General features: G+C 42.3%; 2 protein-coding genes and 1 long non-coding RNA gene across 4 annotated transcripts; 2 read left to right on the top strand and 1 right to left on the bottom strand.

Annotated features, from left to right (window-relative positions):
• Window positions 1-20,320: 20,320 nt before the first annotated feature.
• On the bottom strand, window positions 20,321-21,826 carry LOC137600809 (uncharacterized). The gene is made up of 3 exons (XR_011036988.1): window positions 21,683-21,826; window positions 21,257-21,315; window positions 20,321-20,412 (listed from the first exon to the last, which is right to left on the bottom strand). It is a non-coding gene; the product is annotated as an uncharacterized lncRNA (long non-coding RNA).
• A 4,341-nt stretch (window positions 21,827-26,167) lies between these two features.
• On the top strand, window positions 26,168-55,662 carry hhip (hedgehog interacting protein). The gene is made up of 13 exons (XM_068322666.1): window positions 26,168-26,887; window positions 30,158-30,350; window positions 34,361-34,505; window positions 35,301-35,496; window positions 41,631-41,782; window positions 43,031-43,204; window positions 43,348-43,491; window positions 44,142-44,260; window positions 45,185-45,308; window positions 45,435-45,580; window positions 46,704-46,785; window positions 52,816-52,964; window positions 53,105-55,662. The coding sequence occupies exons 1-13, from the start codon at window positions 26,618-26,620 to the stop codon at window positions 53,299-53,301; spliced, it is 2,091 nt and encodes a 696-aa protein (XP_068178767.1). The 5' UTR covers window positions 26,168-26,617; the 3' UTR covers window positions 53,302-55,662.
• A 10,090-nt stretch (window positions 55,663-65,752) lies between these two features.
• Window positions 65,753-70,872, top strand: si:ch211-194g2.4 (nephronectin). 2 transcript variants are annotated; one of them, XM_068322643.1, is made up of 7 exons: window positions 65,753-65,845; window positions 66,846-66,970; window positions 67,276-67,368; window positions 67,512-67,634; window positions 67,834-67,953; window positions 69,391-69,528; window positions 70,147-70,872. In XM_068322643.1, the coding sequence occupies exons 1-7, from the start codon at window positions 65,769-65,771 to the stop codon at window positions 70,347-70,349; spliced, it is 879 nt and encodes a 292-aa protein (XP_068178744.1). In that variant the 5' UTR covers window positions 65,753-65,768; the 3' UTR covers window positions 70,350-70,872. The 2 variants fall into 2 exon arrangements, with proteins under 2 accessions (XP_068178744.1, XP_068178745.1); XM_068322644.1 differs by lacking the exon at window positions 69,391-69,528.
• Window positions 70,873-72,089: the final 1,217 nt, after the last annotated feature.

The raw sequence follows: 72,089 nt of genomic DNA, 5'->3' as shown, positions 1-72,089 counted from the left end.
GCATAGTCTCTAAAAGGCAGCGTCAAATGAAATAAAACAAGAAATAAAAGATGTTTGCCAAACACTGGTATTTTCAGTTGCTTTGCCCTCACAGTCTTTAGATTGAACAACACAACACGCAAGAATGAAATCCGTTGGAGCCCAATGTCCATCTGTATCTTTCCCCTGTCATAACTCGCGGTTTGTTGATTTAATCAGTGTGCAGGAAAAAATATGTTGCAATATACATATTCAATCTTGGCATTTGTGTTCAAAGGAAAAAAACAACGCTTATGCAAAAATGATTTTCTTGTCATTGTCAGGTTCAATGTCATAATTTCTGCAAGATTTTCCACATCACACTCCAAGAGTTTAATCAAAACAGTCCTTGGTTATTTGGCTATTTCCATTCACAGTCCATGTATTTATAAGAGTGAAAAAAACCCAAAAAAACAGCCTGGCTTTATGTCTCGTCAGCTGACGTACACAGCATACCACACACATAGCAGCAGGAAGCATCCCAGTGTAATACACTTGAAGCTGTTTACATAACATGACTGAGAGAGGAAGGTGCTCGAGAGGCACATCATCATCCTGACCTGTGCACAAGTGGATGTCAAGCCACAGTCCACATGTTCCAAACTAGACTGCGGTCAAGAGCAACATTAGCAAGGGGTTTGGCAGGAAACTTTAAGATTGTGGGCGGACGCACACACAAGAACAAAGTGTGTGTGTGTGTGTGTGTATGTGTGTGTGTGTGTGTGTGTGTGCATGCGTGTGTGCGCGCCACACAATCACCATCTCTTTTGTATTAAAGCCGCATTTGCCTATTATGAAGCATAACGTTAACCTCTGTGTCGGCGAACAAGATGTAGAAATCATCAGGAACGCAAGACTGAAGAGAACTGTGTGGGGAGGACAAATGTTTCCAGCTCTCCACATATACAGAAGCTGTCATGATCCTCAGTGTAGATACAGCGTAGAGCACCAAAAAAGGCTGCATCAACTTCAGTGAGTTAAACAAGGCATTTGTCAACAAGGAGGGGAGGACTAAATGGTGATGATGTTGGATTATGTAGTTGCAACAGCACGAGGAACACGAGGGTGTAGTAACCCACAAAAAGTGCTCCAACACACCACTTTAGGTTGTAAAACATCTGAAGACCACATTTGTGTGGAGCAGCTAGCATTTAAACCAGGGTGGCTCATGATATATTTTTTATTTTATTTTTCTTTACTTCTTTACCCGTATTTACTCAGTGGAAGGGAATTAGCGGCGCTGATCAGAAACCATATATACTCTTCTGCGGTCAGCTGCAGCTCGCTTCCCACTTTAAAGGCTTTTCATGAGAGAAAAACAACAACATCTAAACGCTTCCAGAAAATAAGATGAGAACTATTCTCAGCTCAGCTACTATTCTCATCTGGAAATTATGGCTTGCAAAAATAATTTAAGTATATTTATATGCAGTGCAAGAGTGCTAAATATGGACGAAAATATGGACAGATAGCATTCCTGTGAATTTCCTGTACAGTAATTACAACCAATTATGGTTGTACCTGATTTTTTATTCTACATCAAATAATTTGATAGTAAAGCTCATTGGTCAACTTCTTGGTCTTTGGCTGCTGCTTCCTCAGCCTACGGTTAGATATTCCCAGTGGTCATGGACTTGGGATGGGATAATTTTAAATGTTAACTTTACATATGACATTCAACAAAACCATTTCACCTCATCACGGCATTGAAAAAGAATTTCACAGATGTAAAACAATGTAAAGTTCATTATTGTGACAAAAACAGAGGAACATATATGAAATATGAACAATTAAAATGCACAACAGCAGTTAATGTATCCCCCAAGATGTACGAAGGAGCACAAGAAGTCCAAACAGGATCGAACTGAACACTGCGGCAAATCTCAAAGTTCACTTTGTAACTGGAGCTGGATGTGATCCAGATCGCCAGACGGAGTCCGTGTTGCTAAATCTTTCACCTCAGTGCTCACACACCAGTCCATTTCTGGGATATCTCTCAATCTTCGAATCTAAATAGGTACTACTACTACTCCACTAATCATCCACGGCCCGTAACTGCTCACCGTACACACATATGAAGACGTGCCCACATGGGTCAGCGGTGTGTGTGTGTGTGTGTGTGTGTGTGTGTGGTTTGAGCCCTGTCGTATGGTGAGATAGCATGATGAAGTGTATAGAGACTGGAGGAGAAAAGAGAGTGCTTCTTGGGTAGTGATGTGTGACAGAAGATATCAGAGAACTGTTGCGGGGTCAACTGTCACTGACAGCTACCACACCTCTCGACATCCATCCGAGGCCCCAGGGAGGTGTGCTCAGTGGAGGGGTCAGTGGAGGCTGGAGATGTATCAGTTCATCACCTTTGTGTGTGTGTGTGTGTGTGTGTGTCTGTGTGTGTGTGTTTGTGTGTGTGTGCGCGATCGCTATTTAATATTTGTGTGTCTCTCTGCTTGTATCCACACTATCTGATTGCTCGAGGAGGCACGCCGGCTACCCCGGTGGTCCGGAGCCACGAGGAGACGAGCTGTTGTGTTCAGGTAACCTAAACCTTTACACCCCCTGCCTGGAACCGCCTGATCTCCTCCCTCAGGAACCGGGACTTCTCTGACATGCCCTCCGCTTTGTGCCCCACCCTGCAGAACATTAGCACTACAATGACCTCCACAGAGAAACTCGAGTCCATAAAAAGCTAATGGAGTAGGATGAAGGAGACAGGCTGTGAGGAACGGTAGCCGAGCCAAAAAGGATGTAAAATGTGCCAGGTTTATATTCTGTAAAATTTTTGAAAAATGGTTCTCAGTGATTCTCAGTTGGACGTTGCGTGGAGTCATTTTTTATGTCGCTACCGTGGTTTTTGATGTGGGTCTGAGCATTTTAAAAACGTATCCCCATTATCGTCGATGAGGGGAGGGTAGAGGAGCGGACGGCCGTAGCGTGTAATAATGGCCTGTCATTTTTCATCAACATTCCTGACAATGTATGACCCAGACTGGAGCCAGAACACACATTTAGGGAGCTGACACACTGCACAGAAATACATCACTTGGGTCAGAGGGTCGACCGGAGTCATGATTACTGAGAGTGCCTGCACATGTGTGTGTGTGTATGTGTGTGTGTGTGTGATTGTCGATGTAAGTGGAGCGGTACAGTCTTCATCATAGCTGGTGGTTGAAAACTGACTGCCGTATAGAAAGCAGAGAGGATGACGGATTTCCCTCATTCGTCTGCTTGTTCTTCTTTTTCTTCTGCTTTTATTTCCACCATCAGGATGTATTTCCTGAGAGAAAGTCAAGCCCATGAGCCCCTGAGCTAAAGGCCCTCTGGGACAGGATGGCTGCGCCATGCAGACCCGCATGCCCAACCCACTCCTAGCCCCCTTCTCAAATTAGATCCGAGGTCTAATCAGAGACAGCTTGGCCTTGTGGGTGGAAACTAGCCACAAACCTCATCTTCAAACGACTGTTGGATGCTGTGAGAGGCCCCCCTCCTCTGTTGACTGGGTAGGATGGAGCGCTGCATGAGGCGTTCTCAATTCTCCTGACCACACAATGGAAAATAAAAGAGAGAGACCACACAACAATGAGTGATTTCCAACACAGCAGCTAACCTAAAAATAAAAACATGGATGGATGGATTGATGGATGGATGGATGGATGGATGGATGGATGGATGGATAGATGGATGGATGGATGATATACAGATAGATAGATAGATAGACAGACAGACAGACAGACAGACAGACAGACAGACAGACAGACAGACAGACAGACAGACAGACAGACAGACAGACAGACAGACAGACAGACAGACAGACAGACAGACAGACAGACAGACAGACAGACAGACAGACAGATAGATAGATAGATAGATAGAAAGAAAGATGACATGATAGTCCCAGGGGCCACACTAAAAGCAGAGCTAAATCTTACATGGTTTTCACGTCTTAGCATCATTATTTTAGGCACCAAAACAAGCACACCACATCCTGACATGCTCATTAAAAGCTAAAAATGTAGCAGCAGGTATCTGACCTCGGAAAACTCAGCAGTTGTCGAGGTTAGCACTAAATACGAGAGCAATAAGCCTCCTAACAACTACGATCGCAGCAGCAGAGGAAAGCAGAGGTGGATTCCTGGCAGCTTTTCCTCTGCGCGAGATTATCACTTTGTGTGGAAGCATTTATTTTTCTCTCAACTGCAGGGCAGAAAGAAATCAGGTTCCCTCAGTTCTCTGATAATGATAGATTGCTCTGGCTGGGAGCACATGACCAGCCCGCTGCTTTGCTTCCTACGGTGATGCCTGAGCAAACGAGTAATTATTTAAGCGTAGTCAAGGGCAAAACGGGGGCTGTAATTAGTCATTATAAAACGGCACATAGTCTAATCTGGGTCACGCTGTTAGGGTAGCTTCACGCAGTAGATTTATTTTATGTGTTTGTGAAAAATAACTTGCGTTTCCATCTGTGACAAATAGATAAACAGACTCCTGATTGGCATTGATGTTTTTGTGAATTAACTCTGCGAACATCAGCTGAATGTCCATCATAAAATTCAAAATGGAAAAATTCGTGGATGGAAAATTCAAATGTATTTTTCTATCTGTTTTTCCATTAAAAAAAGGGCTTCATCTGAAGCCAATCGCTTTCCCTGCATAGTGAAGTTATTAATGCTGAGCGCTCATTACAGCTGTTCAAACACTGGATGGTGGCCACATGACCCATGCTCTATAGGAAAACACAGTCATTTCCTCATGTGCTAAAGTAATGTGAAAGAGAGCATAATAAAGTTTGTCATAACTCAAAGGACATGAAGGAGTTGCTGAGCGAAGCTCTCAAACCCAAACACCAAATGTACGAATGTTTGTGCGTATGACACAAACCGACACAAGCAACCGTTCACACCAAGCCAGCGAAGAGAAGAGCGGGTCCAGAAAAGTGAGGCCTTCTTCAAAGCGCTTGTTTCATCTGTTGAGGAGGTCCAGAGATCAGAAGGACAGAGACGGGTTGGCACAGAAGGGAGAGTCTCTTATGGGGACAGAGTCAAGGGCCAAAAATAGCAGAGGAACGCCTCCCTCTTGGTCGCGCTCCCTCTGTGACTCATCTGGAGTGCAGCAATTAGCAGGAGAGGATTCGCCACCATCGCGGTTGGAACCACAGAGTGCAAGGCGGTGACAAGGCCCAAAACAAACGCGTGTTGATGAGCGACAGGGTGGCAGGGGAAGGGTGTTAAGAAGGACAGAGTTGGGAAGTGGGGGCATGGGAATAGTCACACTTGGAACTGATCAATAATACCAGATCCTTCCAAGGATGATGAGGAAACAAGGGGGGAAACCAGAACTACAAGAGAGTTCCAACAAGAAATATTTCATTGCACAAATCTTTGACTCCAATGGTGGAACTCCCGACTCTTGCAGCACTTTCCTCTTGCTCAGCTGCTCCTCCAGAAGCTTCACCAGGAGACCCAGTTAAGATATAATGGGCTCAACAGGTCTCTGGATAACAAATCACGCTGCCTACACATTAATTACTTCAACTTCATTTTCTAAGCAAACAAAACGGTCCATTCATATATCATCGCAGAAACCGCTAAGCAAATACATGCCTTTATCACCCCTGTATGTTTGGGGGTTATGTTTTGTTTGCATTGTGAATCAGTGATTTACATCTGGAGCTGAATGTGTGAGTGTGTGTGAAGAAAAATAGAGACGTATAGCCAGACAGACAAGTGATGTGTGTGTCTGTTGGCGCATTTGTGCGTCCGCTGCTCATCTCTGAAAAAATACTGGAAATACGTCCAATGAATCTAACATAGCTGACCATAGCAAACCCATTTTATATGTTTTTTGGGGGGGAGGGATTGCTGGGGGATCAAAGTCAGAGCAGCAGATATGAGTTTTTGTTCCTGGCTAGTCAAGGAGAAGGGTTCTCATACCAGACACGGTGAACACACACATTTCCTTGGGCCCTGGGCGTGTACTGAGGTTGCTCTGGGTGGACTCATTACTCACCGTGAGTCCTGGGTTGACGGAGAAGCGTGTGTCACACCCACCATGTACTGACTGTTGTGTAATCCCTCATGGGGCTGTGGAATGAGCTCGTAATGATGACTGGTTTGATACAGATTCAACCTCTGACACACATGCAGAGACACTTAGGAGGCATGCATTCGAACAAAGACTAAAACCTGTTGAGATGTAAGTGGTATCACTCTACCGGAGCATCTATTCATAGCAGAACGTTTACAACAAATAACTTAAACATCTTACATGGTGAAATTTTGTGACAAGTTTAATTGATTTTTATGGGAGGCGGTGATTAATGTGTTCCTGTGAAATGGTCAGATACATAGAGTTTATAAATCCTGATCAATAGCAAGCTGCCTTGATAATCCTGAGATCACGATATAACTGAAAATGAACATTATTCATGTGATGAGAAATAACCCATGTAATGAAAGCTAATGATGCTACATATGTAGCTTATGATGTAAAAAAAAACCTTTTTTACATCATGAAATATGAAGCTACATATGTAGCATCATTTTAAAAAAGTTCCTTTGTTGTCTTTTAGTTTGCTCCTCTGCCCCCAAGTGGCCAGTAGAAGACTTGGAGGCAGTAAAAGTTGTTGACTGTGCTGAATCCTTCTTTTTCATTTGTATGTCAGCCCCTATAGAAATTGTGTTTTTCATCCCATACAGTGCAAGGATAAACATTTTTTTTCTCCACCCATCAATTTCAGACAGAGCAAGGTGCTAATTATAGCTGACTGCATCACCCGCAAAGACTCGTTCTTGCAAAACGTCTGATGGAAATCCTTTCTCTAGTTTTGTGTAATCCTTCTGATGGACCAACCGACCAACAAACAGACTCAAGTGAAAACAGGACCTCCTCCTCGGCGCGAACCAGGACCGAAATGTATGTTCCGGTTTGGTAGCAAAAACAGGGACTGTTTACCACAAAGAAACATTTCATTCCCAATACAATTTTATATGCATTGGATATCGAGCTCTCCTCGAGGGCTGATCTCAGAGTCACTCTTGGCTCGAGAGCAGAACAGCAAGCTAACACTGTTCAAACAAACTAACGTAGCATGTAGTTATTCCTCATGTGTGATTACATCACTTTCACTGGCCAGTCAGCACGCTACATATAGCAACAAGCAACACCAAGGAGGAGCACAGAACTTCTTTTACAACCTGCTTTAAATATTAGTTTAACAGTTTACTTGTGGAAGGAAACAATCAGTTGAATGTCATACATTTTCCAGTCTTTGTTTCAAACATTTTGTTTGAAACAAAATTGAGACCAAGCACTTATTTCTAAATAATACTCAAACTGGGTGGTGCGGTGGGCAGCACTGTTGGGTTCAAACCCACCTGAGCACCTGGACTTCTCTTTATGGAGTCTACATGGGTTCCCTTGAGGTTATCCAGATTCCTCCCACCGCTAAAACCATGCAATATAGGTAAGTTGGTGACTCGACAAAACAAACAAACACAGGCCTGAGTGTGATTGGTTGTTTGTCTTTCTATGTGGTCCTGTGATGACTGGTCGGGGTGAACCACAACTATGCTCCTGCTCCTCGTGACCCCACAGAGGATACAGAAACTGAACAAATGAATCCAGCCAGTGAAGTACGTGTGAAACAGGATTAGTTTATTATCACATTGTGATTGAAACAACACCTTAACTTTGTTTTAAACGATGCTCTTATCACATACTCCAAGTTTAAGCCCTGGTATTGAGATATAGTTTGGGCTTGAAATGGGCGGAACATCTCAGACCAGTAATTTAAGTTTTAAATGGGGTTTGTGACTCAAATGAGTGCAACCTTAATCCTGTAGATATTTTGACTTCTACATATGACAGGTGTAACTACTAAGTTTACAAGGAATCGCACGAACAAGGTAACCACCATGACCCACTATATTCACAGCCTTATCTAACGTGAGTTTGTGAGCTCCACTGGTGAAATATTATTCCCTATCTTTAAAACTGTCTGGGGTTTCTTTTTTAAAAAACATTTAAAAATGAGAAGTGATGTAGCTCCCTGACCTGTTCACAGTCTAGCTGCATAATTAGATTCGCCCCTGTGATTTTGTCTCTTTATCAAGAATGTTCACAAATCCCTCTGGATGACATCATCTTGTTCTGGGGAGTTGTAGCCAAACAGACTGAGAGAGAAGCAGGACCGAGCGTAGCATCCAGATCCAAGTCCTCAGCAGTCACTCTCTTGAGCCAGCAGATCTGGACACCAGCAGAGAAAAATATGCCAAACACCCCCCCCAACACCACCACCACCACCTCACCCCCCATCCCCCTCCGCCCCAATTATTTCTACCCCTCTCCCTGTTATTGAAAGCTTGGTTACATCATCCTCAGTGTCCACATTTCAATAATGCCTCTGCAATCTCCCACTGGCTACGAAACGCAGGGGGGGGGGGGGGTTGTAATGGAGATAGAGAGATAATAAAGAATAGCAACAAGCAGAAATTACGGAGCATTTGATGAAAGGCTGGGTTTTGAAACAGTTGGAACATGACAATTGGATGCTGCTTTCTTTCTATCCTCCTCTTCCCTCATAATCCCTCCACGTTGATATGTAGTGGTAAGCATTTGTATTGACTCAGGCCGGTCAGCCGGGCTCTCTTTTCAACTCCCCCCCCACAACCCCTCGCTACCATTCAGCCAGTGGGGGGACTCTGAGCTCCATGCAGGCGCAGCCATAGCAGACATTTTTGCGGTGAAATCATTAAACCCACGTGCAGCTCTCTCTCTGTGGTCACTGGGGGTCGTGCTCCTCTGCCTTTAGCTGAATAAATCATAAAGTTTGCCGGGGGACCACACAAGAAGCCAGCCCAGTGCAGCCAGCACATCCAGTCTGTGCAGCCAGTGCAAAGCACATGCACACGCACAACCCCAGACCTTGTTATTTTTCAGAAAAGCGCCAGCACTGAGACAGAGACAGGGGAAGCGAGACAGAGGGAGCCCAGGAGGCAAAACTGCCAAAGGCACAGGATAAGATGGAGAACACTTTGTAGGCAAAAAAAAAAAAAAATAGCTGGGGTTTTAAAATGTATGAAATCAAAGTAGAAAGCAAGAACCTAAACCTCCCTCTGTGACATTGTGACCAAGACCTAAACGGAGTTTGTCAAAGCAAAATCCAGCTCTGAAAGCAGACATTGATGTGTTTTTTAATGAATACCACCATCACCAACTTTTAGATTACTATACCTTTAGCGGTTATGTCTCTTCACTCAGATTACTACTACCTGACTTCAAAACTCTAGAAAACTACTCCTAGAACTTTGGTGCTAGGAGTACACATAAATAGTTTATGAGTTATCTACAAAAATAATATTTTCTTTCATCACAGAACCACTGCTGTTTATCATCAACATTTAGTTCCATCATTCTGAGTCTGCATGATCTCAGCTACAAGTTGGTGGTAGTGCCATGTCTCTACCCTTCAGTCTGTGATCACACACATATTGCTTTCCTTCAAAGAAATATACTCTATTCTAGTCTTTAAATTGGATCTAGATTCAGTTGTTTATAATGGTGAACCAGCTATTCTCAAGACCCACCCCATACAAACCTGCATTGACATGTTTTCAAGATATCTTGGGGACAGTCAGATGACCATGTCTGATTATATAACCTCATCAGCCCTCAAAGGTGGAGGTAATTAACACTTTTAGAATACTACTAAATGGAAGGACAAAAATGTATAGATAAGCTTCTATAAACACACTGAAGAGGACTGAAACGGAGAATATAAGGAGAAAACCTGGAACCAAATAAAAGACACTGGAGGATACAAAAAAAGACGTCAATAATATTTGCTAGCAACATCAGTTGGGAAGAAGCTGAACAAACATGACATTTTTCTGACGGAGAGCATCATAAAGGAGAAAGATCTCTCCCTCTGTCGCAGTCTGGATGACCTCGCCAGACTGATCCTTCAGACAAGACCTGATTACCAGAGGAGGAAACACCGTCCTGTCTGAGGATCACATACTGTCTGGAGAACACTTAAACAGAGCATGCTGAGTATGTGTGTGTGTGTGTGTGTGTGTGTGTGTGTGTGTGTGTGTGTGTGTGTGTGTGTGTGTGTGTGTGTGTGTGTGTGTGTGTCCGTTTAATAGACACCATGAATTGCTACAGCATGTCACTGCTGAAACCATCAGAGTTTACACCTCAGTGGCCATAGGAAGGAGTTTGTTACCTTCAAAAATCAGTAGTTGGTTAAAGATAAAGAGCCAAACTATGCAAACTATTCTAAATTAATCAAATGTTGTGTGATGTCAGCTGTGTTGATCGGCAACTGTCTGCTATGTGCTAGCATCAACAATCCTGGAGATGTATTCAGAAACAGAGACGGCTCACTGAAGATTAATTTCCTGTATCTGTGTCATGCAGGTTTCGCAGCTGCCCAACCCTTTAGAAGACTGGCGCAGGTCCTGAGGCTAGTCATTCCAATGTGAGAAGTGAACATGAGCACGGATTACGACCAGTCTTTGTGCCCTGATGTCAGTAGGACCTGTCTTTCACAAGCTTGGTTTCTTAAACACATTGTGAAATTGTTTTATTCAGACAGACATGCCAGGAAAACTTTGATTGTGATTGTCTCCAAAGTACAACAGACTGAGATCTGCAACAAGCATGATGAATTAGTGGTAAAGTGTCAGTCAGTCAGTCATCTTCAGATTACCACCGCTATATGCGCCGCAGCAGGTCACGGGGAGCCGGAGCCTATCTCAGCGGCATAGGGGGTGATGCGGGGGACACTCCGGGCACAACGCCAGTGCACCGCGGAGCCACACACAAAGACATACAACCATGCACACACACACTTGTTCCTACGGGCAATTTGGGACCGGCCAATCAACCAGAAGCGCATGCTTCTGGAGGTGGGAGGAAGCCGGAGAACCCGGAGAGAACCCACGCAGACACCGTGCCGCCCGTGGTAAAGTGTAATTAATACAATTTCAAATGTTTCTGGAGTTGTCACCATCACTCATTTCCTAGGGTCAATAATTTAACTCACTCTGGATGGACGTTTATTCAATTTCTTACCATTGTCACAATTTGTATTTGATTGTATTTTGTTGGGGCCCACGGTGCCCGGAGTGTACCCTGCCTCATGCTCCAAGTCCGCAAGGATAGGAATGTATTTTGTTGGAGTCGAAAGGTTGTTGTGATGCCCCAAGTGGCCAAAGACGTGTATTGCAAGGCAAAATAAATATGGAAAGGCTAAAAGCAAAACTGAAGTTTGCGTCAAAAATCTATACAAGTATCATTGATAAATGGAATATTCAAAATATCAGAATGCTAATTTATTCATTGGAGATGTGATTTATTACTGAAATCTTTATTCATGATGTAAGCAGCTTTATAATGCTGTTGCTTGTCTTGGGAAAGCAAATTTGAACTACTGTATCTGATGGTAATGGTTTGTATCTACAAAGTAACAGGCAACCATAGAGCTCAAATATGATCAAAGCAGTAGCATAAGGATCTCAGATGGGAGTAAAAGGGTAAATTATCTTATAACTGTACTTAATTACAATATTCAAGTCATTGTGGCCCATATGTTTACGCCACTGCATGATTGACTCATTCACTTCCTCAGAAAAATCATTCACAAACCCTGTCTCAACCACTGCCATTTGATTCTGCTTTTTAATGCCCTGTTGTCTGCTCTTCCCTCACCGCCAACGGGCCTCCGTCACCTGACTGAAAGGTGGGGGTCGTCATGCATATCATGGTGAGAAACGTAAGTGGCGGAGCTGCCTGGAGAAAAAGGAGAGGGCAAGGGCGGAGGTTGAAACTCTACCCTCACCGTTAACGTAGGCCATAGCACCTCTCGACCCCAGGCCACACATTTCTGAGTGAACTTTGGCCCTGTGACCACACCAGTGGTGCTGGGTACCTCCTGGAATCAAACACACACACATACACACACAGTATATCCTTAGACACCCTCTGGCTTGCAAGCGAGCAGCCATTACCTGGAGATTGTATCAGTGTCAGTTTGTGGGGGATTCTTGCTCCCTGGGGTAAAGCGCAGAGGGCAGGCGCCTGATCTCTCTGTGAAATGTTAATGTGGAACAAAACAGGCTGAACTCTGAGTGTAGAAATATGTGGAACCCTGTTCACTGGTTCTATGCCTTTTAGCTTCAAATGTCATTTGAACAAACCCAAAATATATCAAACAACTTTGAGGGATTTGGTGAGAGTTTAGACTGTCTCAAACAAACACACTGATGTTTCCAGAATTGGCTCACATACTCTAGCTTTACTGTTTATCGACAGCACCGTGCCTTTATTAGAGGATAATTCAAAAAGGGTGTTTGTTAGCACTGGTATTTGGAGTCTAAAGGCAGCAAATTGGCCAAAGAATGCTGCTTGGTCCTTATCACAATCTGGAAGCCAAGTATCTGAGAATGCCTTTCTTTGTTGAGCATGTAGTTTATCTGTCTCATAATTGCACATTGTAAAACTGTCTTTCTAGGTTTCTTGAAATCCCAAGTGGCCAATGTAACCATCTGGCCCTCGCAAAGATCTGAGCGGAAAGTTACGGGAGAACTGAAAAGATAGGAACTCTGATAATGGGCACTTAGCTTCATGTGAAGTTGGCTGATTCTTCTGAGATGCCATCATTGACTGAAATACCAGTCACTCACGTGTTTGGCAACCTTGTCAGAAGTGTCAATTTTAATGGTGCTTTTCTGCTGAAAGGAGTTCAACATGCTAACAAACATACATTTCACATTGGTGTACAGGTGGAGAACACACAGAACAACGCTGGTGGCCTTGTATAAATGGTTCATTGAATAGAAATTACAACATCTCTTCACCTAAGCACAGGTGGATGGTGGACACAGCCAAGTCTTTGTACACACTAGAGATTTTTCTATTGGGAGCACCAGCTGGTCTTCACAAATATTACTCCAATATGAGTTCAATGCGTGACGGTTGAAGAAAAAACAACAACATAGAATTTTCATTCTTCTCCTCTGCATATTGTTGATACCCTGTCATTTCGCGGCTTGCAAGATGCTCGGGACACATGTTCTTTGTCATTCTCCGTCATCCATTTACAATAAATCACTCTGTTAACACATACGACCAGGTGGCTGGCATGCCTCTTAGCAACCAGGTCACACAGTGGGATTGTATGGGATGGGAGAGCATGCGATTGCATCCAGCATCCCTGCTTACTCAGAGGTGTCTTCGGAAAGCCGGAGACGGACCCAGAAATACGAAGACAAGGTGGTCTGAGGAGAGTGACCCCTCTTAGGGCACCCTCTCTGCACAGATCCTTCTTTATGCTCCTGTTTATTATGGTCCCAAGTAATCCATGCCTTGTGCACTACACTAGAGCTGCCATATGTCAACATCTTGCTGGTGGTTTGCAGGGTTCCAAACAACAGATAGGGTGCACTGAACCTGCCATGTAAACTTTATAAAACACATTCAGCAGAACTATAATTATTTACAAAACCAGAGCATGGGAATATTTTTAGTAGGGGAGGGGGGATTTATTATCTTTTTCTGACATAACACAAGTTTACTGGCCGTGACCTTTCTGATTATTAAGAATTAAATTGTACAAGGACCGTGTTATAATGACACATTCAAAACAATTTGCTCCAGTGTGGATTTGGGGGACTACAAAATGCTGTGTTTTACATCGGTGTTCAGTTTGCTAGTCTTTCCCAGAATGGCTAACACACAGGTTTGTGTATGTCAACATGTCAGTGTTTAGTGGAAGGTTCTGCAAAATTTAGTCCACCTTTCTGTAGAGCAGGCGTGGCGAAAACGGGTGGGGAGAGGGGTTGCTGCTGAAGAGTGAGGGGCGTTATTTTTGTGAGCACCCCTACAATGCTCCACCTGTGCCTCAGCCATATCCCAGAGGACCACCCACTTAGGGAGAGAGAGGGCAGTTGAGATTCCCTATAACCTCTTTGGGTGGGCAATAAGGCCTTGCGCTGAATTAGAGTGTTTGAGACAACTGAAAGACTCAGGAAGAACAACTCTCAGCAAATACTATCACACCACCAGCGAAGAATAGCAAGTGCTGGCGTGAATAAAGAGGTGTTACAACAGGGTAGCCTCTGTGTGTGTGTGTGTGTGTGTGTGTGTGTGTGTGTGTGTGTGTGTGTGTGTGTGTGTGTGTGTGTGTGTGTGTGTGTGTGTGTGTGTGTAGCAGTAGTAGTAGAACATGTAAATATACACGTGTGTGAGGGTGTGAAGATGATTTAAGAATAAGAAAAATGGAGCAAACGTATTTACAAACTTCACTTAATTTCAGCATCAAACAAAAGAGGGAGATGGCCACTTGCAAAACACCGAGCTATAAATATCAAACTCTCAGAGGTTCCACACACACCTCTCATCCCTTTCATTGCCTCTATCAGGGTGAATTTCATGCAGATAACTATTAACATTAATATCTGTCAGTTATCATACCACCATGAAATAGCTAACACCAGATGAGTAGCAGACCTCCACAAAAGACACTTTGAGGTCTCAAAGGTCAAAGACACACTTCACCATTACTGACATAATGTTGAGCAGGTTTGGTGCAGAGGGAATTCTGATGTTAATGTGAAACACCAGGGCTGAAGATGAAAATACATCCAGACCTGAAGTGTTTTTATCATCTTTGTTGATCCAACTTTATGTCACCTTACCTTTTAAACTTTTGATTTGAAAACGTGTGAAGGGATACTGATTGAACTGAATTTCCTGGGTGTTTTCCCTTTTGCCACTTTAAGTAAGCTAGATATGGCATTTAACGTTAGGCAGGGTCGTCTGGCCTGTTGTGACAGACATAAACCTCCTTATCTGTGAACATAAAGCTGAAGGTCAGTGCTTATTACTGCCTAGTTTGACCCTGGAGATTTAAGTTGTCATTACGATGAAACAGAAATGCTTGTCAGACGGTAAAAAAGTATCTGAAATTAGCACCAAATTGCGTCTGCAACTTTTCTCATTTCTGACTTCAGGCTATCTGCGAAGTAGCATGTGTCACCTTTTCTTCCTAAATCATAAAAACATAGAGAACATCCATAAATGCACTCTGACTCAGTTATTAACACATACCCCAATTTACATTAGCAAGTCTTTAAATTTAAGGTAAATGTGAATAATTGTGAAAGTAAATGAAACAAAATGGTGAGGTTCACGGATGAGAATCCGGCTGTGTTTGCTTGTATCTATCTTTGCTTGTGTGAATGTGACTGATTGATGGTTAAGGAAAGAGGTGAAGGCCTCCTCTCCGGTGGTCCGGCTGGGCTCTTAGCCACTGTGCAATGATCGTCGCTGCTGCTATCCCTGACCCACATCACCACATCATTGACACTAAACTGACTGTCAATCTTCCACTGGCCCATTGCCTTTGGCACCGTCTGCAGCGGAGTTGTTTGGATTATCACCCCGCTTCGTAATGAAGAGCGAACAAGAATGAAAAGGAACACTTTGTCCACAAACTACAAGATAATCTGAGGGCAAAACTAAAGGTTTGTTTGTCCGTCATTTTTTGTCAGGGTTACTGATATTTTCCTGTTTTTTAAATGTGGTGCACGCCGCTGCGAAAGCCAACTCTGCGGCGCACGTGTTAACTAGCAAACACAGAGAGGATAAAACAGCTCAGGAACACTATCCCATGTTCAAATAAACAGAGGTGTGTGGGGTCTGAAGGACAAACACACATTCATTAGGTGTCTCGGTGTTTTCTCTCTCGCACATACACATGCACGGACACACTCACATGCACAGACACACAGACACACACACACACACACACACACACACACACACACACACACACACACACACACACACACACACACACACACACACACACAACTTCTCTTACTCTCTTTTTTTTTTGTTATCTTTCATTCTCGCTTTTTCTCAGAAACACACACTAACACAGAATCCAACCCCCCAATTAGACAATCAAACAGCTCCACTGACCCTTAGCTTCTCTGGGATTTGGAGTTTACACCCCGACATGGGCCGCCCATTCCTGTTTACTCGAAAAACCTGACTGATGGATTGTATTGTTTGGTCTTTCGCAGCTATAATTGGCTCTGTTGTATAGGTTAAAGCTTGGGATATATTCCGCAGACCCCAAACATGCCACGCATGGCCTCTGGGTCAATAACACTCATATCAGTCCAGGGCCCCCTAAATGGTAAAAGGGTCACAAGTGAACGTCACTGGTTTGCTAATGACATCAGTCGATAGTGATGACTTCACTGTCTTAATCCCTCTCCATCTCCTTGCTCCTGAACTGGAGTGCTTGGCCAAGTATGCCTTCTAACCCCCTCCCCAACACACCAGTAAATATTTAGCCAGGGCTCCACACTGTGACACATAGCCAGTACAAACAACCTGCTGAACAACTATCATTGGCATAATCTGTATACTGCACTGCCTCTGTTATGTATTCATGTGTCAATACAGTATTTGGCTTTAAAATGCCACGTGAGATTTTGTTAACTTCAGATGTCAGATTGTAGCAACTGTGTACCGACTATTCTTCAGACACCACAGATAAAGAATATGTATATTTCAAGTTATAGGTAAGTACTATAAATAATAACCAGGTGCTGTGGCAAGTGTGTTTGTGCTCTCACATACAAAGCTGTAACACAAACTGAATATTTCAACAAAAAGTAAAAACAAAAAAAAAATCAGAACTGCTGAGTTCTCAATGTAACTTAATGTTATAATGGAAAATGAATTAGTCATGTGGATTCGCAGGACTCGTAACTGACTAGGCCACTGGTTGCTAAGCATCCAAGAAAGACAGGTACAAACACGGCACTTGCTTGTTTGGCCACTGGTGAAGTTGTCACACTTGGGTATGCAAACATTTTCTAAGATATGGCTCCGTCTACTTTTGCACGTCGCTAATGAGGCTGAGCGAGCCGTGGCTTTAGCTCATTCAGTGTTTTGCACTTCATATGGCAGACCTTGTCGTTGCCAATAAGTGTATGTATGTTTGTGTTACACCTTCAAGTTACACTTCCATCAGCACTGATGGTTTACTGTAGGAATCATCACTGGGCTGGTTGGACGTGAGCTGTGATCTAACAGCGATAGACATGAATGCACCCCTGACATACACTTGATCATGAACTCCCACAGCAAATGGACTTTTTTTGAACAGAGCTAGCAAAGCAGAGCAATGATTCAGAATGTCTGCACCTTTTTTATTTTAACACATGATTAAAAGAAGACAGAAAAAAAACTACGCCTATTCTACTGCGTTCTTGACTTTCATCCACCCTAAAGATAGAACTACCTGCGACCTTAACTGACATGCATCTGAGATAAGTCCTGCAGACACATTTTTGATAAGTTCCTCATGCATAAATCTGTACACCCACCCTACCCCACCCTTTGACTCTTTGTCCACTATCAATACCATAACTGTCACAATTTCATAAATATAAAGATAAGACTTAATGTAATCCAATGAATGATGAAGACATCTCTGGAACCAACAAAGGGCAGATAATTTTTCTCAGAACACGTCGCAGAAAACGGAGTTAGAGTGACTTTTAAAAGAGTAAAATCTCAGCACTTTCCAAATGTAATCACTTAGTCACTGGTATTTATCCACAAACTGATCAAAACACCCATAAATATCCAGCATTGTTGTTATTTCAATTTATGAAGCAATGAAAACCAAATGTACTGCCCTTTCAAGTGCTGTAATACGTACCAAATGCTAATGCTGCTCAGTAAAGGAAGAACAACGGAAATCAACAGACAACAAAAAAAAAGGACATCTCCTCCCTTGAACAGCTGCCACAATGTAGTCATTGAATATCAAAATAAATGTGAACAGCACAGTCTTAAAAAAATAAAAAAAGAACATTCGAGAGAGTTTGAGCATCACTGACGGGATCCAAATGCAACAGTGCTGTCCAGTTGACCACACAAATATTTGGTGTAAGCCGTGATACTTGGCAGTAGCCGTCTCCTTGAAGCAGCATGAAAGCCACAGGTTGTGAAAGACTAGTGGGGGAAAAAAAATCCACTTTCCCAAGGAAGGACAAGTGTTGAAATGCATCTGGATGCTGCGCCGTGGTGCGCGATCCATCTGCCATCCGATGCACATCCTGGTTTATCTCACCAGCATCCCTTGGATATCAGAATACACAGAGCTCTTTAGGTGGGCCGAGGGACCACAAGAACATGTATCTTCTGGGCCTGTGAAATCCTAACAAACTTACTAATCAAAGGCATTGTGTCAGAGGAACACTGATTCCAGATGTGGCTTGATGTTGGCAAGACACCCAGTTTTCCTCTGCCAGAAGCTGAACAAAAAAACTCAAGCTTGTGCCTCGAATTTGCATAAACTGTAAATCTATGCATATCATTGCTGAACACCTGCTGCTGCAGGCCACCATGGGAGGAACAGTCCTGCTGTCATAGTTATGTACAAACCTTGCACCAGACAGAGTACTAACCAGAACCAGAGAGAGGTACAAACAACAAAAACATGTTTTTCACACATCACTTTTGTGTCCTGCCATGCAGTCCAATTTGCTGGGATCATTAGTGTCACCACCACCACCACCACCACCTTGGTACACGGAATGAATGGATGTGAAATTGCGAGGAAGGAATGGTCGGTGATTGTGTGGCAAACCAGAATTCTCCTTGCAGCTCCTCAGAGTTCTTCTTCTTTGTCTTCTTCTTCTCATCTTTGGGAGAAAATGTCCAACTTAAGCCCTCATTATTGTGCTTAGGATAAATAATTTAAACAAAAACAAGACAAAAATAAGGTCGCCTTGCGCACAAAATGCTGCCTCTCTGACAGGAAGAACATGATAAGAGGCAGAGGGGAAAACATTTTTATCAGAGTTTTTGTATGTCTTAAATGATTTAAGTATACTCAGTCCTTACGCAGTCCTTGGTGGTCCAATAGTGCTATCAGCAGCTGGAATGCAACACAGTGACTGCACCCAAAATGTTATGTTCTGTATTTTAGCAATTAGCTGAAGATAAACTGTCTTGATTCTGCCTTTCTTTTTTAAAAATTATATCCAAAATTATCTTTCCCACAAGAAAATACAAACATCTAGCCTCTGTTTATGGTCACTGACTTTCATTGATTTGCTGTGTGCTCCTAACCGCTATGTAGGAAGTACTGTATGTCGATAATGAGGCAGTGTTTATCCTGTTGTGTGTTTCATGGTAGCAGGCCTGCCACTGTGTGTTTGGTGCTCTTGCGTGGACGGGTTTGCACGCATGCGTGGACGACATCTGCAGATTCTAGACCATGTGAAAGACAGCTTGTCTGCCCAAGTGTCAGCCTGATGGAGGGCTTGAGGAATGAGATGGGGACATACAGTGGCAGACAGGGCACTGACCCCATCCGTCTGAGATGAACCCTGCTGAGAAAGGTCCAAGGCCGAGGACGCAACCACTCAATCACACGCAATGTGTTTACATGCACTTTTGCAAAAGAGACTGTTGATTTTTTTTTTTTTTTAAAGTTGTGTAAATGAAGGCATGTTCTCACTCCTTGTACATCAAATGAGCTCTAATAGTTAGGTTTGCTGATAAATACTTCTGGTGATGCTCGCAGTTTGGTTAAGTTTAGGTAAAGAGATTGTATATGTGTCAGGTTATGTGTGTTTAAATAGATATCTTGTGGTGACATTCTGATCTCACTCTTGAATCCACAGAAAAGACGTAAAAGTACCCACTCAACATCCGGAACATGGTTTGTTGTCTTTATTTTTTTACACAAGTAATTGTACTTCTCTTTTGCGTGCACTTTTTCCATTTCTGATTCTCGTTTTCAAGTGATGATGTATGCATGAATACATAAATGTCTATATTTAGTTTGACCATTAAATGTTTCTAAATCTTTTACGTTTGATTTTTAAGGAGGACTTACCAAATCCTGCTGGTACCATAAATTTTTCCATCCAGTTGAGCAAAAGTACAACCCTGTGGCTCTGTTGTACTGCTTAACATGAATTTAGGCTGATCTGAAAGACAGTAAAACCTAGTAAGTATATCATGACTCATTATTATGGTAAAAAGGATTTAAGGTAGATACAGAGTTTACTGATAATGACAAATAAATCCCATTCTGTGAAACTAAATCTGAGACCACCTCCTGCTAACGAGAACCTTAAAACCAAAAGAAGGCAAAACACATCTGACTAACGCGCAGATGTGCATGACCAAGAGTGAGATGTGGAAGTTATTTAAGTGTTAAGAGGTACATAAAGAGTAATAGCAGGGCAGCGTGGATATGCACCTGGACATAAATAATGAAGAGTTTCGGGCAGGTGAGGCCTCCAGCAGCCGTGATGAATCTGGCACATGTTCAGGCTGCATCTGAATACCTTCCTTATATGAACAACACAAAGAAGGGCACAGTTTGAATTACATTGAGGGTGGCAATGTGAAAATGTATGTTGTAATTACTGGACCGTGCTTTCTAGTAGACGTATAGTATTCTGGACTAACTGAAAGGGATTACAAAAAAAGTGTTGTGACAGGAGAAGCTGGCTACACTTGGTAACAATCTCCAACACAAATGAGACGCTCGGAATTTTTAGCAAAAAAAAAAAACAACAACAAAAAAGAAGCAGATAATGAATATCACTCTGGAATGAAACCTCAAAACAATTTCCTGGGACAACACAGTGGCTTCCCTAAAAAGTGACCTTCGTGTGGGGGAATGAGAGAAAAAAAAATTCTCAAAACTGATTCCACACCACAACTAACCACAGACTTCATGGGAGTGCCTGTTCCATTTGCTTCTTTCCCTTCTGTTGTAAAAAGATCCCAACACAAAGAGACTGTTTAAACCAGGACCTCACAATTGACCACAAGCACTGAGAAAACCATTTAATGTCCACTTTTGACAGAGCTTGTGCAGCTCTGTGCTATCATACCAATCATCCCTCCAAACTCATGTTGAGGACCACCCTGAGAGCTACTTTTCCAAATAATGGAAGAAATGGATAAAATACTTTCCATTTGCTTAATCTAAATAAGGGTGGAATTGATTAATCTGGCCAGTGTGTCTGCTAGCCTTTTTGTTTGAATGATAAAAGTTCAATATACAATATGTGGCAGCAGAGCAACACTGCAGGCAATTCTCCTCAGACAAAATGTTCAAGTTTAGAGTGAGAACTGATGTCTTCCATATCCACCAAGCAAGTAAGAATGTGGGGTATAAACTTACTGGTATGGTTCTTAATAGGCGCTGCTCAGATCTGAAATAACCATTATCAACAAGCAAATCTGAAACAGAAAGAAAACGGAACTGGAATGTCATCGCTTTCTGTATCGTCCGTCCTTAATTAACTGTATTTAAAAGAATGACTCGTTGTTCTTTACGCTAAATATTTTCACTTGAGCTGATCTGCAAGTTGATATCCAGCTATTGACATTGGTGGGCCCTCATTTATCAAATACTTTAGACAGTTACTTTAAAAAAAAAAAAGAAAAAAAAAAGATGGGGGGCAGGGGTCTTGCAGGTGCTGACACACACTTGTGCACGCACACACGCACACACACACACACACACACACACACACATACAAACACATGCATACAAGAACGCACACATGCCATGAGATTAGAGGAGCATTCAATAGCTGGGGTCTACCTGATGGAGAGCCTGAGAGGCCAAACAGGAACAGATGGGCTGAAGACGGCGGGGTACTGGGAATGAGGGAGTAAAGAGAGGGAGAGAAGGGAGAGAACATCGACAGTCAGGGACCACCATCATTGCTGCCCACACCAGACTATACTTACCACCACTCGTCTGCCACCATCCCATTCCACCAAATTCATTTGAGGTGCAGTGATTTCTGAACTGTAATGAATCTGCGATTTGCACACATGTACAGTGCCAAACATGGTACGACTCTGGGATCTGTTAAACCCTCCCGATGGAAACATTTACAAACAAGCGGCCACAAAGAGTCATCAATCTGCACATTAACCGCTTATTTGCCTTCTGGGATTGTGCTATTCTCTATTATAAGATTTGGAGAGGACCAAAGAAACTCAAGCAGGCAGGAAATGGAAATTGTCCCTTTCAAAGCCGACTACAGAGGCAATTAGCCAAGTACTAACAGGAGCGAGCTATGGCCACTTCAATCCTTCCCTTCCTGTTGCTTTAAGATTAGAAAAGGCATGATCAAAGTGAGAGATTTGAGACCCTTGAGAGGTAGACTGACCATTTTGAAGACCTCAGATTTCGAGAAATCTAAAAAAGCTGCTTTGCCGACACATCTGGAAGGGCATCTATGTGAAGCAAAGTGACTGATCAGTTTCTTGTACGGAGCAATGCAAGCCAGCGCTGCTGTATTTATCTCCCTGGAGCCATGTCATTGTACTGGTGTGTATTTGTATGCATCAGGCATTGAGTATCGTGTAAACAGTGACAGGACAATTTGTCTTCTTGACTTGTGCAACCGAGTATGTGTCTCGTGCCACCACGCCAGGGAGCCCTGGGTGGCTTCACTAACTCATGCAATGTGTATACTTTAGCCAAACAAGGCCTAAGGACGCTCCAGGGTGGTACAGAGGAAGGAGGGGTGAGGAAGCTAAAGGCGAAGAAGTGTGGTCCGATGGCTGAAGCTTGTGATTTAGAGGCTGTTGATACCGGGCAGACGGCCCAGGCTCAGTCACTGACTCACAGCCGATGACACTGCAAAGTCGCTACCCTTAAAACGTCCTCGTGTGTTAAGAAATGTTCAAGTGGAAATCAGGCGCTCTCACACAGCTGGAAATTGCTACTGGTTCTGATTTTGTTGTTTCTCTCTGGCTTTTCCCAGAAGCTTTCATAAACAGATGGCAGAGGCTCATTAAGCTGTTGTCAGGACTATTAATGACATTGTGAACACTTTCTGAGCGATTCATGCCTCGGGGCTCGCAATTGCCAAAGCTGGGCCATTAAAGGTGTGAGAGTAACACAATGCCGCTGTGTGCTTGCAAGGTGAGGGATGAAGGCGAGGAAAGAAAAGTATGCATATGGTTGAATGACTGTTAGCACCAGGCTGATGTTGATGATTTCATGTTAGTTGTGGAGTGGAGAAAATTTAAATCGTGTCGTGTGAATTTCAGCACTGTGGAACTGGGGTGTTGGAAGACGAAAATATGGCAAAAGCCTGCAAAGCTGCGCTGTATGCACAGAGTACACACTGTAGGTGCTCCAGTTCTAGCATGGAGGGGGAAGCACTGCAGTCACACTGTAGTCCTCTCAGAGAAAGACCCTCATTTAACCTTCTGTGCAACTTCACAAAGTTATTATATTTTTTAAACCTTGAAACAATAACCAGCCACGCACAATATCATTTGTTGATGTTGATTTGTTGAATTATTTCTTGCCGCATTGAGTGGATGATGTCTCTTCAAGTGCTGCACATCTTGAAACTGATTAAATAATCAGATAGGCAGGACTTAATGATTCATTAATACCTATTAAAATAAACCGGACTTCAACATGAAAACATTTGAAATGAGCTGTTTTCTTGTGCATGCAGCTCAGTGGTGTAATAGCAGACACATTTGTGCTTTTTAACCACATCATTGTGCCTGAATGATTTTAATGACAAGCTTTACTCAGCCATAAACAGGTGTTGACTCCTCATGTTCACCTGGTTAACACGCTAATATCCGGAAGACCTAATACAGCAGCATTCCATTAGTATAAAAGGTAATAAAACACAAAACAATGTATTGGAAGAAATGGAAGTTTTCCCTTGATGGTGATGTGAGATAAGATCTCAATATATGAATTCCAAACATATTCCAACTCCTTCTGGGGGGAATATGAAAGTGTATGCCAAATGTCTTTTTGACAAGCTTCCAGTGATTGTTGAGACATTTCACTCAAAGCCAGAATTGTGAGTCTTATGGTGCTGCTAAAGGACATCCCCAAAGACATCTGGATTTACTCTCAGGACAGAAATATCACATTTAAAAGTTTAATGTAGAAATTTACATTAGATGCTGTTTTGTTTTGTTTTTTTATTCCTGTTTTTTAATTTATTCATTAGTTTATGTCCCCAATGCACTGCACATAGAACATGTAGTGATAGCTAATTTGGGAATGCTAAAATACCATCTTTTCATTTTTTTTCTTCATCATTTGTTGAATTTATGGAAGGATCATTTCATGTGCAGTGAATGTTGGAGAAACAGGTTTCATTGATAAAAAAAACCCAAAAACAAAACTTTCATCATCTTCTTAATCTGAGAAACAGTAGAGACATCAGTAAGTCCTCATGTGGTCACAGAAAAACTTAACCATCATCCTCTGGGGAGTTACCTCAGTAGGTGAGACGCTAAGGAGGCAGAGCAGGTGGCATCTTTTCAGGTTGTGTGTGTGTGTGTGTGTGTGTGTGTGTCTGTGCGTGCGTGCGTGTGTGTGTGTATATGCACTTTGTCATCTTAGAAATGCAGCCTGTCTAACGGTGATTGCCTCTAAAGGTCTATCTCCCCCCAGCAGATGTACTCCTCTCTGCTCCACAGCTGCATCCAGCATGTTTCCATGCCGTTTGGCGATACCGTTCTCCTGATTCCTGCACAAGGATCTCTTGTTATGGTGGTGTTGGTGGTGGTGTAAGATTCCTTCTCTGCTTATGGTCTTGTTCCCTCCTTTACATCCAGAATACCGCAGTAGCGCTTTGGCTGTACTTGGTCCTGAAACGTCTGCAGTTGGGTACCGTAAAGAATGTAAGGGGTAGAGGGTCAGATCTGGCATGGTCTGCCACGGCTTCATAGCGCACAGTCATTTCCATAATTGCCTACAATCAAACCAACCCCTCCTGGATTCCTCTCGCTCCAGATTCCTGTAGATAAGCTGAGCTGGGGCTCTGGTGAGTACCGGAGACCCCCAAGTAAGAACAGGTGCCGCTAATGAAACTGATTTCAGATTCCCTGCGTATCCACTAAAAAGGGGTGGCTATTTGTCCAGTAATTGCCGTGCTTGTGTGTAGCCTTTTGGATTGCTATCGTGAGACTTTTTCTGAAGAGCGGAATGAAAGAGGGTTTGTCCCACATTGGGTTTGGTATTATCAGGAGCCAAATTAAGATGCCTTACAGCATGTATCACTGTATTGCAACAAATTGCTGGGCATCGGGTCACTGTGATTGATTTACATCGCAGCCAATTTTCCACTGCCTAACACACGTAATTAGTCATTCTGTGGCTACCAGAATAAACCTTTCAACTATATTTAGAAACAAAGCCTTTCTTTTATAAAGTGGGACTTTATTGTTTTTAATGGTTTCTAACATTGCAAAAATAGGAAGCTGGATGCAATTCTGTCTCTGGCCTGTGGTGAGGTTAGTAGCACCAAATGGACAACTACATTAAAAAAAAATAATGTAAGTGAATAAACAGCAATGGTAGTATAAGTATTTACTTAAAATGTTACAAGAACTCAAATCAGTGGAGATTATGTATTATATCATGATGATATATTATAATATGTATTTGCTGACTGGAACTACTGTAGTAAGAGACACTTTGTTTAATTAAATTGTTTTTTAGATGCAAATCTGGGTCTGCAAATAAGGTTTTTTTTTTAAAATCATGTGTATTGTAGTAAATCTTAATTTTTGCATTCTGTACTTTTGGAGTACTTTTGGAGGAAGTTTACTTCTATTCCTCTGCTAAATATGAAAGATATTTCTATCCCGCATAAATGAATAAATAATAAGGATTTCATGACTTGCATTTTCTTCCCTGTCACATTTCCAGTTACCAACCACAGATGCAGACGTTATATTTTGTCTCCATGGAGTATATAACTCTGACGTTGACTTCGCTTCAGCGGAGCGCCTCCGCGTCCCGGTCCTCCGCTCTATCAGGTAACTGTTTACCTCGTACGTGGCCGCGACCGCGGCCACATGCGCGCACCCGCGAAATCCTACGTCACCGTGCTCGCTCCTCTTCTCGCGCGCTGGTTAAAAAGAAGGAGGAAAGAGACGGGGAAACATGTGAGCGGTCTGAGGACTCTATGAGAGGCAACTTTTATGTCTTTACATGATTTTATTTTTTGACCCCGTGCTCGCACAAACCGCTGTGCTTTAAAGGAATTACACACACACACACAACAAAAAGGAACGACACGGCTCCGATGCACTTCATGGTGTTTGGGGGTTTTTTGAGTTTTTTGTGTTCATCAGGATAAACTGTCAGTGTTTTGCATTTATTTTATTTTTTATATATATATATATATGTGTGTATATTTGATTTGTACTCTGTAAGCAGAAGCAACAATAATTTATTTTAAACGCCTGTCTTCATAGCTGGGAATCAAATGTAGGACACCTGCTTTTACAAACAGCATACTTGTCATTTTTTTTAGTTATTTCTATTGCTTGGAGGAAACAGGCTGTAGTCCAAATAAAGCTAAATATACTGACTCGCAGGTTAACCCCACTCTTTTGTGGGGGGAAAAAAAACGGGTGGCATATCTCATTTTCTTTTCTTTTTTTTTTGTTTTGTTTTTCTTTTTGCAGCATTTTTGATTCTTCTTATTTTTATTTTTATTTTTAATTTTATTTTTTTTCTCTTTAAACCATGAAGCATTTGCAATTTGTTCTCGTCCTGGCCATCGCGGTCAACGTGTGGGAATGTGGGGACGCAAAATTCGGCGAGAGAGGAGAAATAAGCCCCAGGCGGAGAAGATGTTACGACGGCAGTTTGCCCAAGCGCTTGAAGAAAAGGGAACGAAAAGTGTTGCTTGATGGCAGCAGCAGCGGAGAAGTTTGCCACAGGTTATATCCCCGTGTGTCCTGCTGTCCCACCAGGAGAGCCGCCTATCAGCTCCTGCACCGCAGGGATGCCAGGGTAGGTTAAATGTCCATCCACCACGTTGCATTTCTTCAAATTAAGAGGTTTTTTTTGCTGCTAAAACGCCCCGTGAGGTGCGTTTATAGCCCTCTCCTGTATTGTCATGGTGTCTTTTATTGCCGACAGCTGAAGTTTTAGGGTGGTCAGCAGGGAATTGCCCCAAAGCTATGACGCCTCTGGGTGTCCTGATGTAAAAGTCACATTTTAACATTCCAACAGGGACGCATAATGTCTCTGTGCCGCTCAGTGGTTGGTGATCTTACCCTTACTGTGCCTGATTCCATTGTAAAAAAAAAAAAAAAAAGAATGTGTCATTGAGTTGTTGGGTATCCCACTGTTATTTTATTATTCTCTGAAAATACCCCCCACCACCACCACCCTCACCCCCAGATAAATTAATGATCTTAAAACGGGGTCTATGTCTCTTTCTTCTGAGGGTTTTTTTTTTTTTAAATGAGTCTTTTTAAGCACATTTGGTCTTAAAATTGAATTTACGTCCAGGTTTCAATGAAATATTTTCACATTTTGCCCAATCTGACGCAACTCTAATCCAGCGGTCCAATTCGCTTCAGTGTTACCATGGCAATCACTCGTCGTTTTACGTTACTTTGCGCAGCAGACAGCTCGAACTGTCAGGGGAAAAAAGGGGGCTACTCGTTCGCATAAAGGTAGGACAACCCCCCCCCCCACACACACACACACACACACACACACACACGGTTGTATCTCTGTTTGTATCAGCCTCCTACTTTTTGTTTTAGAAAACTATTTCCTTATTGTCTGTTTCGTTTTTTTTTTTGCAGCAGTTCTGGAATTCAGGAGCGAAAAAGTCGCATGAAATAAACCGGGTGCGCTTTTTTTTTTTTTTTTTTTTTTTTTACGCTACACCAATGTGGCAAAAAATAAAAAATAAAATAAAATAAAATAACAAGTTGTTATTATGTGGTTTCAAACTCTACAGACTTGTTGCCGGTTCCGTTTGGATCCTCTGTGCGTCATTTTCATGTAAAAACCACTCCGCGAATCATTCAGTGGCTGGGTGGTATCTCACTTTGTGTAGCGACAAAAAGCCATATTGCACTATTTAATTTGCTCAAGTCATGCAAATAAGAGGAGGGGGAGTGAATGGGACGAACTCGACTTCTCCTCCTCCCCACTACACTGCCCACACACAGAGCCCTTTCTGATTATGGCAAAAGAATAACAACAACACCATTGTGTTTGTTGGTTTCACTAATGGGAGAAGCTGGAGAACATCACTCTCCCCCCAGTCCTCAGCCCTGTCCAAGTGTTAAGTCCTTTGAGGGGGTGTGTGTCCTTCACTTTATCCCCCTGCTAACCAACTGAAACCTATTCCCCCAGGACAAGTGTTTTGTTTAGGCTTAGATTTGCCCACATTCAAGTCTCCCTATCCCCCTGTCCCTCTGACCATATGAGGTTTGCAGAGCATCAATGAGTTGTGTGTGTGTGTGTGTGTGGGGGGGGTTGTTTTGTTTTTTTCTTTGCAACTGTCAGACAAGTGTGCGACATTGTATTTTGATCACATTTGTTCTGGCATCTTCACTGGCAGGATTACAGATGCTTGTCATAGGGACGAGTATTTGTGTAACATCTGCGAGACAAACCGTGTGAGGCGTCGCATCACGGCTCTGGTGAGACGCCAGCGTTAGAAAACGTAACACAAACATCTAAATTAGCTAAGGGAATACATGAATGACTCAACTTTTTATGTGTGTCTGTGTTTTTTTATTTATCTGTGTGTCACAGTTATGTTCTTCATCTGTTTTGGTGTGTTGATTGCAAAAAAAAAAAAAAAAAGCAAAGCAACTGAGCCCCGTTACCATTTTCTCCTTGCTTTTGAGGAACATTCCCGCTAGATTTCAGCAAAAGACAACAAACAAAGGTCCATTTGTACTGTTTGAGATGATGGCAACATTGGAGCCCATCCCAGCAACATATGGACACAGGGCATGGCTGAGAGCACACAAATGCTGGTCTCTGTGGACCTTGTGCCAGCCAATGGCACATGGAATCAATGGGCAGTTTAGAGCAGGAGGGCAGGCATGTCCCGCAACACTACATGGAATGCCTGAGCGGGGCAGGGAGACAGAGGAACGCACCGCACATACCGGGTCAGAGCCAGCCTGGAGCTCCCTTTATGGGAAAACATGCATCAGACAAGCAGATAGAACACAGAACCAAAAGCGGGGTTCAGATCAGCGCTCATGAATGGAAAGTCAAACAGCTGATAATTTACTTCTCCCCAATTCAACGGTTATTCAATTTGGTTTATGTATTAGTATATATTCCAGGTAGACCATCAAGGTTCTGTCAGCGGTTTGTTGGGTAAACATAGCCCAGACTTTAAAAAAAACAACACAAAAAAAACACCGTCTTCCTCTGTCGCAGTTTGTTCTGCAGTCAGAATGAAATATAATGCACCCATATGTTGGCCTTGGGTCTGCTGGGCTAATTGACTTCGACAGACTGCTAATTTGTTGATACCAGAGTGGGAATGATGTGCCTGTCTATCTCTAAATTGGTGTTTACACACGGACCTCACACAGAGCAAAGCACTACCAGCCTGCCTAGCCTGGCTGCCCGAGCGGCGTGGCTCTTGACCTGAAACAGATTACATTGTGTTTTATTACAGCTAATTTGTTATGTAAATAATCCTGCTAATTTCTTTTGGATTAACTCTTTGTGTACTTTTGCGTAAATGAGCCCAAGTCAAGGCTTTTTAAGATCTTATTTGGCTTCATTCATTACACGCCCTGAGATCTGTCAGACATGGGCATTGTAATTGGACTTAAACTGTTTATGAACTTGGGTAAGTAGGCAGTGAATGAGATGATTTCTGTGTTTATTTCTGCAAACATACAGGGTGTTCCAACCTCAGTGTTTAACAAATTGGTATGAAAGGCTATAGAGTTGGATGTTGCAGAAAATGTCATTAAGACGGGATGGAAATGCGAAAGCAACGGTTTACTGGGGCATAAAAATGTATAATTGTAATTCAGTTTGTAGGCTGTAAACTCTAAAAGAAATGTTTTAGAGGGGGAACACGTAGAAGGCGGATAAAACTATTTCTACAAATGATACGCAATGACCGGCCCGTCTAACCACACGTCAATCCTACATGCAGAGAATACTAATGTTTTAGATATGAAGGAATGGCTTCCTCACCTGGTTGCACGTAACATACAGGAAAAAGACGTGAATATTCTATAAGTAAGCTTAAACTTTGGTGTGTTTGACCTTCTTCAGATCTTCTCCACCAACAACACCGAATGTGGACGTCTCTTGGAGGAGATCAAATGTGCTCGCTGCTCCCCCAATGCCCAGGTGTTGTTCCACACTCCGGATATGGATAAGATACCACACAGGGAGCCAGACCTGCCCAGGCTCTGCCAGGCCTTCTGCCGCGAGTTCTACTACACCTGCAGGGGGCACATAACAGGTACTTATGTTAATTATGGTCATTCATTGATTTTTGTGGGATATGGCTCGAGTTCTAACCCTTCTCTTGTTTTTTTGGTGATGTACAAACAAACCTGAATACAGAAAGTTGTGCATTGGACTTGTTCTGTCCAGCCACCATCGGATGGTGATGAATTAAAATTCTCAGCAGGTCTCATTTCTCATTGAGACTCAGCCTCCAAATGCAGCACTGGCATTTTTTTTTGGATTTAAGCACAAAGTGGTGTGTCAGTAGTCTGCCCAGTGAATATTTATTTATCCAGCTCTTACCTCATCTGACCTCACCTCCATTTGTTGCTGCGCTCGTCTCCACCGTTTGCTTACTCGTTGTCTTTGCTGTTGCACTTTAATGCATCAGTAAAATTGCTTTCCACAGACTGTATATTTTCTATACAGACAAACGACCAGTTTGCTAATTTGATTGCAGAGAGTGATCCAGCAGAATTTGCCTTTAAAATAAGAGACTGGCATTTGTTGTTCTTTCATGAAGTAGAATGCAGTCTGGCTTTATTTTACGGCACCAGGTGCATAAAGTTTTGTTCTTTCTTCTCTGTTCAGTGTGTTTGCATCAAAGATTATTCAGCATAATCCTGCATATAGATAACAGTACTGTCTTGCCTGTGAGTGTAGTAAAAGTACACAGTTTCAAGGCTTTTACTGACAATAAATGTAAAACGTGATTTTAAAAAGTAGGTTTAGGAACAGATAAGAAAAGTCAGTCTAGCCTCATCAGTTTATCTGAAAACTGGACTGGATTTTATGATGTTTCCCTGGATTCTACTGACCAGACTCAACTGTTGGGGTTTATTCTGTGTTCAGGATGCACAAACTCCCTAGCCGTGGTCTAGACGTGACCGCCCAGCACCTTGCCTTCCTCAGACATAAACGTCTGTCTGGTGCTCTGTCACCAGTGTGTTTTCATTTGAGGAGCAAGTTCTCATGAATCTAAACAAGGTTCAAGTGTTTCTTTACCAGCCGCTTCTTACTGCGTCTCTGACCGCGAGCTCCATGCAACAGCGACAAAATTCACTAATGCAACGGTTGTGGATGTGGAGGATTCTTCTTCAGGAGCACTTCCTTTGAAGGGATGCAAGATCACAGCTACCGGTGGCTTTTGAGTGCATACCAAACATGATCAAACGCTTTTTTCTCCCTCAGCAAAGTCTTCTTCCAATCTCTGTCACCCCAAACTGATTAGATCTAGAGATGTGAGAGGAGAGAACAGTTTCAAGCACACTCATCTGCAACCCACCCACATGGTATTCCACACGCGTTTGCCCTCGTCTTCGTTTAATGGTGTACCGGCATGTATTGTACTACCGCTGTGGAGTTTGGAGAGTGGGGCTCCACGGATGACTGAGTGGGGAGGAGGAAGAAGAAGAAGAAGAAGACTTGTCTGGAGGTACAGAACCTGCTCATGATCTGACAGACTTACAGGCTCAGAGAGTCAAACCAAAAAAGCTCAAGAGAGGAATCCAGAGAAGCCCCCCCCTCACCCCACCTCCCTGTGTCCAGCATATGTGGTGACGAATGACACATTTATTTTTCTACAAAGGTTGTGTGTATGTAAAACTGCTGAAGTGCATCAAGATGTCAAGTACTTGGGGTGGGCCACCCAGGTTGCCTTGGAAGATAACCAAATGGAAGTATAACTTTATCTCGAGGGAGGCGGGAATATGGACAGAGTTCTGTCTCCTGCTCTGTCTTTATTCCTGTCTTCTCTCTCTCTCTCTGTTGCTAGTCTTTACTATTTTACATGTTCTTCCTCTTTCTTTTATTTGTCTGGTTCATACGCTTTTCCAGTTCTCTGCCTGCGATACACCACAGCATGAGGAAGATGGGATGTATTGAACAAACTGAAATGGAATATTTCACAATAGAAGTAGAAATATTGGGTATTAGGAGATATTAGGAGAAATGACAGAATTTCGTTCATAAACTGTCTTAATTCTTTTAATGATTCATGCCAATTTTTTAAAAACTTGTTCCTTTCAATTGACAGGAACAGTGAATATGAGCACAAAAAATGAACAGTTTCATGAATTCCTTCATCGGTCAGAGGTATTAAAAACAAACAGTAGCCTTGACATCATCTATAACTGTTGTTCGCCTTCTATGAAATTTCTCCCTGTCCCTCGACAAGGAAATTTACTTGGCTCTCATTCCTCCATAAAGACATTTACTGCCATAACTCCCACTTCTGTATCCCGGCCTCCTGCCCCCCCACCCTTACTTCTCTTCTCTCACATCTCCCCTTCTCTCTTCACTCATAACCCCCACCCTGAAAAAAAAAAAACCCAAGGTCCCCAACCAGCATGGTTAAGATAACTGCAGACACAAGCAAGTGGGTGGTATGGCCAGAGCTGTGCGTGTGTTTCTGTGTGTTTGATCTCCATGTTGTGTTTAGATGTTGGAGGGGATATCCTATCACCTCTAGTATTTAGTGCGGTCAGCGCTTGCGGTCGGTGTGTGGCAGGAGAGAGAGATGAAAGCAGGGAGAGGGAGAGTCCTGTTTGTGTTTTTATCACTGTTCTATTTGCTCTCCTGCATCCTCTGAGGGATTGGCTAAAGGAAACAATATTGGCAAGATTGTTTTTAGGTCACGGAGGACCTCGGAGAGCTGCTACACATTTCACTTTTTGCCCAGAATACTGTTTAGACTGCTCACAATGGAAGAAGGTGTCTCTGTGTGTGATTGCATGTTTATGCAAACATCTGTTTTTTTAAATTCTTTTTCTACAAGGCCCTGAATCGCCAAAAAGAAGTAGGAAATGACTGTGCAATGGCAGTTTTATCTTGAATCCACATGCACATGCTGGTATGGCATGTGATCTCTACATCCAGCAAGAGTTTCATTTATTTTAAAGTACAATGCACCAAAAATGCAACAACATTTTTCCTTTGGTCTACAAGCATGGTTATTTTTTAAGACTGGTCATTTTCCACCACATAGATTAAGAGATATGTCTTTAAATAACGTACTGTAATGGGAAAGGCATATTGTAGGAGAAAGGTTTTCTAATGTATCTGGATGGTAGACTTTCATAAAACCCAAAATGATGATGAATTGGATGACGAAGAACTAAATCGTAAACTTCTTGAACAGAGGAGAGATGCAGTATGGGTTGTGTATATGGAAGGACCAATATACTAAAATCAGTCCGTTTAACTGTTAACAATAATAACAAACACGATTGTCCACGCAAACACCATCAGTGAAGGTGTTAATGTAATGATTATAGAACACTCGTCTTTATCACCGTGCTTCAATCTCCCTGTGGTACACCTTCCTTTTCTAACTAAACCTGTAATGGAGCTCGCCTCCACAGGACTTTGGTGCCCTCTCCTGGTAGAAGAACTGCAGGTGCAACTATTCTTCACTCATGAACAACCCGTAGATGGAAAAGAATAATGAATAAAACATTGTTGGCATGATCCGGATCACCACCAAAATGTAAAGGATTGTTCTTTTGGCTACACCCTACCGCTCCAAAACAATGATATCAAAAGAGCCTGTAAAGATTCTCTACATCGATCCGTTGAGGGGAATGCTCTGTGTCTAGCAAGTTTGCACACATTGTTAATTGAAGTGAAAAAATTGTTTTTTTTGACCTACATAATGGTGTATTTTAATATTCTTTCTATCTACTGTGAAGCAGACCACAATCCAATCATTTCAGAGTATTTTCCTGAGGACTTCGGTAGGGCCAGTGTGGTAGCATTATCTAAACAACTAAATTGGTAAAGCCTTCGGTTCCCTTGAATAATTCCAGTCAAGTCAGGTTTTGGTTTTACTCATCAAGCGTGCATAAATTTCACATCCTTTCTCTGCGTCTGTCTTTCTACTTGTCTGGAGAATAATCGCGCATGTTCACATGCATCGACAGTGAAATTGAACATGCCACAGATGTGTTTGGAGCACAATCCTTGAGTACCCAAGCCTTCAGCCTTCTACATCTCCTCTATGTCTCTGTCTGTTGTGTTTGCTAGAGCTCTTCCAAGCCGACGTGGAAGAGTTTTGCCAATACTATGGGAGGAGAGAAGCCAGTCTATGCTTTCCAGATTTTCAGCGAAAGCAACCACAAGGGCAAGATTCCAACTACTTGGGAGATGAGAAAATAGAAGATATCAGCAGGTTTGTAGGCTGACTACCATATTCTTTTCATTTGAGAACTGAGTTACGTTATGAAAGATGTACATATTATTATTTTGAATGAGCTATGGCCAGTTCTTAATGTGTTTCAGCCAACAGGATTTTTCTTTTAAGGTTTCATTTTGATTTATGAGTTCAGATGCACATCTTTTAGATCTTATTCTTGTGTTATAGAAACATGTGTAGCCTCAGTCACGTGTTTTGGGTTCACTGGTCCATTTTGACATGGTCTATACTCTCAGATAGAAATGCAATGCCATCTCTCCTCTAATCCTAAAGTCTGCCTGGACTGCATTTGCTCAGCTTTGCTCACATAATAAAAATGCTTATGCTGCGTCATTCTGGTTGCCTCCCTTGCTGCGAGCGTCCGTACATCACAAACGGCTTTGCCCTTTTGTCCACGAGGGGAATGAGGGGATGCCTTTCATCCCCCTACCTCCCACCCCCACCCACCACCCCCCAAGGACATGAAGGCCAAGCATCCTGTGCACTCGAATAACGGCGACAAACTTTGGATCAAAACGTTTCCAAACTTCAGAGGGTCGTTTTTCACTCCTAAGGCTTGTAATCTGATGATATTAGTCAGATTATAACTATCATGAACATGATCCTTTGTTTTTTTTTAATGTTAATGGCAGATAGTTTTGATGGAGTTTGGCATTATAGAGAGAAGACATGAGTTTTATTCCATTCAGGTTACTAATGTACAATGACAGTATTTGTATTATTCAATGCCACCATCGACCCCTGACCTTCTGTATTGCTCTTCTTGCCCAGGAAACACAATTGTTACTGTACCCAGGAGGTTCTGAGTGGTCTGAGGCAGCCGGTGGCCGTGACGCACTGTGGAGACGGATCCCAGCGGCTTTTCGTACTGGAGAGGGAGGGGATAGTCAGGATACTCAACCACAACCACGAGCTGATCAAGGAGCCTTTCCTGGACATCCACAAACTGGTGCAGAGTGGCCTGAAGGTAGGAGCCAGCCTCCCTTCAAAGTCGTTGTAGGAACTGAAAGTCAGTCATAAGGATGTATACGTAGCACAGATGCAGAAAGGACACAGAAAATGATGCTTGCTACGTGGTTAGATTGATGAAGTAACATGGCGGAGCTTTGACACAGTTCCTTACAGCACAACCATTTGCACCTATGTAAACGTGTGAGTAATATCTCCAGCCAAGACAAACCCCTTGGCAGCGGCGCCTGCTCTCTATTAGTATTTAATTATATAATTACACCCAACAAGCAGTCATTTATCAAATGTTATCACGTCTAATCATTACACTATTATCTGCAAATTAACTGGACACACAGTAGAAATTATGCTTACTGCTAATTTTCTGCTAATTGACACACGATTGGTTAATGGCTTTAATAATCTCTCCCATAGTGTTCCTATAAGGGCTCTACAGTGTATATATACTGGAAAAGTCACATTCTATTTTGCCGATCATAATTTCCACATATGAAAACTTTTTTTTTTTTTCTTGAGGATAATCAGCTGAAATTTTACTGAAACTAAACAGCAACCATGTGAATGTTTTACAGATTTTACCATCATGAAAGTCAGCTCAAATTCCGTCATCAACATTTAGAATCTGCTCAAAACTTCAAAGTAAAATGACTCCAAATTTCAAACAGCTAAAGATTAGAAATTTGCAGCCAATTTTTTTTACCGAATTATTGAAGGACTTTTGAAATATGAAAAATAAATTACTCAATGATGGATTTCTTATTTTTGCCATTTATAAAATCCGAAGAAATATATTTGTTACGCTGGTATTCCTACATTCAGCATTGTGATCCTGTAAATAAACAGCAGCTGGATCTGAGTTTTATCATATATAATTTTCCATTTTTTCTTGGAGTGATTTCACTTTTTTTAAGAATAATAATGAAGAAAGAAAAAAAATTACTCCCACTTTTTGACTGTGAAACAAAAAAACAAATACCTTATAATTCATTACAGATTTCCTGTACTGCGTTCTAAAATGAGATTCAAATGATCGCCACTTGTTTTTCTTTTTCAATACCCATTTCTGAAAAATAATTGAACAACCCAGAGATTACACTGATCCCAGGGCCAAGCAAACACGTGTTCCACTTCTGTTTGGCTTTGCACCCCATTCGAGGAAAATAAACACAGGCAACGCAGTAAAGAAGAAATAACAGCACACAGATAAGTCTTTAGAGGCTTTCTATCAGAAATACACACAGTCGCTCTGTTCTAACCATTGGAAATAACGCAGACTTATACTTAGAGTTCTAAACATCCTCTTTTAATTCCACATTTCAGTGATACTGTCGTCTCTAGAATAACATCTCTGATGTCTTGATATTTATTTTTTAATCCTAATCTTCTCTGCATCTCAGATGCTGTGTTTGACAGTTGCTTTAGAAATGGTTTTGATTGCACGAGATGGGGAAGCTGGGATGTTTGGGTGGCACACTCCCAGGCAAGAAGTTAATCTGTCATGCGTGTCTCCTGCTCCTCCACTGGCCGCTTGCTTAGAAGGAGTCACAACTGCTCCTATGGGAGACGGTCAGCGATCTGCCGTGCTCCCTTATCATCACTCAGCACAAACTTGTCGTGGATAAAATGATCATTATGACAATTAGATGTGGCTCAGTCCCCCGTCGGCCCCAAGAGTCCTATTCTGTGATGTTGGCTGCCAGAACGGTCCCTCCAGCCACATGTGGGGGGAGGAGGAGGGGACAGGATCAGGGGAGGGCTAAGGTGTTTACTAGCAGTATCAACAGGATGGAGGTGCCTTTATACAGAGAGAGGAACCCAGCCCCCCAGGAGACGGGGCAGATAACGGGTTTATCATCACATGCTTTGATTGTAATGTCCTGTGCTTCCTTCTGCTCCTCTACACCCCCCCCCATCCCACCCCCCCCCTCCCTTGCATGGGTTCCCCCGCTGCCAATTAAGCCGACCTGTGCAGAATCAATGATGTGCTGTGGTGGTGTTCCAGGCTCCTAGCTGCACTGTGGGTGTTCCTCTCCTGAAATTCAATCTATATAATTCCCCCCACTACCACCACCACCAACACCAACACCACCACCACCACCCACCTACCACACAAATGCACACACATTCCACACACACCATCCATGTCATCATCACAGCGGTCTCCCCACAATTGGCTCACAAGCACACACCTCTAGGATGATGGTGAGTTGTTGGATAAACCTCCTGTTTGGAGGGGGGCGGTGGGGGGTTGGGGTTGGGTGGGGGCCATGCTACAGGATGTGGTTTGGAATTGGTGCATGTAGTCAATTTTGACTCTCATTAGTGGCTCACTGACTGACACTTAAAAAAGCTTGACAGTCCACTGACATGTATTATTAGCCTTTGCAATCACCATGAAGGGCTCAGCAATTACATATTTGGATGCTAAAAACAAATCACCCCGAGTTATTCCCTCTGCTCTGCAGGGCTGCCGTCACACAGACCAAAATAAGTCCCCATCTTCCCTATTGACTAGATGGTTAGAGTAGGGTTAGGGTCATATCCACACTAATGTCGCAATTATTTCCAAAGTATGCCTTCTACTGAAGGATGAATGTTAACAATTACAGCAATTGGGTCTTGGTCACACAGAAAATCCTTTCTACATGTGCAGCTTTTTCATGAACGCTTGGGAAAAGCAGTGCAACAACAAGACAGTGGCATGCCTGATGGGGCAGGGAGCGCACGGACAATAAAAGATCATCGGTGGAGAAAGTTGTCTGATAATATGTGGACATGAACACGTGATGAGAAATGAGCACATGGGAGATTTTACCGTTGTTTTCCTGACGTGGTGTCTCTGTGATCGACTGTAAAGATGGATCAACTGTCGTTTACGTGTGTTAAAGCGTGGAGGAGTTGCATCAGTAATAAGATCAGAATGACTAGATGGTGTGTGTTAATCGGAGTTCATTTATCTCAAGAAAGTAGTGCATCCCTGGGATGCGCTTCAAGAAAAATTTGTGCATCCTAATATTACGTATATGCATCACAAAAGCAATAACAGAATATATGGTAGAAGTGTATGCAAGGATTGTGTTTTTCCAATAATACAATATAAAAACTAAACAAACTCTTAATTTTATTGTTTTTAGTAATAACATCATAGCTGTTTAAGTAAAATGAAAAAACGAGTAAAATTATATATTAGTTTTATCAAAATGTTAAAGCCTGGTAGTCATTAAAAAACAGTTTTAGAAATAAGAGAACACTAGTGTATGTAATATGACCCCGTGGGCGTTGATGCATCATGGATCTGAAGTTTCAGGGTACCAACTCATGAGCTAACGCAAGTGTCAAAGACAGCGACCCCACAGAGTTGCAATGTTTTGCACCTATCGCTGCCCTCGCCTTTCCGACAGTACCAGAAGTTGTGTACTGTCAGATGTCAGATAGCAGCCACTCCTCATCCCTGCATCTCATTTTCCTAGTTTCCTGTGGAATGACGCCAACACTTTGACAGCGCCAAAGCCGCAACCCCCAAAGAATAGAACGAGAAGAAAAAGAGGAATGTCGAGGCAGGTGGTTGCAAAAGACGAAGAGATAATTTTCTCGTAAAGAGACTCAATCAGAACCCCCTGCTTGGCTGCAGAAGAATCGACAGTCATAAAAAAACACAGATTTCCAAGGAAAGAATGTTGGGAATGCGTTTTAAGTTCACACAGCATAGTCATTGGTGTGGTTTGGAAGAGATCTGGAAATGAAAGTATAATCAGAAACATCAGCAGCTTTTGATACGAAGATGTTTAGGTAACTTCTTTTTATCTCATGATAAAAACAATGAATTTTTATGTTTTTCAATACATAATATCTCATTCCCGTACATATTTACTTCAGATAATGTGAAAAAAGCAAATGAATAGAGACACAACTACACACATATAGCATAGGACAGAGTTAAACCAGGACACGTCTCAATCCAACAGCTTTGAATCTGACAGAAAACCCAACACCCCTGAAAATTCGCTTTGCATCTGACAATATGTCCAAACCACAGTTTGTGCTGTAAATTAGCATGTTTGTACAGTATATCAGTGAAACGTCGTGCACAAACCGCTACCGAGTGAAGCTCCGGTAGCCGTTCTGCCGGGCTCAGGAGCAACAGGTTGGTGCCATTTCGTCTTTCAGTCGAGGTGGTTCCTCAGATTGACTCCGCAGTGACTCTTGTGCCAGCGCCGCCGTTCGCCTGCTGCTGAAGGAGCTAGTCATTAGCAGGAGAGCTAATATTTCAGCCCATTTAACCACTGTGTATCTTGGTGGTCCCTGTTTGGCTCTGGATCTTGGCCTTTTTGGAATTGTGGTCTTTGACCCGTTCCCTATGGTGAGTTTATTTTTGGGATGTGGGTCAGCGCGTTCCCAAATCCAACTTATGGATCCAGCGTTTTAAGGAAAGCTTGAATTTCATTTCTCCACATGTAATTTTTTGACATTCTTTGGCAAAGTACCGTCCCCTCTGCTCGAGCTGGGCTCCAGCTGTACGGGGTGATGCTTTCCCTCCCACATACCACTGCTTTCTTACTTCACTACTTCATCGACGTGACATATATTAGCACTGATATTTATTTGCTGACGACCTCTACCTTGTGGGATGCAGAATTACTCGTCAACCTTTACGACATTTTCCTTTATATTCAGTTTGACTGAACTCCTGACGCTCATCATTAAAGCCTCTGCTACCACACAGCGGTACTTCGACTGCCTGCTTTTGCGTCACCTGCTTCACCGCTACGTTTGGTTGGACCAGGTCTAACACAGTCCAAACAGAACCACGGGATCCAGACCGCACATTTTACGATACATATCCTTTAGCTGGTTTCACAGACTACACCTGTTTCCACCACATTTTTATCTGGATTACTTCTTTTTACCAATTTGGAAATACCAAAAAAAAAATGAGATGACTGTGTTCAATTGTAGGCATTGGACACACAGTTTCAAGATAACTTGTCTGCACAATGTTCGCTTTTTGCATTTTAATTTTCTTGGTGAAAGGGGACAAAAAAAAAAAAAAGGATCAAGCTGTTTTAGAAGGACGCAATCACACAAGGGACTACTTTATAAGCATTCTTCACACCTAAGCCCGACATTCTGTTCATTCTTTTGTCAAGAAGAAATAGTGAGGGAGAGTACAACATAAAAAAAAAAAAAGGGCTGGCCCGGCTTGCCTTTGCCTGGGGAATGAAATGCTGTAGCTGATTATTACAGCTAACTATGATGGGAGGACCACCAGGGTAGTGACAACTGATGTAGCTGCCTCCAGGGTGAGACAAAGGTTTACATATTACACAAGCAATTTGGATGTTTTCTAAACATGTTGCCAGGACAGTGGGAGTTGGCAGCGCTCTGCCCCTTGCCACCGACCCCCCCACACACACACACACACACATACACACACACCCCTTCCCTCCAAGCTTTCAGTTTTGTATGAATTTTTTGTGTAAACCAGGAAAGAGCGAGAAGACAAGGAGCTAAAAAAAAAAAAAAGCAGGGACTGAACTGAAGCACTCATGCGCTATTGTGCCGTCTATGAACTGTGAGTGAGCTAATAAATTCTTTCAGCCACTCAGGGTAGCAGTCACGGATATCCCCCATAGATTACACACACAAATCACCGCACAATGGAGGCCACCGGGAGGGCCCGGGTGTCACAGGGGCCCCCCGACCCTGTGGACAAGCGCGCATAACCAGGTTTTGCAGAGAAGACTGGGTGATGGTGGGGGGTCGTAGAGGAGGTGCAGCCTTACCCAGAGTCAAATGCTTCATAATGGTTGATAATGGTATATTCAAGGAGGATGGTGAAGGTGCGAACCGAAACAGGCCAAGGGGAAGAAAAAAGAAAGAGTGGAAGAATAGCAGGGGTGTGAAAGGGAATGTGATGGAGAATTTTTTTTAAAAAAAGGGATTACGGGGGGTGGAAGAATTAAAGGAGGTGGGGAGCGATGGGTTGCATGTAGTGGTCTTGGTGATGATGAACATAACCAAGGAGGAGGAGGTGGTGGTGGGGGGGGGGGGATTCCAACCATGCACAGCTGAGCAGAAGCCAAAGAGGAACATAATTAATTCCTGGATCTATTGTGTTCCGTCTGACTGCAGGGTGGAGATGAAAGGGGCCTGCTAAGCCTGGCATTCCACCCCAATTACAAGAAGAATGGCAAACTCTACGTCTCTTACACCACCAACCAGGAGCGCTGGGCCATCGGACCGCACGACCACATTCTACGTGTGGTTGAGTACACCGTTTCGAGGTAATGGGAGAACGTTTCATGGCCTGGAAGCCTAACAAGAACTCACAAAGCAAAACCTGTTTGTCCAAAAGATTTCATGGTAGTGCCGAACGATTCTAAGTGTCGTCAGGCATTTGTTTATTAGTTATTTATAGAATAGTAAGCTTTTCGGATGAAGTAATAAGGTTTAAGAATAGGACAAAATTGGAGCCAACAGGATGTCGTGAAAACAGTCCGGATGGCAAAAAACTCCGGAAGATCTCCGATGATAATCTCGGCTATTTTAATCCAACAGCATTGATTGGACTCGTTTTTGCCTGTAGCCATGACTACCAAAGTAAATACAAAAGCTTTTTAGGGCTCACAACTTACATTTTCCAAAGATGCAATGGAAAAAAATAATCAAGAGCATTTTGTCTCATGGGGATTTATAATGTAGGTCAAACGTTCCACCTAACTAACATCCAGTGTGCACTGTTTGACTGAACCTAAGATGGGGCGTTCAACGGTCTGACACACACCTGTGTTTAACACAACAATCTTCTCTCACGAATGTGCTCAACCCCTGCGTTTTAATTTGCATAATCACAGTTGTATGTTGACTTAATGATCTAATCTTAATTACGGTCTTGACATGCAGCCTTGGTGACTGCAGCTCCTAGTCCTTAATTTTCAAGTCCCGTTGAGAAATGCAAGCTCGAGTATTGATGGTTGCGTAAGAGAGCATTTTTTTTCCCCCCTTTGGCAAGCTGCTTTTTATAAATTTGCAAGACAACCCAAAATGACACACCATGAAATATTTGTTGCTGATATTTTGAAGCCAAATCCTCATTTTGCTCTAGATATTGTGCAACATTTGGACGTCTCTGTTGCATCTCCTCCCTCTGTCTCTTTGCAAAGACAATGCATTAGATTTAGACTAAATGTCTCCAGACAGAAAGACAATTTAAACTCTCATAACGTTGGATTCAGTTTGGTATGTCATGTCAGCATTTCTTAACCATGCTTTGGTATCATTTCACTCACATTTACTCAATGTAATTGTTCTGTTTGGTAATTAGAGACAATCAGGCTCATTTTTTTAAATCACATCATGTGCAGCATGTTTCAAAACAATACATCCACTCAGCAAGACTCTGATGAATGAAAACTGCATGATATGTGAGACTGTCTGGAAGCATGGAAGGTATAGAACTGTTGTAGATTGCAGCTATTTTGCGGTGTGGCGCTGATATGGGACTGACATGTAGTTAATGTGTTGTGCTTCAGAAAAAACCCCAACCAGGTGGACACCCGGACCGTACGGGTGCTGATGGAAGTGGCAGAACTGCACAGGAAACACTTGGGCGGGCAGCTTCTGTTCAGCCCCAACGGCCTGTTGCACATCATCCTGGGAGACGGCATGATCACCCTGGACGACATGGAGGAGATGGATGGACTCAGGTGAGATCAGACCTCTGAGCGTCACCTGTTTAAACCATGAAGTGCTGGTGTGTGTCCTGAGATGGGATCTTCTCCTACCTCCTACTATCATGAAGGTGTTTGTTTTTTTTTGTGTGTGTGTGTGTGTGTTTGTTTGAATGCAGTGATTTCACAGGGTCCGTCCTGCGGGTGGACGTGGACACGGACTGCTGCACGTCGCCCTATTCCATACCGTGGAACAACCCTTACTTCAACAGCACCAATCAGCCACCAGAAATCTTTGCCCATGGATTACATGACCCAGGCAGGTGAGTGGAACAGATGAAGGTTTAGAAACGCCACCGGATACTAATGTATGATGTCTATCTGCATAACCTAATTCAGTTATTTAACAATTAAATAACATGCAAATCCTGAACTTGCATCAGGGTTTATTCATTGTGGGTAAGTTATTTCCATGTGTATCACATAATTGAATCCACATTGGAAACAGAGAACGCTTCAGCAAATGCTCTCCTCAGAGAGGCTGAGTCAGCAACTTGTAATTTACTGTTGCATTCAAATTTTAGATCTAGGGATATGAGATCAGTTATTGTTGTTTTAAAAGTTATTTACAGGTCTTTTCTTATTCGTTCATTTTGAGAAAGTGAAATTGTTTTTACCTCATGGGTTGATAACTTGAGTAGGATTAAACCCTATGCTCCTCTGGTGTTTACTGCTTTTTGCAGCGTTATTCTATTGTGTTACTAATATTTTCACGTTTGTGTAACCAGTTCCGTTATTTAAAACAATTTTATACAGTTTAGACAGTTTGAGCATCTGTTGTCCTTACACACAGTGGTCTTCCTGTTGTTCTTAGTGAAATGTTTCATACACTCAGACTGTTCTTACTCTGACATGGCATCTTTTATTCCGTCGGAGTTCAAATATCCCGTTTCATCTGCGCTCTTTAATGTAGGTGTGCAGTAGATCGCCTTCAGACACACAACGGAAGCTTCCAGATCATCTGTACAGATGCCAGTGGCAAAAACACAACAGCAGGACGAGTGCTGGAGATTACAAAAGGCAAAGACTACGGTGAGAGCATGTCTGTAATATTCACCTTTCATTTAAGTTTTCTTTTATAATTTAGCTCCTAAAATTAAACAAGCGCAACCTTAGCTTGAGTTGATTTGATGTTTGGGGATCTTCTCTTCCTGGATATCCATTTATATTTATTCTTTTTATTATTTCTTAAATATAAAAATGATGTGTTAAGAAATATTCCTCACACACGGAGTTCAGAATGTGAGATCCTGTCCACTGGTAACAAGATGTCAGCAAAAATAATCATCTGGATGATGCTTATCGTGGCTGAAAACAACACCTGAGAGGCGCCCAGTTCTCCTCGGATCGAGAAGCTAATCAATAACAGCAGCGTCTTGACAATGCTTTCTACTCTTCAGCAAAAAAACTAATTACTGCTAATAGTTCCAAATTTAATTTGGCTGGTTGTCCATGCCACTAGTGTTTATCTCTCCCTCCAATTCAAAGAGCCAGTTCTTTTCACAGACCACCCCTCACCTGGCTGCACGCCTGATTTACCCATTTTAGCCAAACTCCAAAGTGTTTGCATTTGAGAAATTAGCACATCAACTCTTGGACCATAAATTCTTAAAGGGAGCAAGTATCCTTTATTGACAAAGCTGTTGTATTTTCTCGACATTCAAGCTTACGAACATTAAAATTGAATGCCTTTTTTATTTTTTCCCAAATTAGACGAACACACAAAGTATCAGACTTGATCTGATTGATTCTTGACCAATTTAACACAGTTTGCTGGTTTTATTTGTTATTACGGCAGATTTCGTCGATGGCAACCACTAAACCATCATATATATCGAAAAAAACACTGCAAAAAAATTTTTTTCTTGAATAAATCCATGGATTATAATCTACTGAATGATGTAATATAATGAACAATACTGTGGTTAATACAAATATCTCTTTGTGCTTCTCCAGAAAATGAGCCCTCGGTCTACGACCTGCAGTCCAGTGGGGGTACCCCACCAGTGGGGGGCTTCATATACAGGGGCTGCCAGTCCAGAAGGCTTTATGGGAGTTATGTGTTCGGCGATAAAGCTGGGTGAGTATAAAGCTCCATCCACGATGGTCAGCACATGTTCTATGTTGCTGTAGATGTAGAGGAGATGTTATACCTTGTGAGACTCACTCTCTTCTTTTTTTTATGTGTCCTAATTCGCACACACAGTAACCTGCGGATCCTTCAGAAGTCCACGCTTTCAACATCGGTGAGCGGCGAACAGTGGCAGGAGAAAGCCTTGTGCCTGGGCTCGGTCGGCTCTTGCGGCTCAATGCTCGTCGGCCACATTTTGGGTTTCGGAGAGGATGAATTAGGTCAGTAGATTGATGATAATGAGGTTCCTGTCATCCTATCGTCTCTTTTTCCTTTGTTTCATTTTTCTTTCCTTTCCCTGCTTGAGTGGCAGCTAAAACTCTTTTTCTGAAATCAATCAAAAACAATGGAAAAAAATCTTTGCTTGGAATCATTTGGTTGTGCATTTATCACTGTTGCTTGTACCGTTATCTTCATTGTGTGGAATTTTCCAGTTGAAAATAGTCAGATATGTCCGGTTTTTTGCACCAATGCACAGCAATGCATGAAAACATAATTTCAAATCTGGGAAAATCTCAGCATCCAGCCAATAAGGATTAACGCTAAAAACTACGGGGAATCCGACACCTACTCTTACTTAACCTCCACGGCATGTTCCCAACAGGATATTAAACGGTGCACACTTTCCTCTGGATTAATTGTCATTTCCATAAAATAGCAAGGAGACTCCAAAGCCCCACTTATGAGCAGTGCATTGGGCCACCTACCAGGCAGTATTTGCTATGGGTGTAGAGATGTGTTATTGCTTATGTGGAGGTGAAGGGGCTGCCACATAAATATAAGACAGGGTGAGCTGAGGTGAGCAGAATATTACCATATAGGACATTGTTTCATATTGAGCCCCCACCAGTAACCACACATTCAGAATTCTGAGTTATCGGCTCTGGTGTTTTGGATTAATAGACATGACGTGGATCACTCACATGGCTACAAGAGATGTTTGATCGCAGTTGTTTCCAGGTTTCGGTCCTTATTTGACAAGGTATTTAAAGATTCTTGCATTTAATCATGATTTGAAAGTGGTTTCAAGAAATCACGGAAAGGGTGGGCTTTTTCTCCAGGCCCCACAGACACATGTTTTCAATTTGTTCCCTCATGGAATTTTCTTGCGGCCTTGTTCCTCATTAAATTATCCGCCTGGTTCCCAGTCATGAGTATCCAATTGTGCCATTAAACTCTTTCTTAAAGTCAGTTGGCAAGTGCAGAAATGCAGAAGCTTCAGCTACACTCATTATATTCATGTCCTTGTGTCTTCTCCTTTGCTTCACTCCATTCCTCATTTTAACATTTGATTATTTTGGATGCATCAAAAGTGTGTCTCATGTGACGGTTCCTCTTTTGCAGGTGAAGTCTACATACTGGCAAGCAGTAAAAGCATGGCGCAGTCGCATAGTGGGAAGCTCTACAAGCTGGTAGACCCCAAAAGGTACAATTATTGAGCTTTGGGGATGCTTAGACTTGGGGGTTTTATTGCAATTTCAATGTATTAAATGTTCTTTTAGCCATCAGACCTTTGAGAGTCTGAGTACCTCAGTTCCTCTACATGCCATCTAATGATGAGCTAATCTTCCTCGAGTCCTCGCTGGGCTTTTATGTTGAGACCTGCAGCTGCCTCTCATGAAACTGTGGATCTATAGTTAACCACATTTCACAGCAGTGACGTCTCTTATTGCGTATTGTTCTTATTACTAATACAGTTGGAAACAGACTCATTCAAACCCACTGTGTACTGGGTTTATTGGTAATATGTAATCATAGTGCTTTGTTAAGACATAAAGACAAACATAAAATATAAACGCTGCTTAATAAACTCAAATACATAGCTTCAGTAATAAAATAGATATTACCAGTGTTGCTGCCTTTCGCTGTTATGACTTGCTACTAATAGGATGCATGGCCCAAAACCAGGTTCTGGCAGGTATCTTAACCCATTCCTGATTGGAAAAAGCATCCAGTTCTATTTTCTTTTTCCTGGGTTTTAGCGCTGCTTCCACCTTCTTTATGTCCCATTAGAGATTTTCTGTGGGATTCAAGTCAGGAAACATCCACAGATACTCTAGAATGATCCAGGACTTCTTCTGAAGCCAAGACCTGGTGGACTTCGAGGTCTGGCAGGGATCCTTGTCCTTTTGGAACATCAGCACCCCCCCCCTCTCTCTCTCTCTTTCGTCATCAAGTTACAGATACTTCTTTGCAGAATTTCTTGAAAATTGATAGAATTCCTCTTAGTTCCTTACCATCCACGAAATGATGCAATGGGTAGGGGTGCCGTGACATGAATGCAGAGTCAGAAGCTTGAACAGCTGCTTAATACGAGACACCAAAGTTTGCCGCTAATTAGACACATCTATTACATTTTATTCACTTTACATTGCAATATCAAGGAAGAAAAAAAATCTGTGTTTCTTCGCTCTGATGTCATCAGTTGTAAACTTTAGTGAGTGGGTTAATCTCCAGTAAGCACAGAGACCTTTACACATTTTAACTCAGGCGCGTGGAAACCACACATGTTGGTGCACGTAACTTCGCTCACATTTTATTCATCATCACGTGGAGAGAGTTCAACGCGACTTCATTGCACACAAATCAACTTTTACTTTTGAGCGGATCGGTCCAGCCTGTTTCCGTTCTCTCGATGTTTAATTAGTTGATAATGAACTGGAATGTGTGGGAAACATGCATGTGAACGCAACTTCATAATTCAACTGCATGTGTGATTGTGTGTGTGTGTGTGTGTGTGTGTGTGTGTGTGTGTGTGTGTGTGTGTGTGTGTGTGTGTGTGTGTGTGTGTGTGTGTGTGTGTGTGTGTGTCATAATGCTTACCATATGAACAACAGTAATAGAAATCGTTCAGATACTTCTGGATCTATAAACTGCAAAGTACATGTGGAAAAACATTTGTCACACAAGATGAGAAAATGTGCAGGGAAGAGCATGAAGTCATCCTGCATGGTACAGCAGGGACGTATAAGTATTTGCATCTGATCTCTTATGCTGACAGTAAAAAAGAAAATCACTGCAAACATAAACTGACTGTGTAATTCAAATCAACTCTTCCGCCATCGCCACACACTCATCTTATTAGCACTTGAGCAGGAAGTTGAGCGAGATCCCATCTGCTCTGGACAATTAATGGTTTGTATCCAACTTTGAATCGACTGAATGCAGGAGAAAAGTCTCACACGAATAATATTCCTTCGCTCAAGGTCAGGTTTGATTCAGAGAAGCAGATAAAATCAGGGAGATAGAACATACATGCCTCCCAGTCACAACAGAACCCCATCCGCAGCTGATCATTCCGGGGTGACGACAGTGCCACCCAGGCATTAGCGCAGTTAATTACACCGCAGATGTTTTAAAGCGGGTCCTGGAGGCTCATTTCGTATTTATGTTTTCTGGCGTGGCCACTGGATGCATTTCTCCCAGCGAACAATTCTTTCCACCGTGAAGTGGGGTTGTGCAGTCTTGCGGACCCTGCGGTGTTGGAGTCTTTCGCTCCTAATGCATTCTGGCTTGGTTCTTATGATCTCCTCACGAGGAGAGGACGTGGGGGTAAATGGGGTAACTAACATATCTGACCCCAGTGCATTTATCCAGTCCGGTGGTCTTTTCTATACACTGCGAGGACATCTGGACCCTAAAGTTCTTGCATGGAGAGATTTGTTTTAGGAGTACGGTTGGTTTTTGTGGTTCAGCATCTAGCATTGTGTTTTTTATCAACTGTGTGTTTGGGGAGAGCCGTAAAGGCTTAGAGGGAAACATCGGCCATAAAATCCCTCAGCAGTGTTTGTGTAAACATGTCCCAGCAAGATGACTTCATTTCTAGGTATTTGTTTGTCAGTTAGAGTACCCCTCCAATAATAAATAGGCCACCATGCATTCTGAAACATGCTGAGTATGTGTGGTTTGAGCAAGTGAGAGAGAGACAGGGGGCAATGAAGGGTCTGTTTGGGATGCAGCAGCTGGATAGGAATATTTCCAATCATATATTTTCCATATGGGATGAATCAAAAAACCTAAAAGTGTACTGTTGAACTCCGATTCTATTCCTTTCTGCGTACTTAGCGTACATATAGTTTACCTCAAGGAATCAAACATTCAAATTAGAATTTTAAAAGGTATCGAGACAAGATAGGTGATAATAATGTCATGTCTGATGGAGAATGATGATATTTGTTCTCTGACGGTCTTTATTAATATCAAAGCTGCAGTCATGAGTAAAGCTGTTGCCTTTAAAATGAGTGAAACCACAGTATGAGTGTGTTCTTACGGACACATATACTGCAGGCAGGTATTCATGGCCAAGTCTGGCTCCCTCTCAGTCCCACCAAGGCTGCATTTGATAACATAATTATTTATACAGTGAGAGCATTATATGTTTGCCAAGGAAAAACAAAGCCAGAAAGACCCTGTTTCTTTTCGGGAAAGTAAGCATAATAACAAATACAGATATGATACAGCACAAAACAGAGACTTTTTCCACTGTTTTGTGTGTGTGTGTGTGTGTGTGCGTGTGCGTGCATGCGTGTGTGTGTGTGTGTGTGCAACAAGCCATGGGAGTTGTAGTGCAAAATGATGTGTTTATGCATCCATCCATCCATGCAGTTGGACAGAATGAGCCTTGCCGTAACAGTTCGCCATTGCTGACTGATTTAAAAGTATCGAGCTACAATTTCGGATTTGGAAGCAAAATTAATTTGCCTCCATTTGTTCTTCATCTAGAATCAGGGAGGTGTCACTAGAGTTGATTCTAGGTGTTCAAGTTTTTGTCAGCTGCAGGCTGAGCTGGTTGAATTACAGCGAGAAAACACCTTTCAGTAGCTCCTGGGACTGCTTCATGAAATCCATCAGGTGTAGACGTGAAGATATCTATGTGTGTACAGATATAAACCGTGTGGGTGGTGGGTGCATGCAGACACGCACATCTGTGAGCCCGTGTGAGCGTGTAGCGTGCTAGCTCCCCGCAAGCTGCAGAAAAAAAACAAAACCCTTTTCTTTATCTTCTTATTTCTCCTAAATCTTCCTGCATCTCTGCCGCGGTCCTCGTCTGGACAAAGCTGCTTGCCAGTCGCACTGAAAAGCCCTCGCTCCTACAATACACAGTAAATTTCTTACACAATTAAAACAAGGAGTGAAGTTACAAAAGAGGTCCCTAAACAATGGAGTCGGATGACAAAACAGCAAAAGAGACCACACTGGGACATTCGATTAAGCCATTGTTAGGGCACACAATATACACCACTCCACAGCGCTTTTCTCACATATACATCATGTCAATCAAAGGCAGCCTGCGAGCCAACAAGCTACACACAAACACACACACACACACACACACACACACATGAAGTGATTGTGAGCACTGATCCACAAACCTGTGTGGACACCTGTGTTGAGATAAGGCGTTAAAGGGAGGATGGGACCTCCGCTGACCTCCCTCCCTTCCTTTCTCGTCTGCCTCGACTTTGCGGCTTCTTTTCTCACTTTCCACTCCATTTCATTTGAGCGATGATGCCACCAGACTTTTAGGTATCTCTCTGACTGGTGTCGTATCTTCATCTTCCAGCGAGCATTGCCGTCCTTCTCCGTCTCCCTCGCTCTCTCACATGCACCACCCCTCCCAAAGTTGATAAATTCCCACAGTGGCTGTTGACCCAGCTGCCTTTGTCAAGTTGTGTGACCAGCAGGTGCTGTTTTCACAGCCACCCTGGCAGTTGTACAGACTGTTTAGTAGCGCTGCTGACCCCTGCCTGCTATTAACAGTGTTAGCTACAGACCCCCCCACCAATCCTCCAGGGACTCTTACTCTTTCTTTCTCTCTCCCTTTCTGTTTGCTTCCCTTCTTCACTCTTTTTTTTAACTACATGCAGCCTGCAACAACAAAAGCCAGTGTGGATGGAGTCTGGAGTTGGGTGTTGATAGGATAGGAGCATGGGAATCAACACCCCCCCCTTCCCCTCCAACCCCCACCCAATAACCCACCCCCACCCCCACCCCTCTGCCTGCATCCTCCAATTTCCAAGTGACTTTTTTAGACAGAGCGCCTGTCTCCACAAGGTGCCATGTGTCTGTCAGAACGTTCCCAACACATTTTTCAAACCGAGAAGTAAACACACACTCAAGTCAAATAAACACAATTATCCTCGCACAACATCATCATTGCTGCAAATTTTTTTTTCCACCAACTGACATTGAAATATGCATTTTCTCACAAACTCAGGCCTGAACAGAAGGTAGAGCAAATGATCGCTCATTTCATACATATATGTGTATACATTTATACATGTGTAAAGATAAATATAGGAATATAAAACTTTAACACATGGGTCCAGTTACCATTCAACATACAGCATCCAACAAGTGTTGCCTCAGTAGCGTATTACGTCAGCACAATAAAATAAAATCTATAAGTCTCCCTCTGTCTTTTTTTTTTCTTCCTTCTCACTTTCACAAATTCGTGTGTGGGCCAGTGGGCAACATGCGCTAACAGACGCTTCACATTTGAACTTGATTTACACTTGCTGTATTATTTCCAGACTTGCAGAGCGTGATGGGAAATAATTCTGCCTCGGCCCCGTTTGCTAATTTGCGTGTCTGGATGTTTGTCTTAATATGGAATGATCACAATATGTGTCTTTGTTGTGTTCAGACTTCACGCATATGGTGTGGAGATGTTTGTGTTTGTGTGTGTGCGTGTGTGTGTGTGTGTGTGTGTGTGTGTGTGTGTGTGTGTGTGTGTGACTGTGTTTGGATTTTCTAAGTTGTATATCTGCAGGAGTGCCATGTAAAACTCGACATGTGTAAGGAAATTGTAAAAACAATAAAAGCACCACGCATGACCCAGGTGTTGTCCCAGCTGGACGGTTAAAATCCAGCCCAGATAGACGCACTGTTGACCCACAAAACAACACATCAATGGCAAATCAACACAGCACTCCCACAAATCACAGTTAATTACTGTTTTCCTCCGCCAATAAGATTTTGACGGGCATTTTTTTTTTCTTTTAGTTATATCTATTATCTTGGATTTTGCACAGAACTGTGGAAACTGTGATCTGACAGTTATGACCTGATGTCAATACGGTTTTTATCAAAGGACTTATAAAACCATAAGGGTCACTTAACTGGATGTAGACGCAGTAAATAATTAAATAATTTTTTCTTATTTAATGAAAGACATTCAGCAGCATTTTTGGGATCAATTCTGAGTAACTTCAATTATTTAGACGTAAAAAAAAAAAAAAAAAAAAAAGCGTTTCATGTTGCCATGACAACATTGCCAAAAATAAATACATGCACATCCCCTTCCTCAATCATGGTGTTAGCTAACATTACAGTTTCCACAACATTGATCTGGCAGGGTATTTGAGGGCATGAAGTGACCGTATTGATCCACTGCCGGGGGTCGTGTTTTCTGTCGCTCACCCATCGACATGTCCTCCTCCCTCCACCACTGCAGGCCCCACACCCCTAAGGAGTGCCAGCGTCAGGTGGAGCCTCCAGAGCTGCTGATGACAGCTTGTTCCAGACACTGTAAAAACGGACACTGCACCCCGATCGGCAAATGCTGCTGCAGCCCCGGCTGGGAGGGACCCTTCTGCCGAATTGGTAAGTAGCTCCGTGTCCGTGGGGTTAAGCGTAGGACAGATATCCGTGTGTTTGCAACACTTTTTCCTCATGAATCCAACACTAAACAATTTTTTCTTTTGTTCTTGGTCCATTCTGTTACCTCTTTTCTACACCCAAAGCCAAATGCGAGCCAGCCTGCCGCAACGGGGGTGTGTGTATGGAGCCCAACAAGTGCCTGTGTAAAAGCGGCTACTCTGGAGACCAGTGTGAGAAGAGCGAGGGGGGCATGCCCAACGACCAGGAGAAAGATGGAATCCTGGACCACATCATCGACATGACCTCGTACCTCCTAGACCTGACGAGCTACATCGTATAGGGGTGCTCTGGTGGGGGGGGCGTTGCTCCCCGCTGTCATCCTCCAGCTGATACAAATCTACCTACCACCACCAGCAGACTCTGATCATATGTCCTTAATATGGCCTGTTATTTTCTCTCACACCCACACATAAACACACACACACACACACACACACAATCGACACAGGATCCCTGCCAGACTGCTTTCCATGCTCATCACCGAACTTTTTTCTCTTTCGCCTATAAGCTATCTGCTCCTGAGCACACGGGCGTGGCCTCCAAAGCCACGTTCACCGGCCCGAAGACAGCGGCGGGATGATCGAAAAGCGCGGCCTCATCACGGAAAGTCCATTAAGACATTTTTCCTCTGTCGTTCAGAAAATGTTTGCACGCGGCTGACTCCACAGGAATGGGAACAAACCATATTCACTCCAGACTTAGGATCTTTTCAGGACCTGTCTGTGGCGTTCCTCAAGACCCTTCAAAATCAATGGAGTTGACAGTTGACTGATCGGGGGGTTCTTTATGGAGTCACGGTTGCAGAACGTCGTGGGGCTTGAGATCAATTCAAATCGCAGCAAAATAAACGTCTACACAAACAGACTTCGAAGGAACCGCTCCGTTGTAAAGAGTTGAGAGGTCAATAGAGGTCAAAAGAGTCACAAGGAGCCTGCAGTACTTTGTGCTCTACTATTCTAAAAGGCACCAATACAGGAGAGATGAACCATGATGTCCCACTTATGATGTTGTATTTAGTTTGTGGGCACATTGTCATAAAGAACTGTAACAGTATACTGTATGTATACTTTGTTTTGCAGCACACATGCTATCAATGTACAGAATGGATCTACAGCAGAGGACTGTTAGTAAAACAGACATCAGAACACTTTGTCAAAGCCAGTTTCACACAATCTGAACGAGTTATTGGCTCCCATGCACTGTATTATTATTATTATTATTATTATTATTATTATTATTATTATTATTATTATTATTATTATTATTATTATTATTATTATTATTATTATTATTATTATTTCTTGTTACATTCACTTTATTATTCAAAATTAATTTTTCATTAAAAGCGCAATGAGGGTAGTTTCACATTCACGTACGCCCGCCACACTATCACAGGTATGGTCTAACAAAACTCCTGTCATTGCATCACACACTGAACCTGAACTCAACACTACAAAGGGACGTGGTAGCGCCGTGATGTATATTTCCAATAGAGCTTACCTAAGTACTACTTAGCATTGCAAAACAACTATAGCATTACTATTGTTATCATAGAGGAGGGTTTATTTTTTTAAACATAATAATATATGGGAGAGAATGGTGTTTATAGAAAAGCAGTTTTACACTAAGCTTGTCAATTCATGTCATTTCATGTCTTGTACTTTTACAAATGCAGCTTTTTTACTTTGTGAAAGACGTGCGAGGTGTGTAACGCATGTCTGCGCCTGCATCCAGTAATTCAGAGCAATTGGGTGAGTCAACCCCCACCCCCAACCCGACATGTGGTGTCATTGCTATTTTCAGAATATGACTCCATTGCGAGATGATCAAAGATCATCCCATCAGGCCACCAAGCTACTGTGGAAGCAGGCCGCAGTCAGAGGCAGATCTTATCTGTGGACAGCAGACTTAAGCTAAGGATCTCTGTAATTGAAATAAGCCGGAATGTTACACTCTAATGAGCATTTGAATCCGACGACTAGTCAGAAAACCGTAAAACACAGACCTGTCTGGGATTGTCTGGAGCCACGTTAATGTGTTTCGTCTTTTCAGATACCAGACTGAAGCTCAAACAGATGCACCACATTTACTGTTTGCATTCTCTTCACTAATGACTTAAATACCCTTTGGATTCTATCAGTCCAGCCTTTAAAGAGCCGTCAGTCGTTGTGTTTAACAGTCTTGGAAGGTAAACAGAGCGGTTTTGCTCTCTACACAGTTTTTATTTTGAAAGAACACATTTCCAATCATCATCATTGGTTCGTTGAAGTTCAGTGTCCATAAAAATGTATTTGCTCTGCCGCCTCGCTTGTGTTTGCTGAAATAAATCAATTCTACCTGGTCAAAATGGAATTCATGCTGTAAAATGGAAAATTCTAATTTTTTTTTTTTTTTTTTTAGCACTTAATGTGAAAGTTGCATTGTAGCTGCTGAGACGGTGTGGTGTGAATAGAATAACCATTTTCATTATTTAAGTAGTTACACAAATAAAATAATTATTTAAGTTCTCCTTGTTGTTTTTACCATTGTACTGTATGTGACAATTTTTTTTTTATTCCTGTATTGTAAATAAAACTAGGGATAACTGTGTTTCTCTACAGAAATATCAATATGTCTATTAAAATTTATAGCATGTACGAAATACTTGTCTTGTTTTTTTGCATCAAGTTGTTCCCAGCCTGTTAAATAACAACAGGAATGAGACCCAACAATTTTCTATCTCTCTCAGGAATCACCAACCATTAGTCTTTAATACAATATATCACCAAGCTAATGAATGCTGTCATCCATTCCATCCATTACCTGCGAGGCTACAGAAGACATAAACCCGCTGTAATGTCACTTTGTGGACAGACGTTTCCAGTTTGACGTTAACCATCATGGTTCTTTGAAGGTTGGAATGACCGCAGGGCAGAATATCCTGACTGGATCTGAAGATAAACACCATAACTATAAAATATAGCCTTACCTAGGATTATTAGTGTTAACACAATCAATCATTAAAGGATCACAGTTTAGTTCTGGCTGAAACTTTTCAGCGGATTCATCCTCCTGTCAGGTACAAACACTAAGAAGGAAGGACGTTACAACATTCACAGGACAGAAACACGCATGCGAGAGCCACTGCTGATGGTAATATTAATTTCCTTGTTAAAATACCATTGAGGCTTTGTGTTGTATAATGATAGCGAGTTGAGACCACCCACCTCACGCTGGTCTCACTCACACACATACACTGCCATATTTCGAGTAATGCAATACTAAGTTGTCTATGCACTGCTCAGATTCAATCAAAATTGCATAAAGTGGAACTCTCCAATAGTGCTGCAAGGTCCAGCGTATATTTGAGTTTATACACTATCTGTGGCATGAATCATTACTTTTCATTTGGAATAGTTTTCTTTTTCCTTCCCAACGGGCCCTTGTCTGGCTATCCTTCCCAAACAGTGTAACCCAGTACTTTGAATAAACATGAGGAGCCTGTATACCAAATATTTGTAGGACTGAGATGGCTGAAAGTGCATGCTATAATACTGTATACATGAGTGAAAGAGCCGGTACGAGCAATACTTATAGGGTAACAGGAGGAGGGGAAAAAAAAAAACAGGAAAAAACAATAGTCCCCGCGATTAAAAAGAGATGCGTCATTCTTCTTCTCCTCCTCTCCATCCCCTGTTTATTATGTGCTGTGGGACTATCAGTGCCTCCAGCTGCAGAGATCACATCTGCTGGGGCAAAAGCTGACAACTATTAATGGCAGTGCCAGATGTTAACAGGCATCAGACAAGCATTCTGTGAGATACACATTGAGGACACACGTCATTGGTCGGTGTGAAGATCATGTGACCACACATTTCTTTCCTCAGTTTTCCTCAGTTCCACAGATTACATTTTTTTTTCTTAATAACTAAATGATGTTGCATAACAGAGCGAGCTGCTGGTGCCTCTGAATTCATTTTTTCACATCAATGTTCTTTTAATGTGGAAAAAAAAATGTCTCCACATTTGATGTCAAATTGAAAACTGCTGCCAAGGTTTCTCTTTAACGTCTTCTTTTTATGTTTAAATTTTAATATTAACCATCCCAAACTATATTCAGACGGGTTTTCATTGACTACACCTGCTGACACCTGACCTCGTCTCCTCTTCTGGAATCATCTCCTCACATTCAAAAGTACAATTGTGACTCGTTTGCGTAACGAACATCTGTTTCCATAGCGACGTGACTTTTCAGAAACCTGCAGAAACCCCTTGTTAAATAAATGCACATTGTGATGTAAGCTGGCCTGAGAGTGATGTCATGATGTCTGGTCAGGGAAGGATCCAAGCAGTTGTGATTAATGTTGTGCATTAACGTCTGTGTTTGTCCACACTGGCAGTGGTCTCAGGTGGGCTTTAGGATAAATCGTGGCCCCTGTAGATTCCAACATATTGATTTATGTGACAATATTGGATCTGAGCTGTGTAAACATTAATGGTGGATGTTTCATTGTGACTGTAACTGCGTATTTTTATTGAGTGCGCACATCTGTGATCACGCACATACCCTTGTTGTATATCGGGTTTTGTAACACCCCTGATTGCGTAGTGTATTCTATGACCTCATGTATTTACTTTAGACGGCCTCACTGAGTACTACGGCTGAAACGCGCGACCCAAGCAGCTGAATTCTCATATTTCCTAGCCCCCAATCGCTTACCAATGAATACACACTACTGCGCGCTGCTGCAGCCTTTTCCTTCCTTCTCGGCTTATCGCTTAACAAAACAGACCCCACTTGCCCAACACCTTCGGTCAAGGAGGTTTGGGAGGTTTTAGCAAAACACTGTTCATTTTTCTCAACTTTTATTATTAGCTAAGAGGTTTTTATGCCATCTCACACCCCCACGATCTCACATTTCCCACTTCTTCCTTTCATCCCAATACAGTTTACAGCCTTTTCCTGCTCTGCTGCTCTTCTTTTTTTACCACAAACCAATTACTGTATCCATACTAACCACCTTGCTCACCGCCCCGTTCATTCCTGCATCGACTCGTCATCCCACTTCATTCTTCTTCTTCTTCTTCCCTCTTTCTGACCCTGGATTCAGAGCTTGTTTGTGCTCTTGACCACAGCACTGACTCGCATCCATGAAATGATGCAATTAAGGATCCCACTGGGGCTCAATCTGTCACGTTTAAATCTTGCCAAACCCCCACAGAGAGCAGCAAGCATCACTGAGTTTTGGGAGACAGGTAAGACTGACAGGGGTGATGGTGGATAGAAATGACCAGAAATCAAAGTATCCCTGCTGATTGAGGGGGTGGAGGGGGATCTAAAATGTCATGAGTGTGACTGAAATGTGCTACTGTGAGTGTGTACAGCAGCATAAAGGTTGTCTCAGTGCATGTGTAACCCTGCATGTATCACATATTTCTGTGTGTGTTTGTCTAATCTATAATGAATGTGCATGCAGCCGTCAGAGACAACATATTGCTCTATGTCTGCTTCCCCTCTCTGTGAGCCTCAGACGGGCTAGGTAAACAACTAATGTCGGCTGGAATGGACCACCTAGGTGTAAGTTTCCATGCAGGGGTATCCCCTCAAAGCAAAGTTAGGACATTTTCCGAAACACATTAAAAAGAGTTATGCAAATCGTTTACGGCAGCACTCGTGTGGCTGCATTGTTGTATTAATCTGTATACATCCTGGAAGGACCCTTTGTTTGCCTTCGCTCTTAATCTGCGTTGTTCATCTCAAACTGACATCATTCAGAGTAAACAGCAGGACAACTGTCGCAACTTCACACTCCAGCTAACACCAAGGTCACATGGTGCGCACAAGTGTTTTAGTGCGTGTCAGGGCTGCAAAGCGACAACCAGTGACCAAGCAAACCACAAACAGGTCTTAAATTGGACTTAGAGTTTGCATAGACGTTCATAAGCACCTGATCAATGCAGCTTCGTAATGTAACCTATTCCATGAGCTACACGCATCGTCCGATTGCCAAGTCCTTGTACGACTTCCCATTAGAAATTTCCAGTCTACAGGGGGAAAAAAGGGAAAGTGAAAGTAAAGCACAATTGGTTTTCTGTGCTTGCATAGATGTGGTTTCCTCTGACTGAAGCAGGGCCACGTCTGGCATTGGCCCCTCCGTCTGTGGTGTCCAGGCTGGCCAACTCTGCCAGATGCCTGCAGCCTTGTTGTGTGTACAGGCAATGCTCGTTGCCACTGCGCCGCGTGGGCCAAACAGTTTATCACACACCGCTAGCAAAGAGGTCGGGGTCTCGCCAGAAACATAGCACAAAAAGGACACCCAGGAGAGAGAGAATCATGTATGACAGGGGAACGATGGAAGCAAAACTTCCGGGATGACAGTCCTAGAAAAAATGACACATGGATAGTCTCTCTTGGTTAATTCTTTCACCGTTAGATAATGATGACTGATGACAGAACCCCAGAAAGAGCTGAGTGAAAAATTAAAACTTTATAGATGGTTTTAGGAAATGTATTTGCATTATTGCTGAGAGTTGGTATTAATTATAGAGCTGGATCAAGGATACAGCAATCTTGGTTCAGCATATATGCTGAAACCAGCAGCCAAAATGGACTAAAACTGGACTAAAAACTGGACTAAATTGGAAAAACTGGGGGGGGAAAGTACCCATCATCTTCTCTACATCTCTATAACTGATACAATAATGTTTCTGGACAAACAACAGAAAATATTTTCTTATTGTTGTCATTTTAGTTTGTAATTTGTGTCCCTTTAGCTGTGGCTGAGAGGTAAACTGTTTGAAAGCTGCCATATAAATAAAGTTTATATTGGCTAATCATCAAGCTAATCCCACTTTAGCTCCACATAATGTACAAACAGGACTAAGCGCTAAGTACGCTAATGGTAGCCTTTTGGAAAATGTCGAACTGTTCCTTTAAATTTTGAAGCTTGATTAAGTAAAGCCTTTCCATGAGTCAGCAATCAATGTCTAATGAATCAATATTCACTGTCAAACAAAAATAGCGGAGCCAGTCCTTGTGAACAAAACGCTTGTTTATGGCTTTGGTATGATAACACATTGCAACACTTGCGTGGCCTCTCCGTCAAACCCACACACAATCACACAAATGCACCCTGTAAGTCCAACCTCAGAGCGCACTCTACAAAATGAATCATAAATAAATCAAGCCGGTGTTATTCCAGAAATGGAGGATTACTGAGTAAACAGGCTGTTCTCCTCAGTGAAATATTATATAGTATAGGAAATATTGCTCATTCCTCCTCACAAAATATTGCTCATTCATTCTCATCAGTGCCACATAAGGTCAGGAGCACACATGGCGTGTAACTTTCTTTGGCGATGTTCTGGCGTCTATAGCATGGTGTTCCTGCGTGGTTCTGCCTTGCCTTTGCCAAAGCCTTCATCATGGTTTTGGTACAGAGACTGCCTGTGGTGCTGGTGTGTTTACCCTAATCTCTCCAAAGCTCTGTGTCTAATGGCTGCTCTGCCTCTCTGTACACTGTGTACTTCTACTTTAGCTATAACCTAACAAGCATGACAAAGTGGTGACAGGAAGAGGGTGTTACACAAGCAGACTTTAAGTGAAGGGAGGAAGGAAAGAAGGAAGAAAGAAGGAGGGAAGGGATGCATTTCAGGTCCAGTTGTGACGATATTCATATGTACCTGCAGAATATGTGAGATAGGAAATTGGGAATCTGTTATTTAGAGTGTAAGTGTGAAACTATGAACTTCTTCTTTTCCTTTCGGCTTTTCCCTTCAGGGGTCGCCACAGCGAATCAGTGTCCTCCATCTAACCCTGTCTTCTGCATCCTCTTCTCTCACACCAACTACCATCATGTCCTCCCTCATTACATCCATAAACCTCCTCTTTGGTCTTCCTCTAGGCCTCCTGTCTGGCAGCTCAAAACTCAGAGATTTGATTTTGAGGTTTGATTTGGCAAAAGTTTTACGTCAGATGTCCTTCTTGACACAACCCTCTGTATTTATCCGGGCTTGGGACTGGCACAACAAGACACTAGCTTACAAAAGTCAAAAACATATTGATTACCGATACTTTTTTATTGATTTATAATTATATATGTAAAATCTATGCATTGGTGTTCTGGTCATAGTGGGCCTAAAAGAATCCTAGAACAACACTGGTAATTTTCAACATTTTTAACCATAGGACAACATCACCAGGAGCAAATATATTCACATGATTTTCAATAAGTTGTGTTTGTATGAGTTTCATGGGTCCTTGAGTAGAGTCTTTGAACCTGGTAGCTTCTCAGAGGGTAGGGGTGTTTTTCTACCCAAAAGCCCATGTTTTCTTACGGACTGCACCTTCACCATAGAAGTCCCAGGCGTCCATATCATTTTGTAGTTTGTTTTTTTTAGGAATTTTTGTTCTCAAATCCCTAATTTAAATTTTCATTTTTATACATGTCACAGTTTAAAATAAAAGAAAACCACTTACATCTGTCACGTGCTGTTGTTACATCCTTCCAGTCAGTAATGTCTTCAATACAACAATACAAATCAATACAAATTAAGACTAAAGCAATCGATCTCAGACGATCGGATCAAGACAGCACTGATGAACAACGACAACATTGATATGTCTTGACTTTTAACAATAACAAACAAAATAAACAATGAATTAATTAGCCTTTTTAGCGTTTTAACTTTTTAAACCTTCTTACACATATCTGTGAGTTTTTAATGTTTTTAGCCCATTTTCAAAACATGTTATTAATTATTATATTTCATTTCTCTTAAGTAAATGTTCATCTTATTATAAATCTAATAATAAGTCTTTTAAACTGACCATCTTATTATTATTACTATTATAAACATTTCTAACTTATCAGCTTATTATCATTTCTAACTTGACACATTGTCATATTTTAATATATTTACTGACGAATACTTTTTGTTGGGTATATTTATATCGGGTGAAAATTACCCGTGTTAGTGATGGTGTTCTAGTTAAAATTGATTTATTTTTATTTTACTTCAGCCAAAATTGTAAATATATTCCAGTGTGCACCCACTGCAACATTTTCCCATTATAGTCTGGCCACGGCTGTCCCTGTTGCCCTCATCAGGTCCTCACAGGTGTCCCATCTGCTGACCTCATCCTCTCTAATCTGTGATCTTTTAACCCCTCACGCCAGGGCGACACCTTTGCCTACCCTGTCTGAACTCTGACCCTAAATTGTTCATCATCCTGGGGTTGTAATGGTAAAATATACTCATAAATCTAGGAAATGATAATCCATCCCGATGTTGACATCCAACTTTTGAAACTGCATTTAATTCTCAGCTTCTGTTCTTCTGTACATCGAGTATCAACACATCTACCTCTCCCACCCTAAAATCAATTCATACAAATGTAATCCATCCAGATCATCAAAATGAGGTTGCAATTCCTTACATAGAAAAAAAAAAGTCAGTATCCTGAATGAATTGATGGAACATAGTAAGCACAGGCTACTACGATTCCTCTCACATCATTTGAACAGTAATAAAAGAATCATAAAAGATATTCTTATATTCAAAAGGTTTTAAACACATTTCGTAAGTGTCATAATTAATTATTCATGCTTGTCACATGCTTCCAAAGTAGAATGTAAAACTTTAATCCTGAATAAGATCCTGTTTTAGTTTTGTTATGCTCTGTAACTAAGGGGCCACATTATACAAGGATCAAGGTGTATGTCAAACATCCATGAACATTTCCTTAATCAGTGAGCTATATAGTTCAATCCGTCTTTGCTCTAAAGCTTTTAATCTTCACCTGTACCCGTCATTATTGTCGGAGCCCTGGTCAGGACCTTAACCACGAACACCCCCCCTCATCCTCTCTCAATTCGGGCTACATGAATGCTAAGCATGTTTTTGTTTGTTTCTAAACAAAATTCCAACTGTATTCTCAGCAATCTGCCTTTTGAAAATATTCTAAGAATTCCATCAAACATAAAAAATGTTGAAATTATTCCTTTATTCTGAGAATTCATAAATCATCATTAATCACATGATGAATTCAAGCCAGCTCACATTTTGGAGCATTGATTTAATCTGTATGATTGTGGCGTGACTGAAACATCGTTTCACGAATGAGAAGAGTCGTTGAGACTGTGAACTGGAGTGTGAAGGGTCATGACCGTGCTCCAGGAACACTGATTCAACCAGTTCATCACTTAGCCAACACCGTTTCCTCAGGTATGTGGTGACGATTCCATGAGCAACAAGTCATCGCTCTTACACTTGTTAACATAAACTAATGAGAATTAACTTTCCTTAACTTCCACTATAGTTAAAAATGTCCTGTCTCATAATAAATAAAGCATCATTTCAAATTTAAAGTGTTCAAACTTTAAAATATGACCTACATCCAGTTTATTCAGGCAATATTACAGATGAAAAATCAACCCATCCATGTGTGATCAAAACATTTAAATCATAAAAAATTTTAAATCAAGAAGTGGGAAGGGCCATTCACAATTTTATAACCTTCTCCACTTGTCACAGCTGATATTTAAATAATGCCTGTGTAACTTTGACTTTAATTGGCAAGAAAGTGTGAACACTGGTTCCAACGTATAAAACATTTTTAAAAAAAACACTGCAGAACTATGCTTGTAAAATTTGTAATTTTAGAAGCAGACCTGTCAGACAATCAAGTCTAATTATTAAATCCAATGTCTAATTCCAAAATGATAATCAGTATTAATAAAATTAACTTTAATTGGACTTTCCAGTGCACTGGTGGTCTCTGTATTTCTGTGGGAGAGATCCAAGAAGCAAATACTCAAACTTAATTGTCACATACACCCACATGTCACTATTACATGTGAAAAAGCACCATTTAATAAGAACCGAGCGTCTGTCTTTACGGCCTGTGGACTGACCACCAACACTGTTCCAGGAATCCTATTTTCACATCGGGGGATTCACTCCAACCTCATCATTTATGATGGATATGTTATAATTTTTGAGTAGGTGGTGGTGGGAAGAGGTTTTAAGTAAATGATATCTGATTTCTTCGTGGGGCATTGCTTTTTCAAGTTAAGGAATCAAAGACCACCAATGTGTTACACTTCTAATATGGTCGAGAAAGAGATCTGGGAGGAGGATGTGCGGATTTGGCAAGGACGTGCGTTTGAAATCTTGATCCGCTCTCACCAAATCGTGCCAGCAGATGGAGGCGAGCGCAGCACAACTCACCTCCTGAGCTGGCCACACACCGTCGCACCGGCAGCATTCGTCATTCTGGGGTGTTTTTTTTTTTTTTTTCCCCTTCCTTTCCCTCTCTGCTCTCCTCATGATGAAGTTCAACTGTACCGTTTATGACAGATGAACTGAGGTTTGGCTCTAATTCAAGGCGCACCGTGCACAGCCAATTTATGGTTTCTTTCCACCTCGCTTGCTGATGCATTGTGGTGACACATTTGATAAAAACCAAAGGGTTGGGAGGTGTCGGTGTGAGTGTCTGTGTGTGTGTGTGTGTAGACACTGTTGAGCGTGAGTCAAAACTTTCATTCACACCACTTTGCAGTACCCCTTCACTGCACCTTTTCCCCTGCAATTGCAGCACTGAGGTATAAATGTGTGAATCTAAAAACAGTTTGGATCCCCAGTCGTGTCATGATTTACCAAATGGGATTTGATGTGTGACATTTGTTGTTTGGGGATCAGATGTAGAGGTGTCGATTGAGAAATGATCCATCTGTTTTATGCTACAAACCGACTTAGCAAGGAAAATAACATCAGCCTTGGATGGAATACACATAATCAGTTTGATCTCGCTCCTCAGTGAAGCTGTAGGGAGTGTGTCTGCATGTGTGTGGGAGATTTTTGCAAAGTGTGCAGACCACCAGGCATCCAAACATGGACTCTGCCTTTGAGCTTAATACAACTGATTACACTCTGATCAGAGCTGGTAATGGTTAAGGCTTCAAAAACTCCACTTCTGAGGCTGCCAGCTCTGATTTCCATCCCTGAGATCGCAGCCCCAGCCATTTGGAAAACACTTAGTCCTCATCTGGGCCTGTCCCTTCACTTCCTATAAATAATCATTTATCCTTGAATCTGTTCAAAATAAGAAATTGTTACAGTGAAGACAGAAAAAATATTTGTAACATGTGAAGGAGGTATAACATTAACAAAAAAAACATCCATCTGACATCCATCCCCTAATGAAAGCTAGATCTGTTTACTGTAATAACCATTTAAGTCTAAAGAACAGTGTGTTGTAGTTTTATACACAGTTACGGTACACTAATCCTTCCTTAAAAAACAACCAATTCTTGTTTTCAAAGTGGAGCCTGACTTCGAAACAGACACACAAAAAAAATCATGATCAAACATGAACTTTCAAGCTGACCTCAATAAAAAGACTCAATGATGGAAACTTTTAATAGATCAATAGACAATAAAAAAAGTATTTTTCTCCTTTTGTTTTTCTCCCTTTCTTTCCTGTTTTCTCTGTATTTGCCCACAGGTGACTCTTCGCACCTCTTTCTCTCAGAACCCCGCAATTACCATATTCCATCCCCCTTCTACCTACCTACACACACACACACACACACACAAATACAGAGACACACAGAAGGACACACACTCCTTAAAAGAACACACACTTAAATGCCCCTTGCCTCGGAGGACACCTTTTAAAGAACACTAAACCATCACAAAGCGGGAGGTTCAGGAGGATACAAGCAGCTAATATGAACGGAAAAGCAGAAACTGCTGCAGAAGAAAATGACTAAGATAAACCTGAAGGTCTCCGTGGTGATGGTGCACTTTATCACGCTCTCCGTGGCTTATCATCAGGACAGGTGAGAGAGATGGGTTGGGGGTTTTTTAATCTGAATTTAATCACCATAGTTTGTTATGTAATCTAGAGCACAACAATACTCTTCATGTGGGCGGTTGCGGAGCTCTTTCACTATAGTGTGATGTTGTGAAATGAAACCACTCGGCCTGTGTCTAATCATTTAATACAGCCTTTTATTGCAGCGTGGGTGTGAGGAGATTTAGCAGCAGCTATGAATGAAGCAATTTCATTAGCTCTGAGGGCCACGTTGTCTGTCGCACTTTTGTTGATGACAGCAAATTTCAAGCAGGGGGAAAAGAATGACTTCATCCAATTTAAGGACATTCCTGGTAAATGCACAGGAATGAAGAAGGTGTTTCATAACGCAGCTCAAAGCTGCAGAGAATCGGTTCTAGTGCGCTAAAAACTTCTGATCCTAATGTAAAATGTGAGATATTTAACTGAATATATAGGATTTATTGCTGTGTGTTTATTATTGTTTGTACAGTATTTTCCGCACTATAAGGCGCACTGGATTATAAGGCGCACCTTCAATGAATGGCATATCTAAAGAAAAATTTTCATACATAAGGCACACTGGATTATAAAGTGCACTGGATTATAAAACATATCTGAGAACTCATCTTCAATGAATGGTCTATTTTAAAACTTTTTTCATATATAAGGCACATTGGACAATAAGAAATTGAGGAAATTAAAGGCTTTTAGGTGCGCCTTATAGTGTGGAAAATACTGTAAATACACGGGAGTTTGGGAAAACTAATAGCTAGTAGATTCTAACTGTCACGTTCTACCTACTCCAGGCTGAACTTAAAAATTTAACAAAAATTTTCAGCCTTAATTAAAGATAATTATTTCATTCCCTGTACTGTTACACACATCATGAAAACAGAACATTTATAGCTCTGGATGCTCACCTGCCAGAGCGTCAGTCTCTGTTCTGCACTGACACGAAGGCCGTAAAGACCCGACGATGATGGCCGGATAACCTTTCATCCCAGCTTCCACAGGTCAGCGGATCTTCCACCAGCTCACACTCGGGGTCACGGACGGCCAGGGGTCTGCAGTTATGGTCGGACGACTTCCTGCTGTTTGGGATGGAGGAATGTTAACGGCGTTTGTCAGCGTAAGTCCACCATTCCTGACAAAAACTCGTTACCCACAGTTCACAGGTTATCAGTTTAGCATCTGAGGCAAGCAATAAAAACTAGAAAATACCTGTGGGGGGTATTTTCCGCTTAAATTACCTTTTTTTTTTTTGCTAACATTAGAACTACTAATGCTTTAATTACAACAGGATAAATTAGTGGAGACCAAAACGGAGGTGAAAGAACACCAACTGTCTCCTGTCGTCACACCTTTAATAAGTGTAGGTTTTCCCTTTTTTTGACATCAGAATAATTTGCTTCACGCTGTCTCTATCCTCCACAGCCGTGTGCAAGAAGTCATGCGTAAATGGAAGATGCATCGGACGGGAAAAGTGCTTATGTTCCAGGGGATATAAAGGACATTTTTGCGATGAAGGTACGGCGTGCGAAACAAAATCATCACCAATCTACGTTTGCGTTTTTTTTGGTGTTTTTTTTAACCATCACCTGTGCGCTCTGGCGTCATTTACCAGAAGGGTTTCTATCTGCTGCTTCAATCACTTCTCTTCTGGACTCCAGATGTGAATGAGTGCGGTTCTCCGGAGAGGCCGTGTTCCCAGCGTTGCATGAATACACACGGTAGCTATCGCTGTTACTGTGAACCTGGATACACACTTGGCGCAGATGGATACACCTGTAACAGTGAGAACACACCTGTTTAAATAAATCCTTTAAAACTTAACATCAACCAGCAACTCTACGGAAAAAAGAGTGTCATATTTTTGATGGAGGATCATCTCTCCATGACGTGGTTCTCTGAGTTTGTGTTAAAGGAAGTGACATCAGTACTCTAGTCCTTCTAGCTCCACCCACACCCAGTGCATCCTTGTCTGTCCTCCAGGAAAGGCCGCATGTTTCTCCCTCCACTGCCAGTATGGTTGCCAGATGGAAACAGGGGGAGAGATGCGCTGTCTGTGTCCCCCCAACCTCCACCTGGCTGCTGACAACAAGACCTGTGAAGGTAATGCTTCTTCAGAAACACCCCTCCAACTTGTCACCGCGGCGAGCTGCAGCAGAAACTCGCCCTCGCTTATTAGGATTTAGCGTTTCCTGTCAGCCCGATAGCGAGTCTGAACCGCAAATCTGTTCACCTCATTATTCAGTCTGACATCATGTTCATGTATGGGAGGGGTTGTTATTCGCTTCTAACTAAACATTAGAGATGGATGTAGCTGTTGACATCATTTTCCGCTTGTATGAACCCACATAGAATTAACACATCTCCCCTTCTATCTTTGGTCTTTGCAGCTCTTCTGCTGTGGATGATGCTTGTCACTGTTTTCAGTAATGACATCTAAACGCTCACATGTCCATAAAAGTCAGTGTAAGACAAAAGAAAGTTGTGTTGTCATATCATAAAATCTCCTCAATGATTCCATGATGCTTAAGCCTGAACATATGCAAAGAGCTGAGAGGGTGAATACTATGAAAAAGGCTCATGTACATGGCCAGTGCAGCAAACCACCACATCAAGGACTTATCGGGGGCGGAGGGGGTTTCTTTATAGAGCAGGTGATGCAAACTCACTCCTCCCCCAGTGAACTCACAGATGACACCTGTCCACCCCCCCCCACCCCACCCCCCCCACACACACACCTCCCAATGATACAAAAGCCTTTAATTACCTTGTGTCAGGCGCTGTGACAGCAGACACTTCCTGTCCTGTAATGAAGCCAGTCTTCAGCAGCAGCACCCCCACCCCCTCTCACCCCCCTACCCCCACCCCCGCGGCTCTCAAAGCATTTTGTCACCCTGAGAGAGGTATGGGTGGAAACAACATTTAAAAGATGTAGAGCATATGTGTCAAATTTAAGGCCCGGGGGCCAAATGTGGCCCTCTACATCATTTTATGTGGCCCGTGAGAACATGAAAGGTCAGAGTGAAATTCAGAGCTATTTAAGGAGTAAATATGTAATGTTATGTAAAACATTTATTTTACATAACATTGAATTACATTTACAGTATTTACATTTGTAAGTTACATCTGGCCCTTTGATTATAGCCGTTATGCTAATGTGGCCCTCGGTGAAAATGAGTGTAGTGTAGGAATCAGGGACACAACTGTGTGTTAAGCAGTGTGTGGATTCTTACATTAATATTTAAATCTTTGTATGTTTTTGTAATGATAAATTGAGTTTTATCTTATATGGTAACAAATGTCCTTTTAGTCATTTGTCTGTGCATCATTATGAATAAATATATCCCAGATACATTCATTTTCCAGGTATTCATTTGTGCTCCTTGTGTCATTTTGAAGGGAATTATTGTTTGAGCAGAGGCAACAATAAAAATAAGTTTTATCAGTTTGAGAGTTTTGCAGTAGACCAAACACTCGGCCTGTTGCGCAATAAAATGAATGTGTTCCTGGTGTTTGGCACATGTTTGTGTTGTGTCGCAGATGTAGATGAGTGTCGGTGGGACGTGGAGGTGTGCCCATCATCACGGCAGACCTGCAAGAACACTTTCGGCAGCTTTGTCTGCATTTGCAAAGATGGCTTCGTGGTGGGGACGCTCCAGGGTTCGGCGCAGTGTCGAGGTGTGGTTTCTGTTTGTCGGAAAGTGAAAAAAAAATTAAAAAAAAAAAATATATATATATATATATATATATATAAAAATGTGCGGGAAAGTGCGTTTTACATGCTCTTGAATTTTGACGCGCCAACGTTTTCTGACGTCTTCATAAAGATAGGGAGTAAATGAGTTTTCTTAAAGTTTAAACGTTACCATTCTTCTTCTTCCGGTTGGGCCGCATGCATAACGTTGTAACATCACATTCAGATCTGTTCCATGTCCAATCCTGTAAATGACTAAATGGCCCACAGCACAGCTCCACATGTTCTCTTCATCTGTGTTAATTGGCAGCGAGTGGGATCATGTGAAGATGTGCTTTGGCACGGAGATCCATAGACCATGTTTATTTGATGAGTACTCATAGCTCACCCACTCAGCTGTGGGCTCACCCACAAGCTGTTTTTTTGTTTTTAACCATGTGATGAGCATTGCAAAAATATCTCTTGAGCAGGTTTTGAAACAGACTGCCCCCACCCCCCCCACCCCCGATTCCCCTACGCCGTTATCCTTCGCCGAGATGATGTGGGAAGTGATTAAAGACGTGGTGTCCAAACATTTCCCGTCTCTCTCTCTCTCTCCGCAGATAAGGATGAATGTTTAACCGGGTCTCACCTGTGCAGTCGTCGTGCCCAGTGCCTCAACACAGATGGCTCCTACACCTGTCGGTGCTTGGAGGGCTACTCCGGCAACGGACGCACCTGCCGGCCCAGAAAAGCCCCGCAGTCCAAGGCTGCCATGTACTTCAAATACAAACTCTTCAAAAGGACCAAGGCTGTGCGACCTTAATCTTAGAGTCTTGCTTCCTTAGAATAAAAGAGTCGTGCAACTTCAGAGGGTAACTAAGAGGGGTTCAGGTAAACACAACTATTAACACCAGTCATTAAGTTCTCTCACACCATTCTGAGGTGTCAGGTACTTTGTTAAGTAATAATCATTTTCAGCACAACTGGAAATCTGGTTGCATTTTTCCTGCTGGAAGCTGTTATTTTTTTCCCCTGCAAAACCTGGAAACCCCTCCACGCCAATAGTTGCCTGTTTAATGTTTGTTGAAGGAACCCTTCATTTAACAAACGCACTGCCAAAAGGACCACACTCTGTACTTTGCTTGTGTTCTTCAGCACCAAATGGACTGTGATGACAGGAAGGTTTTCCCTCGCACCGGCACCGCCGTCGTTTAAAAGAAACGCCGCCACCTGCAGTCGCACGTGGCCTCGGACGAAAGGCCGTGCGAAATTTGTCGATATCATTTGTTAAATCATAGCTAATTTCTGAAATATTTCCATTATTTTCTTGGGAAAAAAAAGAGCGATTTTGTGAGACCTTGTGTGAATTTGTTAATAAAAGGCTGACCTCTGGTGGATAGATAAGAGAAGATTTGCATCTCTGTCCTCTCAATGTCCTCTGGAGAATTCTAGCAGAACAACATGCTGCCAAAAAAAGCGTTTGGCTGTGAGTCGTCCTCAATCTGATACGTCTGCAAACGGTTACGATATTGTTGTGAATTTCAAATTAAATATCTCCCAACAAAGAGACAAATTGTCAAATTAGGAGAATTTGAAACACAGACTGATGTTTTCGTATCTCACTGTTTATCCTCCTCCGTTATGCCGCAGGAAATGTTTTCAGACCTACTAAGTCACACGCGGGGTTAGACTACCACACAGCGAGAGAGCACAGACAGGTCAGACCCACCGAATACCAGGAATCTGTCTGTCAGCAGCTGTCTGGAAAGCTCTTCCTGCGTCCAGAGAGCAAACCAGAAAGCAGACGGGACTTTCTGATGTTTCCCCTCAGGTCAATTTTACGTTTCCTTCCTCACGATTAAGATTGTGACCCAGGGAGAAAGAGAATTGCAGTAGTTGGAGATAATAATTGTAATGATAGCAAATAGTAGTGGTGCTTTGGGGGGGGGGGGGGGGTAGGTGGAGGTGGAGGTGGAGGGGGTACTACGTGTTGTGTAATGGCATCAGTTGCAGTCCTCCAGGCTTTGGAGTGATGAGAGAAGCGGGCTTGCAGTGAGAACAAGCAGCTGCTGTCCGCTGAAAGGCCCTGCCACTGACCTTATTCATCCCAACAGCAGGTGTCACGTCGAGCCCCCACCTCACCCACACACACACACACACACACATACACACACACACACATGTGCTTCACAGATACACACATAAACCTATATGCAAAATCACATGCACATGAGTGACTGTGTGTGTGTGTGTGTGTGTGTGTGTGTGTGTGTGTGTGTGTGTGTGTGTGTGTGTGTGTGTTTGAGTGAGTGAAGGAGGTGGTGGGGGTGGGGTGGGGGGGGGGGCGACCTGGAACCACTTACAGAGAACAAAAGAGGGAAATCAGGAAAAAAAGAATGCAGCCTCTTCGAATAAATCTCGCCACAATGATGAGAAAAATCCTCAACCTCACCCCCAGAAACACAAGAAAAACCTTGTTTCTCTCTTTCAAAGCAGTCAAGAGTGTCTTTACAAAAGCAAAAATAGAAAACATTTTAGCTAAGGATCCAGCCCCCCTCACCCC

The sequence above is a fragment of the Antennarius striatus genome, chromosome 8 (genome assembly GCF_040054535.1).
Source record: "Antennarius striatus isolate MH-2024 chromosome 8, ASM4005453v1, whole genome shotgun sequence".
NCBI classification, from domain to species: Eukaryota; Metazoa; Chordata; class Actinopteri; order Lophiiformes; family Antennariidae; genus Antennarius; species Antennarius striatus.
This window is presented reverse-complemented; position numbering and strand designations above follow the sequence as displayed.

Coding starts and splice junctions, on each gene's coding strand:
- si:ch211-194g2.4 (XM_068322643.1), top strand. CDS start 65,769: ATGACTAAGATAAACCTGAAGGTCTCCGTGGTGATGGTGCACTTTATC. Junction 66,971..67,275: donor TGTTAACGGCGTTTGTCAGC/GTAAGTCCACCA, acceptor TATCCTCCACAG/CCGTGTGCAAGAAGTCATGC. Junction 67,369..67,511: donor AGGACATTTTTGCGATGAAG/GTACGGCGTGCG, acceptor TCTGGACTCCAG/ATGTGAATGAGTGCGGTTCT.
- hhip (XM_068322666.1), top strand. CDS start 26,618: ATGAAGCATTTGCAATTTGTTCTCGTCCTGGCCATCGCGGTCAACGTG. Junction 26,888..30,157: donor TGCACCGCAGGGATGCCAGG/GTAGGTTAAATG, acceptor GACCTTCTTCAG/ATCTTCTCCACCAACAACAC. Junction 43,205..43,347: donor GAGGAGATGGATGGACTCAG/GTGAGATCAGAC, acceptor GTTTGAATGCAG/TGATTTCACAGGGTCCGTCC.